This window comes from Momordica charantia, unplaced genomic scaffold, assembly GCF_013281855.1.
Source record: "Momordica charantia cultivar OHB3-1 unplaced genomic scaffold, Mcharantia_2.0 BLBB01000123.1, whole genome shotgun sequence".
Taxonomy (NCBI): domain Eukaryota; kingdom Viridiplantae; phylum Streptophyta; class Magnoliopsida; order Cucurbitales; family Cucurbitaceae; genus Momordica; species Momordica charantia.
In genome coordinates this window covers 1-72,089 of record NW_028275279.1, presented here as the reverse complement: position 1 = coordinate 72,089, position 72,089 = coordinate 1, and the positions used below count along the sequence as shown (strand labels likewise).

The following is a 72,089-nucleotide window of genomic DNA, read 5'->3' as shown; positions in this document are numbered from 1 at the left end:
AAGGGCTTCATGTCGAGCCTGTGAGGACGGTTGTCCAAACATGCTCTGCAGCAAGTCCATGATCTCCTTAGCGGTGACCGTGTCCTCGTGCTTCTTGGCAAGCACATCAGATATGCTCGCCAAGATGTAGACCTTGGCCTTGTCATTGGCCTCAATCCACCTGTCATAGGCGTTGCGCACTGCCACAGTGGCGTTAGGCACAGGAGCTTGAGGACAATCCTCTTGCAAGACGAACCTAAGATCATCTATCACGAGAATAGTGTTTACGTTTGACTTCCATTGTTTGTAATTTTCGCCATTAAGTCTTTGCGCAGCTAAGAGTGCAATAATAGAAGTAGACATGCTGAAAGTAAAAACAAATCTATATTAGTTTCATGCATTAGCCTTTTAAACCCAATCAAAATTTTAGCAAAAGTAATTAAGAACCCTAACAAAATTGTTTTGCAACGACGCTTCAGTGATTTAGAGCAACAGCCACCGTAGGGCGGATAGGTACTCCTTCACTGAATTGAGACATTCTCAACTAAATTTTACACCAGAATAACTCTTATTCCTATAAATTTTAGTCATCGTTTATTTGGTCAGGAAATTGCTAACTAACTTAACAACTCCTCGTAAGTGTGACCCAACATTTTCGGACCTCAGAGGTCCACCCCAATAATCCTGTCGTGGGGAAGGAAAATATCGGAGCAAAACCTAAGAGACTCCTATCCATTTTTGGAGTTTGCCTTGGTTTTGATTTCCATACAATGAACCCTCCGTAGAGATGGTCGCTCCAGGACGACACGTCGGTCATGTATGAAACCTCACGGTGCAAACCAATGGCGGAGACCGCAGGATGTGTTGTCACACGTCCTTCTCCCACTTACTATGAACACTATCTCCATTCACCTCGATATTGAACCATGCAAACACCTTCCGTAGGGAGGCCGCGCCCAGGGCGACACGTGGCTGAGCATGGAACTCACAGCGTGAATTTAAAGGAGAACGTGAGAGAGAGTAAAATATGTTATATATACTTTGTATATCAAATATATACGTTGTATATTACATATTCTCTTTTGCTCCCACTTAGTATTCTAAGACTAGGGTATATTACTTAGATAAATCCCAGCTAAGTGAAATTAACTAAGTGAATTTTTAGTCGGCCCAATATAACTATTATATCGGAAGTCGTACAATAATGTTTTAGTTCGTTAAACACTTTAATAAACCAACGACATTATTGCTTGTATATAAAATATTGACTAATTCAACCCCCAGGTCGGTTCCCAAGTAGAGGTATTCCCTTACGGTCAGCTTAATACCTCAACCTAGACAAAACCTTCCTTAGACAGGGTTCCCTTATAGACAACATTTTATATTTAGTCTTTTATTATTTCATTTTAAACCTAGTTAAAACAAAATAAAAGACTACCCCCTAATCACATTAAAAGATATAACCTAAGGTCTAATTAATTTTAAACCCCTTTAAAATTAATCAACTTAGACCTTATGTTTGCATGCAACTCTTTATTACAGATTTTAATTTCTATCTACCACATTTTATAACTCTTATAAAATTTAAGAAATTAAAACTATAAACATGCATTGAAAGCATATATTAATATAACAATTATATTATCCAAAATAATGTCATGCTCAATGCAACTTTATTTTCATCTAATTAATACAACACTTATATTAATTATGAAAATAAAACATGCATACATACATTATAACATTTATAACTACTATATGATGCATGACCATACATACATACTATAAATCAAACATACATATAATGCACGTAACCCAGGGTGGGATTTTAAAACTATATGGCATACAATATGCTATACGATTTTAATGAAAATATACATTCATAATGCATCAAATAATTAAATAGCAAAGTTGGAACGGTTTTTGGCACCCTAAGAAAACGAAATAATAAAAAAATAAGAAAACTGACTGCATCCGTCCTCGAACCGCGAACCGGAGCCTCGGAACCGCATCGAAAACACCCGGGACAGCGCCTCGGCGCCTAAGGGCAGCGCCACGGCGCTGCAGCAGTAGCGCCGCGGCGCCCTGGCAATGCGCCATGGAGCTACAATGCAGCGTCGTGGCGCTGTGTGCTGTCCCGCAGCGCCATGGCGCTGTCTGCGCAGTATGCTTCGTCTTCTTCGCTGTTTTCTGCAATTTTCGCCCAATCCGACGCCACGAACGACTTTCGAGCGACCCGGACTTTCAAAAACAATACAGAAACTAAATGCCCAAAACACCAGGCCCTTACATGATCAAATCACGAAGAAACATGCTATCTAAATGCCCAAAACCGGAAATTTTGCAATCCGCAAACTCATATTTCAGAAAATATGAAATCACCCACCAAACTTAACAATTTTGATCCCAAAAAAATCAGAACAGCAACCTGGCTCTGATACCAATTGAAGAGATGTGAATCCCGGAGCGGAAACGGATTTTCGTTGCTGATTTTTGGGATACAAAATTGAGTTTTAAAGAAGAAAATACAGGGAAAATTCCAAACCTTTGAAGAACATTTCTTCAGTGAATTCCCCTCGAACACCACCACCGGATCTTCCTCGCTATCCTCTTGGGTCTCGGGATCGTGCTTGTGGTAGCACCTTGATTGAAGAGAGGGAGAAATTGAGAGAATTTTGAGAGAAATCGTTGGGAGATCCTTTTCTTTTCTGTAAAAACTGTTTTTCACCTTCTTCAAATTGCTCGAGGGATTAAATGTATGTATATTGATACATTATAATAATGGTTAACTCTAAATTGAAACTATATATTATGAGATAAATTATTTGAATGAGATTCAAATAAAAATTAATATGAATGTGATTCATATTAAAACTATATGTTAAAAATAATATACATAAAATGTAGATTACAACTATAGGTTATACGAGGGAAATTATTTTAGAATATGATTCTATTTTAATAATAAATAATTAAGTGTTTATTATTTATTTAGTTAATATATATATATATATATATTATAATTTATTATTATTATTATTATTATAATATTAATACTAAAACACTCCCCTACAATTATGCAGGGGAGTGGGAGAAATCTTCTTCAAGAGCATTCTCCTCTCTTCTCAACCAATCAGTCTCTCTCTGAAGCTCATTCTTCCAATCGTTGCTCCACGAGCCAAATCAACATTCCCACAGGATAGCGGAAAGATCGGTGGTGCTGAAACGGATTGGTGTTCGTTGGTGATTCCTTGAAGAACGGTTCTTCAAAGGTAAAGAAAATTTTCATCCCTGTATTTTTCTTTTTCATTTGTGGTTCTTGTTCCTAAGAATTCAAGAACAAAGATTGTCGTTTCCACTACGAGATTTACGTCCCTTCACCATGCAAATACATCAAAATTTTCTCGCAAAAACTTAATCAAATTGGCTTTCAGCAAAGCTTGCAGCTTTGCTCCTACACTCACATGTCGTTCAGGAGAAAACAACAAAACTTGCTTAAGCTCTTCTACTGGGTTTCCCACCTTTCCATTTATTTTGCCGAATCCTGTTGTGGGTGTCTTCCAACTGGCCAACTATCATTATGCAGGTCTGCATTCCTTTGAAAGTTGTCGCATAACACTCTCTAGAAGCTTTTTGTTTGCTTCGCACCCCCTACTCCCTTTTCAATTGGATACTTCATCATCTGATGGTACGTGGATGGAACGGCCTACAGGCCATGGATGTACAGCCTCCCTAGGATTGCGTTGTACGCAGAAGCTCCGTCAACAACAAAAAACTCAGCGATTTTTTGAACCCCGTTTTCTCCTTCTCCGATCAAGACAGGGAATTTGATGCACCCTTCCGCGGTCACCGACTCCTCGAGAAGCCGACCAGTGGTGTCGAGCACTTCTTTAGCTGCGACCTCTCCCTTCCTAGTGTTAAGTAAGTCAATATGGCAAGAATGTTGGTGGACGCTCCTCCGTCGATCAAGAATTTTTTTACTTGAACGTTGTCGATTAAGAGGGAGATGACTAGTGCGTCGTTATACGGTAGATGGACGCCTGCCAAATCTTCTGTGATGAATGTTATGGCCATTGCTGGGCGGACATACGCGACGTTTACCTTGTGCTGAGCCTCACGGATCAGGGATTTATGCTTTTTCCCTGATTGTTCCCCACTATGTCCGCCAAAAATTGTATTGATCATGGCGGGTCTGTTTTCACCTTGATCCCTCTTTTTTGGTGATGGCGATCGATCCTTGTCGTCTCTGTCGGCTCGATCATACTTCCTTTTCCCATGAGAAGAGGCAGAATCCTTTTTCCCCATATACTTCTTCAGATATCCCTGTAGTAGCAAATTCTCGATCTGGTCCCTCAGCTCAAAACAATAAGACATGTCATGACCATGATTGCGGTGGAACCTACAGTATTTGTTCCGGTTCCTTTTACCTGGACTTAGCTTCATCTTGCCCGACCTCTCCAACATCATGTGCAAATCACTACTTTCTATGTTGGCAAGAAGCTCCGTTAATGGCGCGTTGAGTGGCATGTAGTGGTCAAACTAGCACAATCGTCGGTCCATCACTGGTGGATTCGGATCTTATCGACGACGACTGTCATAGTTACACTTTCGACTATTAAGTGATTTGTTGATGGTTCTCACTTCGGCCGGGGGCTATTACTTCCTTTGATAGCTCGAAAGGTAGTTTGGAGCAGCTGCTTGGATTTCAGCCCTTCCACTGCATACATGTACTTCTTTGCGCGTTGAATAGCCTCGTTATAGGCTTTTGTCTCATATAGGGCGAACGACTCAGCGAAGGCTGGATTCGTAACTGTGGTAATGAACATCATCCACGCTACATAGTCTGAACAGTCGAACTACCTTTATTTTTTCCATCACAAACCGTCGAACAAAGTTCTGAATTGATTCCCCTTCCTTTTGTCGGATGATCATCAGATGTGCATCCGGCCTCTTTCTATCATGTTGGGCTAAGCACTAATTAATGAAGACTTTTCTTAGATACTGACTCGGCGTTTATGCTGAACGCACGCGCTAAGCGTGGTAACAATTATATAGATGCAAGCGCACACCTGTCAGAGTAATATAAAATGGATGGAGTATCCAAGTATCGATCCTCAAGGACTTCTAAACAATTTCCAAACTCTAAAGTTTTAAAGAATAGTGAATGTTGGAATGAGTGATTCTTGTAAAATGGGAAGTGGTCACAAATAATGGTTTGGATTTGGGATTTGGACTTAGAATGATAAAACCTAGCCCGAACTACTTCAAGTTAGCCAACAAAGAATCAAGGACATGCTAAGGACAATATGCTTTTTACTTTAGAAACCAACGACTACGCTTCTCACTTGACTTATGTCTAAGAAAGTTCAAAGTCCTAAGACATTCCCTAATATGTCTATTATGAGATATATCTTAGTTTTAGGATGGAAATAGTCGCAACCTCGGGTTAAGGTCCTATGTCTAGGCTACTTAAGCGGAACCCTTATGTCTAAGGCGCTCCTCTCCTCGGTTTAACCACTCGACAATGCAAATAAGCAACCTTTTCAGTATTGACTTGTTAAGACTTACAGTGGCCTTCTCTAAATTCTAACTTTTTGGGAAAACATGTTGAGCAATGAATGGAAAGCAAAAACACTACTTCTTAGCAACCCTTTTTAGACATAAAAGGCTAACTATCCATAACCGGGCTAGAGACGGGAATTTAGAAAGACATATTGAAGAAAATACAGCAAGTAAAATGGTTGAATGTGGAATGCATGTGTGAAAAACAAAAGTTAACTAACGGAGAGTTTTTATTGGGATTGAGAGCTTCGCCCTTCTCTTTCAAGCAAGGGGGAGTGTCACGTGCTCTTTCCTCCAAAAACACAACTCTCTTAACTAAAAATAAAGTAAAGGCAAAGGGAAGATAAGCAAAGTGCTAGATTTTTATATATTTGAATAAGTAGAAAAATAACTAAGTACAAATGGAAACAAAACAAAGCTCAATAAAGGAATGTAAAGTACTCGGGATTTAAAAACCAAAAGCAACTAATGAAAGGAACTCAAAAGTACTTAGAAAGCAACAAAGAAACACTAAAAATGGTCAAGAGAAGGAAGCAAGGCTTGATGATTTTGGTGGAGAAGTTGCTGGAATTTATAGCTGTGCAGAATTGGTTAGGTAGGTCCTAAAACGATGGTGAATCACTCATTTCCAACTCTTTTGACTGACCAAATTGTGCTCAAACTGATAGTGGAACACTTCTTCTACACGTATGCATCGGTTGGAACCACCAAAACGCATTGGAAGACGCGTTTCATTAAGGGCAAAGTTGGAAGAAAACCAGTTTTTCTGCAGGCTTCCCAGGTGCCTGGCGCCTCCCATGATGGTTTTTCCGTCTTTTTGCTTCTTTTGATTAATTTGCACTCCCAAATGGTCCTAAAATGTCATAAATACAATATAAGCCAACCACAAACCATAATATATGAATTTTGCATGAATTGGAACTCAAACGATCGAGAAAAATCCGAAACAAAGCTGAAACATTGTAAAAACAGCATCTAAAACCTTCTTTTTACGCATGTAAACAAGCGTAATCAGATACCTCCAGGATGAGATCGAGTTCGGCCTCAATTGTCGATACCAAGACTTGGCCTATCCCTTTAGAGTTGCCGAAAAAGCTCGACACTTCCTTTCGTCGCTTGCAGCGTTGAGCCCCATCAAGCCCTCGTAGAGCTCCACATGGTCGGCTGGGTCAGCCATCCATTCATATGGTTTCATATCTCGTTTCTTAATCTTGGGTGGCATCGCATACTCCATGATGGACGCTGTAAAGGGTGGATCTTCCCGCTCTCCTGCTTTCGCCCAGGTTGTGTCATCTAGGTTGCAACTCTGCCGCAAGGTTTCAAAGTCGTTTTGGAGTTTGTTGATCATCTTCTTGAAAGTATCCAGGACTTCCTGAATCTCTATCATTGCCTGGGGAGTTGATGCAGTTGCCTGCCCTGTCGCGAGGAAATTTTACTGGACCCCACCTATTGCTGGATTCGGCCCGGGGTTTGCAGCTGTGACGTTGGTTGTTCGTTTCGCTGTTGGTTTGATGTATTCGAATTCATGAATTTGCATAGGTCAGCATGAGGATCAAATGTTGTTCTACGCGGCCCAGATTTAATCGTTCGGTAGTCGGTACCCGCTGTCAAGTGTCATCGGTATTTGCCCACCCTGAGGGCATTGACACGTTTCCCCTGGCCGAATCTCTTTGGATAGGTGCCTGAGCGGTGATGTTCTCCCGAATGTCCCTTCCTTTGACCCAAGCTAATGGTTCGTGAATGTCGTCTAGTATATGACTTGACGCAAAGCCAGCAGTAGTTCTGTTATCTCCGTTGCAAATGAGCCACACCTATCAGTTCGGAGCGAACCTCATTTAGCTCTACCTGGAGGTTGGTCAACTCCGGACCCATTTACCTCGCATTGCTCGAGTTGGATACTCATGAGGGATTCCTCCTAGAGGCTTACCCTTTCTCGAGCGGTGGCCGTCCGCGCCCACGAGCTGGTGTGCGGACTGATGAACTAGACCTCCCGCTAGTGAAGCTTTGGTGTGACATTCCATCAGCCATGATTAGAAAAAATAAATCGGATCTCTGACTGTTTCTCCTATATTGAATACTGAGAAGTAGTCGTTCCCACAGATGGTGCTAATTGTTCTTATCGAAAAAGTTCTGATAATTACAATGAGGTCTTCGAGAACACTCTAAGACAAGATCCTGCAAAATGGAGTTAGCACTCCGAAGATTTTGTCAGTGGAGGTGTTACGATTGGATCTAATGCTTTCTAAGTAAGAGTTTTCATGTACCCCCCACATACTTCCCCATTGGTATTTATAGTGTATTTGAGGTAGCCGTTGGAGTGGCTAGGTCTTTAGTCAAACCCACGACTATTTCCTGCATCGTCACGATTAATACACGTTCATGAGAGGAAATACGGACATACCGTTAAGAAGGTGGATCATGGGAGGCGAGTTCGGCTGCTTGGATTCAAGTTCGTCACTTTCCGAACTTGTTCCTACCTGTAACGCCCCAGGAATTTCACCATTTCCAAACAGGGACCGTTACTAAAACTACCTATAATTTTCACATAAACCAGAGAATTATCTTCACAACAATACTAAGCAATAAAGCTACCACGCTTCTCCTGCGCTACTCTGATTTTCAACACTCACGAGAGCTTGAACAATTAGGATAACAACACTAAAGATTTAAGAGAAACTCACATCCTATACAGATAAACCATTTAATGCCGACTTCACATTAAACAAACCCTTCAAGAAAACCTTTACCAACTATAAACCATCCACTAAATGAATATTAACATCTCGAATGGCAATGAAGTAAAAACTAATTCAAGTAAGTTCAACTTAAACAAATGTATTCATAAATATCCTAAGTAGGTTACAATCCTGTAATTCAAGAAGCTAACAAAATTAATGCTCTAAAAAGAATGATGAATCGGCAACCTTACAACATCCTTTAGATAATAAAACTAAACAAAACCAACCACTAACAACTCAACTACAAGATTAAATAGTCACACTACCCTAACTAAAAGAAATTGATTACACGCGGCATAGCTAATGGTCTTTCCAATCAAGCCTCCTCCTCGCCATCACCATCCCAAGAGCTAGCTCGATTCCTGCAAACTGGAGGGGGAAAAGAGGGATGAGTACAACCACAGTACTCAGTAAGGAGCCCTTATCTGAAGGGTCACGCACAAACAGCATACTTATCAAGGAACAACGTGTCATGCTTATTAAAGAATCAACATATCATGCTTATCACAACTCTCGAGCTTTGAATAAATAGAAACATATCACAAGAAGCAGTTTATGCAAATGTTTAACTCTACATGTACCGTACATGTCAAACTCATCCTTACACATTAACTACCAACCTCTAGTCTCGCTAACATCTCAAGTGCCTCTACGCTTATCACAGCTATCCTAGCCTTCCACAGTTAACTCCTTCGAGTAGAGTCGGCCCCTGACCATTTATACCCAGAGCCCCGACACTGCTGCATCAGCCCTCGACCATTTATACCCGAGGCCCCGATGACTTCACCATCTATTGGCCCTTGACCATTTATACCCAAGGCCCCAATAGTCTTCCTTCCAAAGGACTCCTCGTATCGACCCTCGACCATTTATACCCGAGGCCTCGATACTCCATTAGTGACGTATCAGCCCCCAACCATTTATACCCGAGGCCCTGACACTCACTCATTCACTCCATTAGTGACGTATCAGCCCCCGACCATTTATACCCGAGGCCTTGACACTCACTCTTTCATTCCCTCCAAGAATCCAACTTTCAGCAGAGTCTTACTATAAACTTTCTTATACCACTAACCCTGCATCTTTCAACTCACAAGTACAATTCAGCATGCTTCCACAACATAGACAACTTTTAAAAACGAGATAATTACCCAATCATGTTCATTATCCAACATCATTATTTAACAAGTATTACTAAGGATAATAGCTCACAAAACCCGCCGAACAAAACATGCATATCCAGGCAACCAACATTACTGCTGCAATACTCAATCGTTTAGCAAAGCAGAAAAGCCCACCATTTTCATCGACAAACATTCAACACAACTCCAAGCACATCGACCAACACAACGAGAATTATTTAGCACAATAACGTAACAAAATTTGCATAAAACGCTACAAAACCATCACTTAGAGACCATTTAGTATACATTAACGCACGCACACGCCCCTTGTCTACTTACTTTGTTATGTCTCAAAACTCTCATAAGAGTCCTACATGCTACTACGCCAAGCCTCATGCATCAACAATCTCATAACAGTCCAACATGCGATACTCCAAAATGATCATATGTAAAAACCAATCAATTTAAAATAGTCCAGCATGATCCAACAGCTCCAACAGGCTTCGTTCACAGAAAGGCACAAGCAACAACTTAACCAAAATATAATTGATAGACACCCAGCATACATCAAACACAATTGATTTCTCATAAGTATTCAATATGCTTCTGAAACAACAGATGATAGTACCGGTATACAAATTTCATCATGAAAACCAATTAGAACATTACAACAATTCAATCATAGTCATCCAAGATTACTTGGCTACAATTTATTCACACAACCACATAATTTTCCCAAGATATATCAACAGTTTTATCAATAATGACGTTTACTAAATGATAACAACGACCAGCAACATGCAAATATCACACATGGGCACACGAGCAAACAACCATATCATATCAGCACACAACAACCAATCCCTCCAGTAAGAAACTACTTACCACAAAGTCCCAAACCACTACTAAGCACGTCGAAGGGTTCCTAAATCCAAAAGCAAACCAAACTTGATTAGAGTTCATGTTAGAAACACTTAGTTTGCATCGAAACTAAGTTTAGGTGATCTATTACCTATTATCTCACCCTAAAACCTCTTGGTTAGGAGTGGGTCGACGACGAGGATGTTCGAGCTCCAAAATTCGACTTCGAATGGCCTTAGGCTTGCTGATCCGATGTGAAATAGTTATGGGTAATGCTGATTTGGGTCCAATTAGAGGTTAGTCAACGCCGAACCCATGCCGAATAGAGTGGGTATCATGAATCCAGCTCCGATTACGTGTGGGTAACAGTCTAACGTCGCCGGAAAGGAGCAAACGCCACAGATCGGAGCAAACGCCACAGATCGGAGCTGTCCGCCGCAGATCTGGTCGCGGAGGGAGGATCGACGCCGTGGTTCGTCGGAGATCTCGAGTGTCACCGCTGCCAAGACAACAGAAACGTGAAGACACCGCCGCTGTAACCGTTCGCGATGATGCGCCGCCATTGGCTACTTCAAATCGACGCCGGAGCTGCTGTCTGCTCGAGCCGTCGACGAGGGAAAACGGACCACTGGCTACGCTCGCCGCCGGAAGAAGCGTTGTTAACGGCGGTGCTGCACGGGTTGCACGGGTCGCCGACGGTGAGGGATGGCTGGGGGTGGGGGCGGCTGCAAGGAAGAGGGAAGAGGAAGAGATGAATTCTAGGTTTGTTTCCTTTTCTTTTTCTTTTTGTTTTAATTTACATTCTTTTTGTTTTAATCCCTTTTTCTTTATTTTGTTTTAAACCTAAAAGCCCAACCCCTTATTCTTAAAGGAGGCCCAACTAAATAACACAATGACCCAAAACAAAAGCCCAATAATTATACTTTAGAAATAAAAATAAACCCCACAACAACCCGAAATAAAATAGTTAACTTAAACTCTAAAACCCAAGAATAATAATTCAAAGAAAAGTAGAATTTAGGAAGGAAAATCCTAAAACTCGTGAATTTAAATTTTAACTAAAAATCTCCTACACAGGTCGAGAACTTAAATTATCTTAATCCAATGAAATTAAACTTAATTCTAATTTAGCCAAAAATTAGAATTTCAAAGTTAGAAAATCCAAGAATTAAAGTTATCAACTTAGGGAAATATCCAAAGACACTATTTATCTCTTAAAATAAACGAGTCAGAGAACGCGGGGTGTTACACTACCCGTATGGACTTCGTATGTGCGGGCCCTTTTGAGCAGGTCTTGATGACGTGAGTGAGGCCGATTTTTCAATCATCTATGTATTTTTTTTTCTAACAGATCAGTTTCATTTCTCTCCATAAAAATTTAATATTTTTCCAAACTTTTTTCTATCTAAAATTTCGACTGTTAGAACTTTTTTCTCTTCCTAATCTATTTTTTCCTCTGAAAATGATATTTTCTTTTCTCGTTCAATTTTCTTTCACAGTAACTTTTATTTATCTATGTATTTATTTATTTTCTCTAAAAATTATATTTTGAATCTTGTTTTTATTTCTAAATTTTTTTCCACTATGATTTTACTCTTTCTTTCTAAATTTCTTTTTTTTTCTTTAACATATTCTTTCCTCTCGACTTTACTTTCTTCTCTCTAAAATTTTTCTCTTTTTATCTTTAACTTTTCTTTCCCTAATTGTTTTTAATCTTTTCATTTATCTCTTCAAAATTTATCATCCAAAACAATATTTACAACTCTCTAAACTTGTATTTTCATGTCTCTACATTAGGTACGACAAAAATGTATAAGGTCGGGCCCCAAAAATAGGAAATGCATGTCCTGACCCCGTCCCTGATTCCATTTTTTAAATAATTAATATATATTTATTACACTTTTTATTTTTTAAATTCTAAAAATAAGTAAAAACAATTATAAAACTAATAATTTTTTTATCAAGAACATCTCTCATACCGAAGAACGAGATGGAGACGAGGATTAAAAATTTTTATGAGCACGACAATAGGGGAGAGTATCTTCACTCGCATCCACACCATTGTCATCTCTATTCAATTTTCTAATTTGGTTTAAAATCATATATGAACAAAAGTAATGTTGAGGGTATATTTTTTTTTCTGGACACAGGAGGGCTCGAACCTGGATCTTGGGTGCCAACACCCGAAGGTGCGGCATATAGTTATTATTAAACAAGTCAATTGAAAATAATAATATAAAGATAAATATTTATTTTTAAAATTTGATAATAATGTAGAATTAAAATTCAATAAAAAATATAAATTTGACCAATCGAGAAAATTTTATTGGGAAAGACAAATTTGGAAGATACAATGCCAAAATAAATCCTCTTTGCTTGCATAAAATTCACTATATAAAATTCGAAAATTTTTATTTAAATAAAAACATATATCATTGTAGAAAATATTAAATTTCCAAAGAGAGTTTAAACTTAGAAAACTATTTCTTCTTTTAATAAAAATCTTTAATTAGGATAATCCTTTTATTTTATTTACCTATTTTCATAAAATAAACTTTAGTAAAATATTTAGAAAATAGAAAGAATCAAATAAAAAATAAACAAAAAAAACTTTGAAAATTCTTATATCTTAAAAATTAAAGCATAATTGCAAATTATCATTGAGTCCAAATTATTATATTATTCCGTTGTGCAAATTTTTTTCCCGCTTGAAATAGACTTTAAGGAAACAAAAAATCATATTCCATTTGATTCACCATGTGCTTACCCCAAATGTTATTGAAAATAATTATTGTTGTATCTTTCAAAAAATAGTTTTATGAAAAATAACTTCTTTCACTTCTTATTCGTTATGATTAACACGTAGTTCGTGTTTATAATTCATGAGATTTTAAAATAGCATTCTAAAATTCTCAACTAGTTAAAAGTTATAAACGAAAATTTTAATTTCATATATAATAGTTAGTCCCTCAAGATCAAATTGATTACCTCATCATTTATGTTTGGGGGTAAACATACCAAAGACATGTGGATGACCCTTATTAGTGTTTGAAGAAATTAAATAAAAAAGGATTGTTTAGGTCCACCTCGGCCCCGCCGAGGAGACCGGATTTGCCCATTATAAAAGATGAAGTATGGGCACCAAGGTTCGACCTGATTGGGGACCGACCTGCTCGGAACCCGACAAGTCCGACATGAGAAAAGACATGTAACCGCCGGTCGTGTGTGCTGTCGGATCCGTCACCTATAAATAGAGGGCTTCATTTCACGCTCAGGTATCGAATCTCACCTCGAACTAAATAAGGAGTCCGATCTATACTGACTTGAGCGTTGGAGTGCTTACCCTCTTGTGCAGGTCCACTCTAGTGTTCAGGTCGGAACCGGAGACCGGGTTCGAGCTTGATTCCTAAAGAACCGTTGTGTAAATTCCTGCATAAACATTTGGCGCCGTCTGTGGGAACGACATCTTAAGTCATCCCGATCTAGAAAATATACGCAAGAATGGTGCATCCAGCAAACTCTGCCAATACGACAGAACGGAGGTGAACGCTGATAATGGCACTCAACGAGACCTCGACGCAAGAATGGTCGAGGACCAGGTCCGAGCAGGACAAGAGGGAGATCTGCCGCGCAGATCTGCCCGCCATACGAACCGAGAGCTACCACCTGCTCACCCGAAACCCTCAAAAGCCAACAGAGGCCGAGGAGGGACCTCGAGAAAAACCTCCCAAAGGGCCAACCAGGCAGCAGACCCTGAAGCTTTGTCTACTCTCCAGCGCGAGTTGGATGATATGTGCCATCGGTTGCGCACAGTGGAAGAAATGTACGTCGAGGCAACGCGTGCTAACCGAACTGCGTCTCCCTCTAGGGTCCCGGGCGCACCTAGTGAAAAGGGAGCCCCATCCATCAAACCTGGCGACCGCGAGCCCATTCCCAACGTTGAAGGAGTGGATTATAGCTTGCGGGACAACGATCTGAGAAAGCATCTCACTGAAAAGAAGAAGAGAGCATCTCGGGAGCCGGAAGGCTCTCCTTCCTACTCCCGAGAGTTCTCGAACTCGAACCTAAAGGCTCAGTCAAAATACAAGCCTCTGATGCCAAAAGCTATGATAACTAGAGAAGAGTTCGACCTGATGAAGCACAAGCTCGATGAGCAGGTCGAGGCGCTTAAGGCCAGGTACGAGAAGAAAGAATGTTCGTTCGACGATGGCGACTTGGGAGAATCGCCATTCACCCCGGACATCCTGGAGGCTCCAATCCCTCCGAAGTTCAAAACTCCCAAGATGAAGCCTTATGATGGGTCTAAGGACCCTAAAGACTATGTTGAGGTCTTCGAAGGTCTCATGGACTTTCAAGCGGCAACAGATGCAATCAAGTGCTGCGCCTTCCAGATTGCGCTCACCGGTAGCGCACGCCTATGGTATCGAAGACTATCGGCTAGGTCGATCTCGACCTACTCTCAGCTGAGAAAGGAGTTCATCAGTAAGTTCTCTTCTAGGCATTATGACAGAAAGACAGCGACTCATCTCGCCACTATCAGGCAGAATGAGGGAGAGACGCTGAGAGAGTATATCACGAGGTTCTAGGAGGAGCAGTTGAAGGTCGCGCACTGCTCCGATGATTCGGCCATGTGCTACTTCCTCACCGGCCTGGCCGATGAGACCTTAACAGTAAAACTTGGAGAGGAGGCTCCAGCCACCTTCGCCGAAATCCTGCAGAAGGCGAAGAAGGTCATTGATGGGCAAGAGCTCCTCCGAACCAAAACTGGCCGACCTGAGAAGCAGATCGACCAGAAGAAGTTGAGCCAAGAGAAGAGGAAGGCTGATTCCAAGTCTAAAGATAAGGGATCTTCCTCTTCCGCCAGCAGAACAGAGTACCGTAGGTCGGAGAGCGGCCCCAGCCGGAGCCGACCTTATGAACGGTATACTCCAACCACCATCCCCATCTCCGAGATACTCACGAATATCGAGGAAAGTGGGATGGAAAAGCTCCTCAAGCGACCTGAGAAGCTCCGAGGAGACCCGGAGAAGCGCAACAAAGATAAGTACTGCCGTTTTCATCGCGATCACGGCCGTAATATGACAAGTTGCTGGGAATTGAAGCGCCAGATTGAAGACCTCATTCAAGATGGCTACTTTAAAAAGTTCGTGGGCAAACCGAGGTCTAACTCGATCGAAAAGAAGGAAGAGAGGAAGCGTTCAAGAACGCCGCCTCGCCGGGATGATTGACCTGCGGTCATCAACACTATTTTCGGAGGTCCGAGCGGGGGCCAGTCCGGAAACAAGAGGAAGGAGCTAGCTCGCGAGGCCAGGCACGAGGTATGCATCATCAAGGAGCAGAAGCCCACTTGCTCCATCACTTTCGGCGATGCCGATCTGGAGGGGATCCATTTGCCCCATAATGACGCGCTCGTGATCGCCCCTCTCATTAATCACGTCCTGGTCCGAAGAGTATTGGTTGATGGAGGCGCATCTGCCAACATCTTGTCCCTCCCAACATATCTAGCATTAGGATGGACCATGTCACAATTGAAGAAGAGTCCAACACCCTTGGTTGGATTCTCTGGAGAATCGGTCTCCCAAGAAGGGTGAATTGACCTGCCGGTAACTATCGGGCAAGATGCTACCCAAGCAACACAGATGGCCGAGTTCGTGGTAATCGACGGCAGATCGGCCTACAATGCCATTTTTGGGAGACCCATTATCCACTCATTTCGAGTTGTCCCCTCTACATTGCATCAAGTCTTGAAGTACTCAACCCGTAATGGAGTGGGCACGGTCCGAGGTGAGCAAAAGACCTCACGAGAATGTTATGCATCCGCACTTAAAGGGTCGGACGTATGCGCCCTGGAAGAGCAGACCAATCGTGGCAAGCTGCAAAGGTCCGAGACAGACCTGCCCAAGGAGGGCAAAAGACAGTTCTCCTCGCCAACAGAAGAGCTCGAGCTTGTTCCTTTACTTAGCCCTGAAAAACAAGTAAACATAGGAACCAAGTTGGGGGCCACTGACAGGGAAGAACTGATCAATTTCTTCAGGTCTAACTCGGACGTCTTCGCGTGGTCTCACGAGGACATGCCTGGCATTGACCCAAAGATCATGGTGCATCGCCTCAACATAGACCCATCATTCCAACCTGTAAAGCAAAAAAGAAGACCTATAAATAAAGAGAGGAGTGATATAATTGTTGAGGAAGTAAACAAACTCTTAAAAGCTGAATATATACGAGAAATTTTGTATCCTGAGTGGCTCTCTAACGTTGTATTAGTTAAAAAATCCAACGGGAAGTGGAGGATGTGCGTGGACTTTACAAATTTAAATAAGGCATGCCCAAAAGATTGCTTCCCCCTTCCGAGGATCGACCAGCTCGTAGATGCAACGGCCGGGCACGAGCTGCTCACCTTCATGGATGCCTACTCCGGATACAACCAAATTAAAATGCATTTGCCAGACCAAGATCATACCACGTTTATTACAGACCAAGGTCTGTACTGCTACAAGGTGATGCCTTTTGGCCTAAAGAATGCGGGTGCGACCTACCAAAGGATGGTGAACAAAATGTTCGCCAAGCAGATCGGTCGGAATATGGAAGTGTATGTGGACGACATGCTTGTCAAGAGCAAGCAGTCAAAGTCGCATCTTTCCGATCTGACCGAAGCCTTTGGAGTGCTACGCAAGTATCAAATGAAGCTCAATCCGACCAAGTGTGCCTTTGGAGTCTCCTCGGGAAAGTTCCTTGGTTTTATGGTAAATAACCGTGGGATTGAGGCTAACCCAGAGAAGATAAAGGCCGTGCTCGAGATGGAGGCGCCCAAGACTCTAAAGCAGCTTCAGTGCCTCAATGGCAGGATTGCAGCCTTGAATAGGTTCGTGTCAAGATCAACGGACAAATGCCTTCCTTTCTTCAAGGTTCTTAGGAAGAAAGGACCGTTCGAATGGACGGTAGAGTGCGAGCAAGCACTTGAGCAGTTAAAAGACTATCTCTGCTCAGCATCTCTACTTGCAAAACCATTGCCGGGAGAGAAGCTCCACTTGTACCTGGCAGTGTCGGATAGCGCCGTCAGCTCGGCGCTGATAAAGCAGGAGGGTGCACGCCAAAGCCCTGTTTATTACACCAGCAAGGCCATGACCGAGGCCACGACCAGATATCCCCAAATGGAGAAGCTGGCCCTCGCTTTAGTCACCTTGGCCCGAAGACTTAGGCCGTACTTCCAAGCGCACAACGTCGTAGTACTTACAAACTTGCCCCTGAAGAATATCTTCCTTAAGCCTGAAACATCAGGGCGTCTGATGAAGTGGGCATTGGAATTGAGCGAGTACGACATCCAGTTGGAGCCCAGAACTGCGATAAAAGGGCAAGCAGTGGCCGATTTTATCGCAGAGCTCACTCCACCATCTCATTTGGCCAAGTCCGTCCTCCCGTGGACGATCTACGTTGATGGATCTTCCAACGAGAGGGGGTGCGGGGCAAGAATCCTCTTGCTCGCACCAGGAGGTGAGCGATTCGAGTATGCTCTGCGATTCAACTTTCGGACGTCAAATAATGAGGTCGAGTATGAAGCACTCCTGGCAGGCCTGCGCGTTGCCAAAGGGCTGGGGGCCAACCACATTAAGGTCTTTAATGACTCCCAGCTAATCGTGAATCAGATTAAGGAGGAGTACCAAACAAAGGACCCCCGAATGGAAAAATATCTAAGCAAGGTCAGATCACACCTCGCCCAGTTCGGGACTTACGAGGTGAGTCAAGTTCCAAGATCTGAAAACTCTAATGCGGATGCCTTAGCTAAATTGGCATCAGCGTATGAGACCGACCTGGCTAGATCGGTCCCGATCGAGATCTTGGACACTCCTTCAATCTTAGAGCCAGATGTAATGGAGGTTGATACTCCATCACCCACTTGTGGACCCAATCGTGGACTTCATCAAAGGAAACCCACCGCAAGATCCGAAAGAGCAAAAGAAGATGGCTCGAAGAGCAGCTCGGTTCACACTTCGAGAAGGAATGCTGTACCGACGTGGCTTCTTCCTGCCTCTACTCAAGTGTGTGACTCCTGAAGAAGGCCTTTACATTCTTAGGGAAGTTCATGAAGGGGTGTGTGGAAACCACTCTAGCGCCAGGTCGTTGTCGGCCAAGGTGGTTCGACAAGGGTACTATTGGTCCAGTGTCGAGTAGGATGCAAAGCAGTTTGTGAAAGCTTGTGACAACTGCCAGCGTTTCGCAAACATTATCCATCAACCTCCCAAACTGCTCACCCCCATCTCGGCCCCATGGCCATTTGCGCAATGCGGGGTAGACATCATAGGTCCTTTTCCTCTGGGCAAAGGACAAACAAAGTTCGTCGTTGTCGCTGTGGACTACTTCACTAAGTGGGCCGAAGCCGAGGCACTATCCCACATCACAGAGTCCAGAGTCACGTCGTTCATATGGACAAACATCGTGTGCCGCTTTGACATACCCAATGCTATTGTGACGGACAACGGAAAACAGTTTGACAATGCAAAGTTCAAGGACTTTTGTAGAAAACTGAGTATAAGCCACCTCAGTTCGTCCCCTGCGCATCCAAAAGCAAATGGGCAGGTTGAAGCAGTAAACAAGATCATAAAGCGAAGACTCAAGCTAAGGTTGGACTCCAGAAAAGGAAGATGGGCCGAGGAGCTACCCGAAGTTTTATGGTCATATTGAACCACCCCAAGAGAGTCAACTGGCGAAACTCCGTTCTCGCTAGCCTTTGGCTCTGAAGCTGTTGTACCAGTCGAGATCGGCATACCAACAGACAGGGTAGAACAGTACGAGCCAACAAAGAACGAGGAAAAGCTACTCCTTAACCTGAACTTATTGGAAGGGAAAAAGGAAATGGCTCAGCTGCGCTTAGCAGAGTATCAGAACAGAATGGCCAGACATTATAATGCCCGAGTTCGACCTCGAAGCTTCCAAGTTGGGCATTTAGCCTTAAGAAAAATTCAGAGTCATGTCGGCACCCTTGACCCAATTTGGGAGGGACCATTCGAAGTCAAAGGCATAGTCCGACCTGGAACTTATGTGCTGGCTAACCTGGAAGGAAGAGTGCTTGCCCATCCATGGAACGCGGAGCACTTGAAGCGCTATTGCCCCTGAAATGTCAAAATAGTCCCAAAATGGGCTTGTAAAAATTTTCAAGGGGCGGAACTTTCAATAAATGGGGTTATTTAATTTCATAACTCTGAGTTCGATTAGAAATTAAATGGGGGCCACGGACTCCCATAAGACTTAAAATCGGCAACCTCAAAACCCACGGGTTCGAGGTGTGATGTCAAAATCAATAAATCAATAACGAGCCAAAATTCAATCCTTGTAACGATAAAGTTAAAGGTGCGATGTTGAAGGTTCAAGAAATTCGGTCCTCTAAACCTACGGGTTCGAGGTGCGGTGTGAATAATAACTATGGACTCAAAATTCAACCCTTTGAACGTACAAGTTAAAGGTACGATGTAGAAAGTTCCAATTGTTTAATGTTCTTTCGGACTTCCGAGTTCGAGGAGAAATATTAAAGATTAATAAAAGAAACTCTCAAATTCAAACCTTAGGTAAGAGGTACGATGTGAAAAGAGTTATCTTGAAGCTCAGCCAAAGTTAAGTTAGAGGTGCGATCCTTTAAGTTAGAGGTGCGAGATGAATTTATTCATTTGTAAGTTCCAATTTACAAAAGCAAGTTTAAAAGTTTAAGAGAAAAGTAATGAGAACAAAGGTCAGAGCTAGATGCGCAATAGTGAAGGAATGAGAATTTCATTGATTAAAAAGACAGAGTCAAGGCTTATGGACCTTGCAGCTCTGCCCTGAGACTTACAAAAATTAATAACAAAAGAGAAAAAGAAATAGCCTCAACTACTTCCGAGGTGGGAGGAAAACTCGCCCTGGGACCCCAGAAGATTAACCTCCTGAGATCCATCCGGCTGTGAAGGAACCTCCTCTTGTGTTGTGCCGATCTCGTTAGGCTCCTGGCTAGGAGCATCCTCATCCTTCACGTCGGAGTAGTCAGAGTCCAGCTCCCTGACGTACTTGTCCACTAGAGATTTGGGGCCAGGAGTCCCATTAGGCCCAAAAGCCCACTTCTCAGAGTATTTCTTCTTGAGGTCGCTGAGATCGATATGAAGGTGAGGCATGTCGGCAGCAATGCCCTTCATCAGGAACTTGAAGCCGGCGTCGCTGAAATCCTTAGCAAACCCATCAAAGTCTGGGTGTTGCCTGAACGACTCCTCCAGCAGCGATCCAGTGGTAAGGCGCTCCTTCAGATCTTTAAGCTCGGCTGTGAGGCGCCCGATAGAGGCATCCTTCTCCTCAAGGACTTGGGTGAGATCGTCCTTCTCCTTCAGGAGTTGGAATTTCTCCTTCTCTAGCCCCTTGGTGATCGCATGGGCTGCTCAGAGGTGGGCCTTGTGCTTCTCACCCTCCTTCTTTAAAAGTTCGACCTTGGCATCCACCTCGCCTTGGGCCTTTAGCAGTTCGCCCTTCAGCGTGGTAGCAGCCTCCAAGGCAGCGGAGGAGTTCGCCCTCTCGTTTGCCGCCAAAGCCTCCCTTCCATCCAATTCAGCTTTGATCATAATCGCTGAATGAATGGAAGCGACAAACGCCTGCGAAAGTCAAAAGACACGATGGTTAGATCGAACCGTAAATAAAAAAAAATATATATATATATATAAATTAATAATAAAAGGAAGGTACAAAGTAGATCTTACCTCAGCAGCGTTGTCAATGGTCCTCTGCAGTACGGACCCAGGATCGCTCACGAACTTAGATGCTCTCCTCAGGCAGCGGTCCAAGCACGTGGCCGAGATGCGGGACAACTGGTCCTTCACTCCGGAACTTGATGGTTCCATCCTGAACCGCATTTGCACATCGGATGTCCCCCCCATCCGAGCTTCGGGGTCATCCACCAAATCAGCATGGCTCGTAGGCAGAGTCCCACGAGCCCCAGCTTCCGAGGAGGAGGAGGTCTTCTTCTTCTTTCTTCTCCTCCTCAAAGGCGACTCTCCCCTCACCTCGTTCAGGGGAGATACGTCAAGCGCCTCAGACTCTTCCCTCGGACGCTTCTCTTCAGATCGACCCCCAGACAAGTCTAGTTCGATCACGGGGGTGGGGACTGCAGAAGATGGCCCAGAGTTACCCTGAGCCTCAGTCCGTGGCACCGTAGGCGTCACCGGTTCAGTACCCACCACGGTTTTGAGGGCGTGAGCACGACCCTTGGACTTGCATTTCATGCTGCTCGTGAATCCACACACCATTGCTGCAAAATAAACAAACATAAAGTTAGAAATCAAAGGAAAGATTAAATCGAAGACGAGATCGAACACAGCTTACCGAGCTCGAAGTTTGGCCTCAAAGCTTCAATTGGTCGAACCAGAGGGTTGTAGTCAAGTAGCCCCGACTCCAAGTGCAGCTTGTCGGTTACCAAGGTTCCGATCTTCCTACCCTTGGGGAAGTTGTCCTTGTAGAATTTGAGGGTGTCAAAAGTGGCTTGACCGAGCTCGGGAATCGGCTTGATCGATACTGCACAAAGTAAACGAAAAGTTCGGGTTAGATGTGAATATCAAGAAACTAAAAGAAAAAGAAAGTAAGAAAGACTTCATACCTAGGTTCCCAAACCTAGTGGGAACATCAAAAAAGGCACGACCTGATTCGTCCTTTGCCAGCCACTCTCCAGAGGCAAAGAACCACTTACCTACCCATCCTTTGATGGAGGTCGGCCCCTTGACTATACCACCCGCGCCCTTCCTTGCGCACATATAGTACCGACCTGGTTTTTTGGCTATCCTCTTGGCCTCAAAACACCCAAGAAGTTGGTCAACACTTAGCAGCTCAACCTCATCCTCGTCCCGAGCTCGCAACCAAAAAAGAATGGCTAAAGCAAAAATGACACCCCACCCATTGGGGGCCACTTGAGCAGGAGCCAGTCCAGTTCGGTTTAAGAACTCATGAGCAAAGGGATGAAGGGGAAGTCTGAGGCCGTACTCAAACATCTTCAAATAAAGAGTGATCCATCCCTCTGGAGGATTGTCAGCTCTTTCCCCTTCCTCCGGAATCCTAAGGAGGATGTCATTCGGAATGTTAAACCCCTACGAAGGGGTCCAAGATAGTGCTCGGGCATCCTAGAAGGATACTCCAGACCCTGGCCCGAGGTGGAGGTATCGCTATCCTCTCCGTCATTTGAGAACCTAAAGTTCTCTATTTCTTCCATCTCGGACTCTAACCTACGAGATAAGACCTCCCCAGAGTCACTTGGCTTGGGGGGCGAACTACTTATTGTCCGACCTACACTACCCAGGCTATCACTACTGGAGGGGGAAGACAAGAAAACTACCATGTTTGAAAGAAGAGTAAGAGCAAGGAAAAGTGACTGACCTAGAGAAAGGGTTCGAGCTGGTTTCAGATCGAACTCCAGAAATTCAGGAAACGTAAGGTTTGACCTGAAGTTTCGGGACTATTTATAGTTGATCGGAAAAACCTCTGCGCTGTACACGTGTAATCAACGAGCGGCTAGGATCTTCTCGAGATACGCAACGGCGAAACACTTGAGTGCTCCGACAACCTAGCAGGTCGAAACATCTTCCGCAACGGTCATATTCCCTCTGCAAATGAAAAGTCGCCACGTGTCCAAAAATAGATTCGAATAAACTTTTCTGCCAGGTCGAGATCGAACCTGACAGAGAGGGGGCCAATGTTTGGGGGTAAACATACCAAAGACACGTGGAGGACCCTTATTAGTGTTTGAAGAAATTAAATAAAAAAGGATTGTTTAGGTCCACCTCGGCCCCGCCGAGGAGACCGGGTTTGCCCGTTATAAAAGATGAAGTATGGGCACCAAGGTTTGACCTGACTGCGGACCAACCTGCTCGGAACCCGACAGGTCCGACATGAGAAAAGACATGTAACTGTCGGTCGTGTGTGCTGTCGGATCCGTCACCTATAAATAGAGGGCTTCATTTCACGCTCAGGTATCGAATCTCACCTCGAACTAAATAAGGAGTCCGATCTATACTGACTTGAGCGTCGGAGTGCTTACCCTCTTGTGCAGGTCCACTCTAGTCTTCAGGTCGGAACCGGAGACTGGGTTCGAGCTTGATTCCTGAAGAACCGTTGTGCAAATTCCTGCATAAACAATTTAGATAAATTTGATTATATGTAATAAAGAAAAAAAAGCGATTCAGGATTCTTCAGCAGTGAAACCCTCCAACATTCATTAAGGATTTATTGATGAAATATATAAACTAAAAGCAACTTATAATGGCTTAAAGTGGTACGGGTGCGGGAGTACAGCTAGTCTTGTAACACAATTTTTGTAAAGCTTCATTGGATTAGGCTTTAAGATTTTAAAGGCCGGAAAGGATAACCAAAAACCAAAACCTTCTGCACAACGCTCGCCCACGGCTTTGACATATACACAGCAATTTAGATCCACTTCCTTCTTGCTTTGATTGAAGTAATATTTATAAAGTTGCACTTGACATTTATCACTCTTCATTATGGTTATACATTGTCTCAGAGTTATCTCTCTATCTTCGTCTATCCATCCATTCCATATTGGTGACATGTAGTTGTCATCTACCGTTGATGGGTTTCCCGTGGCCGACGATTTTACTTCCAATATAAGAGAACCAGCACTAGTACTGCTCCAATTGTATTACTCTCTTTTATCATTTTCTTGGTTGCAAGTAATTTTCCTCTTCCTCTTTTTTTTCCCTTTAAAAAACTTGTCTTCTACTTTTTCAAATGCAAGTGCGTTATTTATTTATAGCTGTGATAGTGTTGAAGTCTAAATAACAGAAAATCAATTGCTTAAATGGATGTAGTAAAGAGAACTCATATGCATATTGATTAAATAAGTTTTTTCTTGGTACTCACTAATAGATAAGTCATTTATTAAATATGATATTATGTAAATTATAACTTAAATCTAACATAGGAGGAATGTTATAATAAATACAAAATTAAAATTGCAATGGCCATTCTTGAAGTTGTAAAACTATTCCCTTTTTATCTTTTTAAACGTCAGCCATTAAGAACTTCGTCATTCGTAAAAATAAGAAAATATTATTTTTTATTCAATAAGATTTGATTTTTATCTAAAAGTATCTTTAAAAGTTATATAAAAATATAAAAGAATTTATAAACAAAATTGGATTTATAAAATATGTCGAAAATGAAGCATTAAAATCATATTTATAGTTAATTATAGTATACATTTAATTTATTTGTTACAGTTTTAATTTTATTAATATTATTTTAATAATTAGTAATGCCTCTCATTTATATGTATATAAAAAATGCATGGGGAGTAAATAAAAGATAGGTTTGTAGAGAACTGTTTAAATCATATATCAAAAAGAAAATTAATAGAAGATGAAAAAGTACTGTATTTCTAAAAATAATCATTTCAAACACATAATAAATGCTTTGGATTTTACGGAAAATATAGATAGACAAAACAAATTAATCTTATAGTTTGTTAATTTCTTTAACGAATGTGTTTCTAAGGAAAATCAATTGAAAGTTCGACGAGAAACGTACGGATCTATGTTAAAATTTCTTGTTTATGTTACATAATTAACACATTGTTTTTACTATACATGACAATAAAAGACTCGTACCCATAATTATTTAAGAATATAAATTTTTGGATTTAACCCTACTTAATGTGTCCACCAATATAGAGTGTACAAGAAGTATATAGGAAAATGACATATTATTCATGTTTAAGAACTATTTGTTTCCTGCCTAATGACAGAGGTTAGAATCTCCAACAAGAGTCGTCATGGTTAAACCATAATAAAAAGTAAAAGAGTAAATAGTTTTTTGATAAATTCATGATAAAGACCAACGATAAATTTTGGTATTATGAGGATAAATATTAATTAAGCTGAAATAATGTCATCCAAATTCAATTCGTCATTTAACAAGATCTTAAATATAATTAGATTTAATAATATATTCGAGGAAAGAAAAAGTTGCAATACGTATCTTTGTTAAGAACCTTTTCCTTTGTATTTGACCAATAATACCAAGAGTTGCTGACATTAACATAATTTAACTAGTCAACTCCAAATAATTTAGAATTTTAATTCTACCACCCAATGTCAAACTCAAAAGAGTAAAAGGAAACGATGTATGAACAAAAGTAAAATTGAGGTGATATAGTTATGTATTAATCAAGTCAATTGAAAATAATGATATAAAGATAAATATTTATTTCTAAAATTCGACCATAATATAGAATTAAAATTCATAAAAAAGTGTAAATTGAAACCATAGAGAAAAAAATTTTCGGAAAGACAAATTTGAAAGATACAATGAAAAAATAAATCCTCTTTGATCGCATAAGATTCACTATAGAAAATTTGAAATTTATATTTAAATAAAAACCTATGTGGCGGTAGAAAATTTTAAATTTCCAAGGATATTTTTAACTAAAAAACTTTTTTTTTTTAACAAGCATCATTAAATATGATAAGCCTTTTATTTTATTTATCTATTTTCATAAAATAAATTTTAGTAAAATATTTAGCAAATAGAAAGAATCAAATAAAAAAAAAATCTTTTATCTTAAAAATTAAAGCATGGTTGCAAATTGTCATTGAGTCCAAATTATTATATTAAAGCATGGTTGCAAGTTGTCATTGAGTCCAAATTATTATATTATTAGGATGTGGTAAGGTTTTTCCCGCTTCAAATAGATTTTAAGGTAACAAAAAAAAAATAACATATTTGATTTGATTTACCATGTGTTTTACCCAAATGTGATTGAAATTAATTATTGTTGTATCTTTCAAAAAATAGTTTTATGGAAAATAACTTTTTTCACATCTTATTCGTTAAGATTTACCATTAGTTCGTGTTTATAATTCACGAAATTTTTTAATGGCATTCTAAAATTCTCAACTAGTTAAAAGTTATAAACGAAAATTTTAATTTCATCTATAATAGTTAGTCCCTCGAGATCAAACTGATTACCTCATGATTTAGATTAAGAAGTTGGAAAAATAAATTACACGTAATGCATCGTTATTGTCTCATTTAGATCCCCGTACAGATCAAAGTGAACTTTAAGTTAAGAAAATAATTCATTTGCAAAGTATAGCAAATCAATTACCATATGCATTTATAAATTCTAAGTAAGTGACCAAATCTTATGTATCAGTTGCAAACGTTCTATCGAAAATTGATATTCCAATGCAACAAGTTGTCATAACTAATGAGTCTGTGACACACCAGAATCGTGGTAGACCAATGAGATCCAAAGATAAAAATAAAAGTAATCAATAATCGAAATGACACAATTGAGATCGTGGATATTCCAGAAGGAATCCTAAATATGACTACTCATGGAGATACTAAGAAAGATCAAGTATTTGAGGGTAATAATGAGATCTCAATAAACTATGTGATGACGGGAAAAGGATGGAAGCAAACTAATGTAGTTATTGTCAACATTTTTGCTTATAAAGTTGCTTCTGACATTGTATCTGAAAGTGAGGATTTTGAACTAAAATTTGTCGAAGAATGTCGACTGAAAAAGGATTGGCTCAAGTGGAAATAAGCAATTCATGTATAATTAAACTCACTTTCAAAATGTCAAGTCTTTGGATCAGTAATCCGAACACCAACAGGTATTAAGCCTGTGGGATGCAAGTGAGTATTTGTAAGAAAAAAGAAATGAAAATAATGAGGTCACAAGATATAAAGTAAGATTAGTTGCACAGGGTTTTTCGCAAAGATCTGGTATTGATTATGAGTAGACATATTCTCCGGTGGTTGATGCAATTACATTGAGATATTTAACTGGCCTGATTGTATTTAAAAGTTTGGACATGCATCTTATGGATGTAGTTACAGCATATTTATATGGATCTCTTGATAATGATATTTATATGAAGATCCCTGAAAAATTTAAGGTACTTGAAACGTATAATCAAAGTTCTCGAGAATTGTATTCAATAAAGTTACAGAGATCATTATATGGATTAAAACAATCAGAACGAATGTGATACAATCGTCTGAGTGGATATTTGTTGAAGGAAGGATGTCAAAATAATTCAATTTGTCCTTGTATTTTTATAAAGAAATCACAGTTAGGATTTGTCATTATAAATGTATATGTTAATGACTTGAATATAATTAGAACTTCTGAATAGCTTTCGAAGGCAATAGAATATCTAAAGAAAGAATTGAGATGAAAGATCTCGGAAAAACAAAATTTTACCTTGGCTTACAAATTGAGCATTTAGCAGATGAGATATTTGTCCATCAGACAACCTATATGGGAAAAGTTTTAAAAAGTTTTATATGGACAAAGCACAAACATTGAACATTCCGATGGAAGTTCGTTCACTTGATGTGAAAAAAGATATATTTTGACTTCGAAAAGATAATGAAAAGCTTCCTGGTCTTGAAGTATCATATCTTAGTGCAATTGGTGCATTTATGTATCTTGTTAATGATACAATTGGAATTGAATTAAGCATATACTCCGTTATCTCCAAGGAATAATTGATATGAACTTGTTTTATTCTAACAAATTAAATTTTGATCTAGTTAGTTATGCAAATGTTGGATATTTATCTGACCTATACAAAGTTAGATCTCAAACAAGTTATTTATTCACATGTGGAGGAACCGCTATACCATGGCGATCAGTGAAACAAACTATAACAATCACCTCCTCAAATCATGCTGAAATTCTTACAATTCATGAGGCCAGTCAAGTTTTTGTATGGCTAAGAACAATGACTCAGCACATTCGTGAAACATATGGTTTGTCTTCTAAAAACTTCCAACAATATTATACGAAGACAATACAGCATTTATAGCCCAAATCAAAGGAGGATATATTAAAGGGAATAGAACAAAACATATCTCACCTAAGCTCTTCTACACTCATGATCTTGAAGAAAATGACAACATCACTATTCAACAAATTTGTTCGAAGGATAACCTGGCAGATTTATTTACAAAGGCATTACCTCGGCAACATTTGAAACATTGGTGCACAACATTGGAATACGACGATTCAAAGATCTCAAGGGATGTTTTCATGAGGGGGAGCAAATACTTTTTATTTTTTAGTCTATTAAAATTATATGAAATATGTACTCTTTTTCCTTCACTGGGATTTTTTTCCATTGAGTTTTTTCCTAATAAGGTTTTAACGAGGCATAAATCATATAAATAATGAGCCTCTGAGGGGGAGTTAGGGCTGACCATCGGTCGGTCGGTTTCCAAATATGGAAACCGATAGTTTCCCTCTCCAGTTTGGCGCCGACCGGCCGACCGATCGGTTCGGTCGGTCGGTTTGTCAGTTTAACCGACGATTCTTTTTTTTTGGTCGGTTTAACTAAACATTCTGTCACGATTGGGTTGAGGTTGTTGGGACGGCGAGGACGAATGACGAGTGTGCTATTATTGTCGTTGAGAAATAAGAACTAAGAAAACTTCGAAAGATTGTGTTTTCGGTGAGAAATAAAAGAAAAGAAGACAAGGTAAAGAAAAAAAGATCTAAAATGGTAATGCAAGAAGAAAGGAAGAAGATGGAGAAGAAAGACAAATGAAAAGGTAGGAGAGACAAAACGTGGAGAGTGAAAATGGTGGGAGAGAAGATTTTGAGAGATGAGACGAAAGAGAGGGAGAGAGTGATAAATGAAAAGGTAAATAATGAATGATGTGGGGAAATGGGAGATGAGAGAGGAAAGAGAAACTATTAAAATAATATAAAAATGTTGGGTAGTTTCTAGAAAACTGTGAGCACCCATAGTTTTTCTTAAAAACCACCTTGAAAAATGGGCATTTTTCCAATCTAACTTATAAATGAGTCGGTCGGTCGGTTTTTCATTATTTGGAACCGCCGACCGACCGACCCCGACCGATTTGTAGCTGAAACCGACCGAACCGACTCGGTTCGGTCGGTTTCAGTTGGTCAGGGTAGTTTTTCGGGGTATGATGCTCACCCCTAGGGGGAGTATTATAAAACCTATTTGTTTAATTAGATGCATATTCCCTAAAATTACCTTGTTTTCATTCTTCAATTTCACAACAGTTACATTTTTAAATTTGGAATATTTCTAAGTAATAAAATTGGTCTAATAAGTTTAATATGCATATTTTTTTTAGTAAAATGTTAAGTTTAATACTATTGTGAGCACTTTCTAAATATATGTATACACACATATATATATACACATACATCTGCAATGTGATTATTTTTAATAATGTTTTATTGTAAATTGAAAGTTCTCTTCAGTAGAGAACATAGGCCAAATTATTTATAATTATTAGTTTGTTGTAGTGGCTATGCACCTACTTTTTAATGTAGATGTCTTTTTAATGAGGTCTTTGTATATTGCAAATTATCTCTTTTAAACAAATTTAGATAAATGTTACCTATTAAAATTTATCTTCTCCTCTTAGCTAAAATTTACCTAATTTCAAAAAATAAAATAAAATAAAATAATAATTATTAAAAATAATATATTATTTTAAAAATATATATTTTAGAAGAAAAGATAGAATTTACTTTTGCCAAGATGAGTAATTAACACCTACTTGTACTAAAAAAATAAATAAAATAAATTATATTGCAATTATTTCTTTTTTGAATAAATTTAAATAAATGTTACTTATTGAAATTTTATTTTCTATAATAAAACAACTACTAATTCTAAAAATAAAATAAAATAATAACTATTAAAAAATATATTATTGAAACAACTACTAATTAAAAAAAATACTATTCCAAATATATGGTTTAAAAAATATTTTAGAAGAAAAGATAGATTTTATTTTACAAATTAAGTAAAGGAACTGGATCATTTGAAGTGTTGTACTAAGGGAACAGAAACTGTTTTTACCTTTCTCTAAGTCGAACTTCTTGAATAATTTATCAAGATAGTTGCTTTGTGTAATGGTTAGCAGCTCTACAGTCCTATCTCTTGATATTTTCGTTCCTAAATTCTTACTTGTAGACAGACATTTTCATTCCTAGAAACTTACTTGTAGGACCAATGACATTAACCTCACTGATTTGTTAACATGAAATTAGCATGTCATCGACGTATAATAGAAGAAATACAGAAGTAGTCAGTGAGATGTGTTTTATGTAGACACAAGTATCGAACTGGCTTCGATTGAAACCACAATTTGTCATAAACAAATCAAAACGTTTGTATCACTGCCTTAGGCATTGCTTCAAGCCGCAGAGAAACCACTTTAATCCTGTGTGCAGATCTTCTTCTCCTACTGTAAGTTCACAAAAATGCCTCACCAGCATCCTATTTAATATAATTAAGTTAGATATATGAAATGTGTGTTGAGACAAACACTTAAATTTATAGACCAATTATCCCCTCTTGTGTGAACCTAATAGGAAATAGCAAGTAAAAATAATAATCCAAAACAAGCACAGGACACAAGCAATTTTAACGTGGAAAAACCCCCTCAATATAGGGAGTAAAAAACCACGGACCGAAGTCAAAAATCTCCACTATAATCAATAATGGGTACACCAAGTTCTCCCTAGCAACAACTAGAGGCATACAATAATAATATCTCGAGACAATAAATCTCGGCAAACAAAGGGAATAAACTGGGGAAGAAAATTAGAAAGATCTCACTTAGAAAGTGGCACCAACTACCCACTGTATCTGATTGTAAGCAGCTCCAAAAGAAATCTCCATCGTCCAGATTGAAGACCCTCGTGTTACGAACACGTTGTCAAAATTTCACCTCGATCGGACCACGGATTGACCTCCGATCTGAAAAAAACGTCACTGTACGGAATGAATTTCTTTTCCTATTTTCTTTTTCTATTTTCTCTCCTCGATCTGCATGCATAGACTTTCCCTCTCTCTCCTTAATATGGTTGACCGGCTACTAGGTTAATAATATGTATATATATATATTCAAAAACCCTAAACTAATGGCCCATTTGGGCCTAAAAGTGTTGGGCTTTCACACATGTGAAATAATACCCAACAAATCTCACCATTTTCACTGTGTGAAAGAAATTGCCATCCCAGCAACAGAACGACAAAACTCGAGCTTTTCTCTTGGTAGATTCTTTGTCAACATATCGGATCCATTACGATCAGTATGTATGTTCTCAAGTTCAAACAGTCCATCATTGAGAGCATCTCTCATCCAGTGATACCTCACATCAATATGTTTTGTTCTTGAATGAAATGTTGAATTCTTACCAAGATGAATAACACTTTGATTATCGCAGAATATCATATACTGTTGTTGCTTGAAGCTGAGCTCCTATATAAATCGCTTCATCCACAACATCTCCTTGCACGCTTCTGCTGCTGCAATATATTCTGCCTCGGTCGTAGAAAGTGCAACACACTTCTGTAGTCTTGACTGTCATGACACTGCACCACCTGCAAATGTCATCAAATATCCGGAAGTAGACTTTCGGTTATCTAAATCTCCTGTCACATCTGAATCAATGTAACCGGCAAGCACTGACTTTCCACTTCCAAAAGTGAGCTTCAAATTGGAAGTACCCCGCAATATCTCATGATCCATTTTACTGCCTCCCAATGCTGTTTTCTTGGATTGGACATAAACCGACTAACAATACCAACAGCATAGGCAATATCCGGTCTAGTACATACCATGGCGTACATCAAACTTCCAACTGCTGAAGCATATGGAACTCTACTCATCTCTTCCTTCTCTTTATCTGTAGAAAGACTTTGCTTGCTACTCAGTTTAAAATGATTAGATAGAGGAGAACTTACTACTTTAGCCTTGCTCATGTTGAATCTTTCAAGCAGCTTCTCTATGTAATGCTCCTGAGACATATACAATTTCTTAGATGCTCTGTCTCGTGCTATACGATTTCCAAGAATCTTCTTCGCTGGCCCCAAATTCTTCATGGCAAAGGATTTGCTCAACTATTTCTTCAACGTGTCAATTCTTGAAATATTTTTGCTAACAATCAAAATGTCATCAACATAAAGCAACAGTATAATAAAGTCATTATCAGAAAACTTCTGCACAAATACGCAATGATCATAAGTAGTCTTCTTGAAGCCTTACTCCCTCATAACTGAATCAAACTTTTTGTACCACTGCCTCGGTGCCAGTTTCAATCCATAAAGACTTTTATTCAACTTGCACACAAGATTCTCCTTGCCTTTCTCCTCAAATCCCTCTGGCTACTCCATATAAATCTCTTTATCTAAATCACCATGCAAAAATGTAGTCTTAACGTCCATCTGCTCAACCTCCAAGTCAAGACTCGCTGCCAAACCCATAACTACACCTATAGAAAACATCTTCACAACAGGAGCAAAAATGTCATCAAAGTCAATACCTTTCTTCTGACTGAACCCTTTGACGACTAGTATCGCTTTGTAACGCAGTCGTGAGCTGTGTTCTTCTTGTTTCACTTGATAAGCCCACTTATTTTTCAGTGCGGTTTTTCCTTTAGGCAATTTGACAAGGTCAAAAGTGTGGTTTTCATGCAATGACTTCATTTCATCTTTCATTGCATCAATCCACTCTCTTTTGTGTTCATCTTTCATGGCCTCCTCATAACTCTCAGGTTCTCCCCCATCAGTCAATAACACATACTCATCAACTGGATAACGTGTGGAAGAATGCCGATTTCTGGTAGATATTCTAAGTGAAACCTCTGTAGGAACCTCTGCAGGAACTTTAGTTTCTGCCGGTTGTTCATGAACATCCTCTACCTCAACCTGTTCTGAACTCTCTACTGTACCATCAAACCGATCATTCTGAACCTCATTCTCAGTTTGCGTAGAAGGTTCTGTCAAAGGAAGTGAATCCAAGTCAATCAAACCATCACTGTGTTGAAACTCTGTTTTATCTGTCTTCTCAATATCTTCTATGGTTTAGTCTTCAACATCTCGACTTCTTATGAGCTTCTTCTATACTGGATCATATAGTTTATAACCGAACTCATATTGGCCATAGCCAAGGAACACACATGGTCTTGTCTTTGCATCAAGCTTCGATCTCTCATCTTTAGGAACATGTACGAAAGCTTTACATCCAAAGACACGCAGGTGGTTATAGGATATCTCCTTATCTGACCAAATTCTGTCCGGGACTTCAAAATTCAAAGGAACACATGGCATGAGATTCAAAACATGCACAACTGTGCTTAATGCTTCACCCCAAAACGATCTCGGCAACTGTGACTGTGAAAGCAAACATCTCACTCGCTCAACTAGTGTTCTATTAATTCTCTCAGCTAGCCCATTCAACTGAGGAGTCTTCAGAATTGTCTTTTGATGTCGAATATCATGACTTCTGCAATATTCATCAAAAGGTCCACAATACTCGCCTCCATTATCGGTTCTAATTCACTTCAACATTTTACCAGTTTCTCTTTCAACAAGGGCATGAAACTGTTTAAACACTTGCAACACTTGATCTTTAGTCTTTAACATATAGACCTAAGTTTTCCTCGAATAATTGTCTATAAATGCCACAAAATATGAGGAACTTCCAAGTGTTTTTGTCTTCATAGGACCGCATACATCATAATATACTAAGTCAAGTATATTTGGCTTCCTCAAGTGTTGAGGCGCCTTAAAGGAAACTCTAGTTTCTTTCCCAACTAAGCAATGAGCACATCTTTTCAGAGGTGCATTCTTTATACCAGAAAGATGATTTTTCTTGGATAAAATCATCAATCCCTTCTCACTAATGTGACTGAGTCTCTTATGCCACAATTCAATACTATTTTCATCATCTATTGTATTTATTGCAGAATCAATAACCATTGTCTGCATCAAATATAGTGAGGAACACTTCTTCCCCTTAGCTATAATCATTGAGCCTCTAGTAAGCTTCCATTTGCCATTGTAGAAGGTATTGCAGAAACCTTCGTCATCAAGCTTACCTGTGGAAATTAAATTCATGCGAATATCAGGGATATGTTTCACATTCTTCAAAACCAGCGTAGTACCATTCTTGGTCTCCAAGTGCACATCACCAATACCAATGGCTTTTGCTGATCCATCATTACCCATCCTAACACAGCTGAAATCATCAGATGTGTAGGATGCAAAGAAGTCCCTCATGGATGTAGCATGAATTGACGCGCCACTATCAATTACCCAATTGCTCTGCTGTGTAACTAGATTTATAACATCACCATCAAATAAGATAAGGAAATCCTCAGTAGCTACAGCAACTCTATCTGTGTCATTACCATCATCATTTTTCTTTTCCTTACCTTTATCATTTTTATTTTCTCTCTTCAGTTGTCGACAATACTTTTTTATATGCCCTTTCATGCCACAATAATAACACTCAACATTGGATAACCGGCCGCTCTTACTTTTGCTTCTGTCTCTACCCTTCGGACCTTTACTCTTACTCCTCCCCCTTCTTTCAGTAACAAGAACCTCTGACTGTGATGAAGAGCCCTGTGATTTGCTTCTCATCTTTTCATTTAAAACACTGTTTTTCACCATGTCCATACTTATTACTCCATTTGGGACTGAGTTCGATAACGAAGTTCTGAAAGTCTCTCACGAGTCCGGCAATGTACAAAGAAGCCATAACCCTTGTATCTCATCTTCAAACTTGATTTTCATTCCAGCAAGCTGATTAATGATACCTTGGAATGTATTCAAGTGATCTGACATAGGTGTTCCATCTTGATACTTCAAAGCCATCATTTGCTTTATCAGAAACAATTTATTATTGCCAGTTTTCGGGGCATATAACGACTCAAACTTGTTCCACATAGTCCGTGCATGCGTTTCTTCTCCAATATGATTTAGAATATTTTCTTCTACCCAATGTCTAATAAAGCCACAAACTTTTCTATCACATATTTCTCATTGTAAATCAGTTTTAATCTTCAGGCTTCTCAAGTGAAAAAACAGGAAGATAAAAATCTTTCACATATAAAACATCTTCCAAATTCCTTTTCCAAACTTGATAATTTGAGCCATTCAAGGTCACCATTCTACTTGTACTAGTTTCCATTGTTCAACACAAGGCCTAATTAATTTTTAACCTCGTTCTGATACCACTTTGTTGGGACAAACACTTAAATTTATGGACCAATGATCCCATCTTGTCTGAACCTAATAGGAAATAGCAAGTAAAAATAATACTCGAAAACAAGCACAGGACACAAGCAATTTTAACGTAGAAAAACCTCTTCAATGTGAGGAGTAAAAAACCACGGACCGAAGTCAAAAAGCTCCACTATAATCAATAATTGGTACACCAAGTTCTTCCTAACAACAACTAGAGGCATACAATAATAATATCTTGAAACAATAATTCTCGGCAAACAAAGGAAATAAACTGGGGAAGAAAATTAGAAAGATCTCACTTAGAAAGTGGCACCAACTACCCACTGTACCTGACTGTAGGCAGCTCCAAAAGAAATCTGCATCATCCATATTGAAGACCCTCGTGTTACGAACACGCTGTCAAAATTTCAACTCGATCAAATCACGGATCGACCTCCGATCGTGCAAAAAAACGTTACGGTACGGAATGAATTTCTTTTCCTTTTTTCTTTTCTGTTTTCTCTCCTCGATCTGCTTGCATAGACTTTCACTCTCTCTCCTTAATATGGTTGATCGGCTACTAGGTTAATAATATATATATTAAAAAAATCCTAAACTAATGGCCGATTTGGGCCTAAAAGTGTTGGGCTTTCACACCTGTGAAATAATACCCAACCATGTGTGTAGTTCATTTATTATATAGAAATTCTCTCCAGGGGATCATTTCAGAATCCATATTTCATAAATTTCTATCTTTGTTATTATTTACACTGGTAGATTTATCTTATTAAAATAAGGTTTTTTGTCCCCAAAATACCCTCAATTGATTTCTTCCTATTACATTGGTTGTGATTTTTTAATTGATTCTTTTCTCATAAATTGATGGTCATTTAAGACATATATTTAAATTAATGAATAATTATATTTAATTTTAATAATGGTTTGAACGTTTTCGATTTAATTATACTAACCTGTTAAAAGAATTATAATTATATACTTGGGATACCAAAATTAAGAATTAAATTCCTCCCATTTGCGTACTTCTTTTTTTCATATAATTTCCAGAAAAAAGCTTTCCGTTTAGTTTCAACCTCTGGCGGTGTTTGGTGTTTGAGTTTCCAAACTTCCGGTGTTGCTTTAGTTTTCAAACTTCGGGCGTTCACAAAATTTCGTTCAATTTCAAACTTCAACGGTACTTTGGGGTTTTTAAAAGGATGAAAATGTATTTTAAAGGAAGCTGTAAAACTAGGTTTTTAGGTTCTCAAAGCCCGATAAGATTCCAATTTATTATTTCCTGTTTCCAAATTTTATCCGGTAACCTAAATATTTTACAATTAATTTATGTTTCTTTTTTCACATCTTTTGGAAATGTTATCAAAATTATATAGAAATTTTGAAAACAATCAAAAACAAGTTTCTTATTTCTCGTTTTCATTTCCAATTTGTTACCAAATATAAATATAAATATTGTTTGATCATATTTGAATTCAAGGATGTTGGAACTATAATTCTATTTTTGTTAATTGTAAATAAAGATTTAAATATAAGAAACAAGAAGTCAAACGGCCTTAAAAGCCACTCTAAATTTATCCAAAAGTCATAATTCTTTTTGTTAGTTCACAAATACAGGATTAAGAAATCCATTAAACCAAGTTCGAATTAACAAATAAGGATAACGTAGAATAATAATAATAATCATGAGTGTGCATGCGATGTTGTCTTGTTTTCTAATCAAATATTTGTTTTATCAACGGCCACACAGACAGACTAGTTTTACTGGCTGCTTGTCTCATCAAAGATACATCGCATATTTTTTGTGGCTGTGCTCTGTATAATAAAACACAATGTAAGAACGTTCTTAAATCAAGGGCTAAACACTATGCGTTTAGATGGGTAATATTTTTGTTTCTTATTTTTTTCCGTCTATTAATTAACCTTCATAAATTTAAAAATGATAAAATAATATTTCTATATATATTTTAGAATAAATTAAAAATAGAAACAAAATTAAAAATTAAAAAAAATTATTTATGTTGTTTTCAAAATGTTTATACAATTTTGAGAATGTTTAACATAAATTATAAATCACGGTTAAATATGTAGGGTTCTTAAAAAAATTGAAAACGAAAAATAAAAAGATGAACGTTATCGATGGTTTCAAAATTATATATATCTTGTATCGAAAGGTAGATTGTTTCTAATTCCTAGATATATACGCCACACACACGTCATACGAAATAATCATATTCATTCTTTTAAATTGTTATGATATCGACTTTACTAACAAAAAATATATTTAAATTGGAAATACAAAGCCTAAACAAACATTAAAAACAACAATAAGATAGATATCATTTAGTTGCCTAATTAATTAATTAATCAATTAATTAACTAACTGTGGAGAGACAACTGGATGGCTGAAGCAAGCCAGCGGCAGTTCCTCCAGCATGGCTACACGAAGCTTCAGCTGCTTCATTCTGACAACTCAGCCTCACATCCTCCACCCTTATTCCACTGCATGGAAATTTGGGGCTACAATCGAATTTCACTGCTACTTCACTCGCCGATATTCCGTGGATATTTTTATACGTCACGTTGCTAATTTTCACCCCGGAATCCTGACAATTATTGTCAGTAAGAATTAAATCGTTACAAATTTCAAACGGAGATGATACGGTCATGAATTACGTACCTGTCCAGGACAAGCTTGGGCGTGGGGGCAGTAATTCTGATCGATGATGATAGGGTTCTGGACGTTAAGCATGAGGATATCCTGAAAAATTATGTTTTTGGCAAACCCATTGCTTGGCCTTCCCCATGTTTTTATTCTAACCCCGTTTTTGGTGTCGGTAAATGTTGCAGATTTCACCGTCACATTCTGAACCCCAGCCTCTTGCTCCTCTTTTCCTAAACTCCCAATACTGCAGTCCAAAAACGCACCGTATGATCTCTTTTCTCATCCATTAGGAGTCCAAAAGACCACCCAAAAATTTAATGTAAATCTACTTCAAATTCTAGCGGATTGGATTAGAATAAATTTAATAATCCATAGAGAAATACCTGATTCCGTGGCCGGGTCCACAAGCAACGTTCTCAATCCACAAGTTGGATGTACCAGGACCGATTGAGATGCAGTCGTCACCGGTGCCAATATTGGAGTGGATGACGGTGACATCCGATGATCGTTGAACATGAATTCCATCGGTGTTGGGACTGTCACCAGGGGCTGAGATCTTGATTCCATGCATTTTTACATTTTGGCACTCATTCACTACAATGTGAAACATCTGACTGTTCAGTGAGGTCAAGCCATTCACTATTATGTTCTTCGAATTGGAGAATTCTAAGGACTGCACAACAAACAAACAACAAAACAAACAGTTTCTTTAAAGTTGTAACATAATCTTTGGAAATTATAAAACGAGAAATTGTAAATAAAATAATAATATTTGGTACCGTGGCTCCGGAGGGACAATTCTGGCCGGACTTTTTGCAAGCCCACAGCGCAGTTCCTTGGGCATCAAGAATGCCACCTAAAACAGTAACTCCGTCCACAAGTCGAAAAATAATCCAATTATCGGAGTTTCCAATCGCACGAAAGTCTGAAGGAGCCACCAGAGTACCATCGATGCGTACCGTGATGGCATTGTTGTTGCAATGCCCCTCAAAAGTTGCACTACTTACGTAGAATTTGCCCTTGGGCACGTAAACAGATGCCGCCGCGGAAGACTTGCAAGCATTGCTCCATGCCGCCTCCAAGGCCTTGGACGAGTCGGTTTCACCGTCGGATTTGGCTCCAAAATCGACGATGTCGAACGTCGACGAAGAAGCAGCGAGCGATGAGTTGAGGGAGAGGAAGAGAATAAGGAGTAGGCTTATGGGAAGAGCCATTTGGGATTGGAATGCGTTAAAACTTTTTTAGAAAGAAAGAGAGAGTTTTTGAGCGTGTTGTGTTTTGGAGGGGTTTTTGAAGCCTTTATTTATATAAGCGAGGAAAACAAAAAAGGGAACTCCATTTTGGATCATGAAAGGAAACAAATTGGCAATTCTCTGATTTGGATTCGTCAATTGACCAATATGCCCTCACATGATATTTTGTATATACACACACAATATAATTGGGATTCGCCACTGGGGACTGAAAATTACTTTTTGGTTCAAACTGAAGTAAAATTAAAAAATTGGGTGATAAATCCCTCGCCGAAATTATAAAATTCTCTTGGATTGAAATTTGATTCACATTTAATATATAAATAAATAAATAGTGATTCACTAGATATTCGATAAGGTTTGTAGATTTCCCAGGACCTAATTTCCAGTATTGGTGGTGGTACGCCTATTTGTTGTTTACAAAGGAATTAAGGGAAATGCATTTAATAATCCTTTTTATATATATTGTTTTTTGCAGTACTTATATATTAAATTTAGTTATATTTGTTTTAGAGCCAATTTTTATAAATTACAAAAATTATATAAATTTTACTCCAAAATTAATTTTAAGTTTTACCTTGATTTAACTTTTAAGGTTTTAATAGTGAAATTAGTTTTTTTTTTTTGTTTAATTCAATGATTAGAGGTAAGTATCGTATGATTGGACCACGTTCCTAATGATATTTTGTAAAATTATCACCGCAGCATAATTTATTTCGTAAAAAAAGAATGATTGTTTTAAACAAGAAATTTTATAATAAAAACAAGAAATTTTATTTTAGGAAAAATAATATTTTTCATTAAAATGAAATAAATTTTCTTAAATGGTTTGTGTTTTGTAGTGTCGTTAAGCACAAAATGCGAAGGAAGAAATCGGAAATTTATGATCTATTGTAAACATTTTTTTGCTTTTATTTTCTGTCCTTTAAAAGTAAAATAACTTACGAATGATATCTTTAGCAAAATCTCATGGGCCTGAAAAGGGAAGTTATTTTGTAGAATTTATTCTGTAAATTCTTCCCTTTTTTAAGTTATTTTCGTAAGATATTTTTAGCCAAATTTAGATAGAATTTTAAAGACATATTTAAAAATCATATAAGGTAACAGAATTAAAGAAATTAAAACGTCAGTGTAAATATTTTTTTTATCTAAAAAACTACTATGAATTCTACAAAATAATTTTTTTTTCTATTTAAAATATGTACAGGTCTGTTGCTGAAATTTGTGGCGATGATGCACAGTGCCATACTTTCTGTTGCTTCAACACACAACAACATCACGTATTCAAGCGTTCCATGTTCATTCATTTATTTTATTTCTCCATATATCAAATATTTGGTTCTTGATCTCACCGTAAAATCTGACTTTTTTTTTTCTTTTCTTTTTTTGGCTTTTTAAGTAATAATAATGTAGCATATGAATGTTTCTAGGGGAAACTATTTGCAAATCATTCGTACTTTTAAACATTGTTTGAATTTCGATTTTTTAAATGTTTATTTTGTCTTATAATTTTCTTTGAGTTTCTTCCTGCGAATACCTATTTATTATTATTATTTTTATCTTTTTTGAGAAATTAAAAATAAATAAACAAACAAAGTAGCATATGCAGTATATGCAATATGCACCAGTCTCCTAAGATGACATAATGGAAAAGACATGGACCCTTGGTATCACCTGCTTCAAAAACAAATTCACTAATATTAATTCAAATAATATATTTAAAAAATTCGTAAGTTGATAAACACAATATTAACTCAAAATAATATATTAAAAAAACTGTTCTTAGCATAGTTCCTATACAAACTCAAATCTGCTAAGGCTTTTTAGTTGAACAAATATAAGAGTGACCAATCAAATCTTAACCTTAGAATATAATATGGGTTCACTAAAAGAGAGAGAAAAAAAAACAATTTAAATCTTTTTTTTAACAAAAAAAAAATCTTCCTTTTTTAAATAAACTATTATTTTAAATATATATGATAAATTATATTACCATATTTCAAACATGTTCTTTTCAAAGTTACAACAATTTTACGTGCATTCAAATAAAAGAGGACTATTATTATGTTAAATTTTGTAGCGTGTGTGAGAGGGTTGTTTCATGAAATTATTTATTTATTATTATTATATTTTTTTTAATAATAAATTGAAAATAGGGAGATATGAACCTTCGACTCATTTGAACAATTGAACTTTCGTAAAATTAGTTGCATCTTGAAATATCTACAATTGTTGAAGAAAAAAAATAGAAGATAAAAGTTTGTATTAACACGAAATGGGTCTAAGTTGAGGCATTGACCCAGAAAGGGTAGGCAGCCAGTTATTAGGTCTAAAACCGAATCGAGAGGGGCGCGGGGGTAATTTCGGAAACTTGGAGAGAAAAATGGAAAAGGGAAAAAGAGAACTAATATAACGGAAACCGTGGCAGGGCAACGTAAGTAGTGGAGGAAAAAACGGGGAAGAAATCGGCGGGGTGACCTCGATTAAATACGGAAAATAGAAATACCGTTTTTCCGTTTCCCATTGCGACATGTCGATCGGTGGACAGAAAACAGTGTGTAGAGTCGATTATCATGTTCATGTAGCCACATGCAAATACTATTGCTTACCTCATTTCTCATTTCCCCTTATACACTCCCATACTCCATTTCCATCCATATCTTCATTTCTCATGGGATTTGGTATTAATTTAATTGGTATTTCCGTAATATCATACAAATATTTATCAAAACAATAGAAAAAATGTGCGAAGACATATCAGAGATTTCAAAAACCATCGTGTTTTTGTATTGACCGTATATGTTGAAATCTATTCCCATAAATAAGTCAAGTTTTGATGTCTGTTGAATTATATTATGAATTATTGTACGTGTTTGACTCTTCCTTACATTATGTTATGAGTTATTGCACGTATTTGACTCTTTCCCTTCTACTTTTATTTATAACAATTTAATTTATGTATATATATGTATAGTTATAAAAGTATATGGTGCAGAAGTTAGAAATCTCTAACTTCTCAGTTTAATCATTAGAAACCAAAATTTTAGATAAGCCTCCCTATTGGACATCGTCATATACTGGAAGAAAAAATACATCAGAATATTATTTATCCATGTGTATCAATAAATTATAATAATATTTGGACTTTAATGATTAAATCTTTAAATTCTTTTAAAGATAAAGAATAAACCGTTTAAAAAAAAAGAAAAAAGAAAAAAAGAAGACCCAAGTGTTAAAGTCTTTAAGTACCGATATGGTAAAAATGTGTTCAACCTAATAGATGGCAAAACTTTTCACAATTTCACCATTTAGTTTTTTACGTTGTCTTTATTAACTTTGTGACACATTAGCTAAAATGAGCATTGTTCAGCAGTAATTGATAATATCTTGGTTATGAGTTAGATCCTCCACCCTACATGTTGTATTTAAAAAAAATGTACTTTTATGAAAAATTTCCTTCAACCAATCCAGCTTTCAATTATTCTAATTTGGTCAGGGACTTTAGTTTTGGTATGAAAACGTGCCCTTCAAGAACTTTGTACATCTTTTTAACTCTCGTTGTGTTGAAACTGGAGCATTGTTTGGTAATTTACTTTGCCTTTTTTTTCCTTTTATTTTAGGTGTTTGGCTTCTTTTGGTTCGGTTTTGTGCCCTCTTGTATTCTTTCATTTGTTTTTTTTTATAAAAAATAATAAATTTATTTATTTTTTCAACTTTAGTATAGCTAAATGTTATCTCATCATCGGGTTCAAAGCCGTCAACATTCAACTAAGCTCATACGTAAATTGAGTTGGATATAGATCTTTGTTTTCTAAATTGGACTCGTCCATTTGAGTTGTGTATTTGGATCAATTCGATCTAATATGCTCTAATATTATTCTTTTTTGTCATTTTCATTTCTCTAATTTTTTTTATATTCATACAATAATATAATTTATTTATTTAAAAATAAAATAAAATAAGTTGTAAAAATATGATATAACAAAATTTGATAACTTTTTGAAAAATAAAAAGAAAATTATACAAAAGCCATAAAATAAAAATACAAATTCTAAAACTCAATAATTATTTTTAAAAAAGATTTAAAAATAATTAAAATATAATTTATATATGGGCAAATTTAAGCTCAATCTAATGACACTGTCAATTAAAGTTCGGTCCAACTTTGATCCATTCAGTTAGGTTTATGGGCCTAGGTTTTAGTGGTTGGCTCGGTCCAACAATACTTGAGGTCTGCAAGATTTGGGCCTAGGTCGAGCTCGATCTTTGTTTCTTTGGGCCGGCTGGGCCGGGCAAGTCCAATGATAAGGGTGAGCTAAATGGAGTTTAATTAAGGCATAAACACATGTCTGACAAGTAGAAAATTTATGGTAATTCTTAATAAACTTTAGGCCCTTTTCCTTCCCTAATTCAACTTAAAAAGAAGAGAGGTTTGGAACACGAGAGGTACGCTCTCACATTCAAAATTGTATAATATTAGCTGCTTTGGGTATAACTTTGCGGCTTTTCTTTTTATTTCGTCCAAAAGACCTCAAGATAATTGTCCTCATTTATATATCATGAATCACTTCCTTCATTAACTAATATGAGACTTTGTTTGCCATCCTTCCAATCCCAACATTACTTTTTAAATTACCATAAACGAAGAGGGAGCAACTTCTTATCTCTCCACCCCGTATCAACTACATCTTTTATCTGACTTAGGTATTAAAAGTGTATTAGGCTTTAGTACCACATTTGTATGCAAATCTTTCGTATGTTCAAGTTTGTGTCGGATCAGCATTCAACTTTGAAATTCGAATTCAAAGATTGCATCAACAAAAGATACAGAAACCAAAAATAAATCTTTTGAAAATAATGGGACAAAGATGGGTAAAAGTTAAAAATAAAGAAATATAAGTATTTAAACTAGATAAAAAGAGGGAAAATTTTCTTCGTGTAAGATCTTTCTGAACCTTGCTCCTAAACCAAAATCAGGTTTAGTGATGAGAATGAGGATTAAAATGTGAGAGAAACAACGATGGAGAAGGGCATCTACAGCTTTGCCACGTTGACATATCCCAACTTGGATCACATAAAATTTGTTGAACTGAACCAAACCATTTTTACAGCAATGGATTTTGTTGGTTTTAACATAAGGAATACAACACCCAATTGTCAGTTTTGTTCTGGACACTTCGCCACGAGGACGATTTTCAATTGGATTAGGCAATGACTTATAAATATGGAAAATACACGTGTAGACCATTCATTATAATTTAAACAAAATGGAATGCCAGTAGTCAAACAAACGAAGGGTCCACGTTGGCTTTTCTATTAGGATGTTCAACCAAATCGTTTCATGAACCTTGAGAGCTGGGCTTATTATTATTATTTTAGCCCTTGGTCCAAAATCCAACCATTCAACTTTTGAGGGGAATTTTTTTAAAATAATGTAATTTAAAAAATGAAAAACAAAAATAGGGTAGTTTTCAAACTAATTTCAAAATGTGGGATAGCTCGTACACAATGTAGTAAACTCGGATCCAATGGACACGAATTCAGTAAACTCGTATGCAATGCATACGAGTTGTGTCTGGTGTGGCTCCAACGTCGCACTTCACCGAACTCGTGTACCATACACATTCTTAATGATAAATAAATCACCACTCAACTCAAAAGCTTAAGTTGATGGGTTGGTAAATTTAATTCATTTATGGATACCTAACACACATGAGTTCCATCTCATTTTTAAATTAAGCAAAAAACCCTAATACTCTCTCTCTTCCTCTCCTCTCTCAACTTAGTTGTCGTCGTACTGCCATCTGTCGACGCGCTGCCTCCACTAGCCGTCGTCGAAGGTGATCTTATTCTTCCCTCTTTTTTTAGTTAGATTTTATTATAATTCCTACGCGTGTAGTTCATTCAGTAATCTCATGATCAAGTTCAATTCATCCACCGAATTCATTACCACAACTATCACCTATTGAGGTAACAAAACAAGATATGAGTGATATAATTCATCATCCATCATCACATATTACTACGCCTCAACTTCATCATGGAGCTCGCCCGAGAAGACGGTCATCGTATGGTATATGAGTTTTTATTTATATTTTGTAATATTTCAGTTTATTTACTTTTAAGTCAACTTGTGTACTAAACTTTTATTACGATTTACCTGGTACTCAAATCGTGTACAATGTACACGTTTTTCAGGTAAATCGTATACATTCTACACGAGTTCCCTCAAACCACGTACGTTGTACCCAATTTATTAGTCTAATTGGCCCACCACCCACCACATTATTAGATTCAAGCGGACACGTATAACTCGTGTTTATTGCCCACGAGTTTTGACTTTGACCATAACCACCCTAGTTTTGTCAATAGTTTTGGAATGTACACTATTTTATATTTATATTATTTTATTTACATTTTTTTAATTTTAATTTGTAATCTACCTTAAATTTGTAATTTATTTTTAAAATTTACATTATTTATGAAATTAGCCCACTTTTGAGAGGTAGTAGATGTTTTTTTCAATTAAGTTATATTCAAATTGACTATTTTTATTTCATTTTAAAATTTGATAATAGATTCGTGAACTTTTAAAATCATGTCTTAAGTAAATAAATACCCATCACGTTGAAATGATGTAGAGTCCACTCTCACGTTGAAATGATGTAGAGTCCACTCTAGGCCATCAAAAGGTGAAGAGGTTGGAGTCCACCTCGACCTACGAAAAGATTTGAACCCACCTCAACCTATGAAGAGGTGGAATTCCACCTCGACCAATGAGGGCGGATCGGAGTCCACCTTGGCACATGAGGAGATTAGCACTCACCTAGACGAAAGAGGTAGAACTAACCACCTAGACAAGAGAGGTCAGAGCTCGCCTCGACCACACGAGGAGGTAAAACCTACCTCGACCACAAAAGTACTGGAAACGAGTATCTAGCCGATTTGTCTCCAAGTACAACCATATATGACGTTCAGATACCCCACTGACGCATCTCCTAATGCACCATGGAGAACACAACGAAGCTAGGTACAGAATGACTAAGGTAATAAGATTATCCCCTTGAGTCTCCTATAAATAATGGAACTCACCTCACGTTCATGTGGGTGAAATTACCCTAGCTAATTAACTCAACAATCTAAATTCTAATTTAAGTGCAAGGGTTGTGTTATTGGACACAAGGTCCCACCCATGTGAGTTCTTTGTACAAATATCCACTTCAGCGTTGAGCCATCACCACCTTGGATATGACATTAGGAAGGTTAACCTGTGCCAAAATTACACATCAACGTAATATTTATATTAGTTTATGTACTTTAAAAAATTGTAATGTTTTAAATTTTGAACTTTAAATATCACATCAACTTTGAATTTTGTGTCTTAGTCCGTTTTTGTCTAATGTTTTCATCATATACTAACTATATTATTTAAAAATTACATGGAATGACCTAATTTCAGATAAATTTACAGGTTTTTTTAAACTAGATAAATTTAATTGTTTCATGACATGCATAATCCTTAAACTAATTTTAAGCCTCAAAATTCTAAATTCTAAAACTTTATGGATTTTTAACATACATGAATAAATAGAGACCATCTTAAACTTTTGAAAAAGATAAAAGAAGATACTATGTGACCAAAATTTTAAGTTTTGTTAGCGCAGGACCAAAATTTTAAGTTAACTCATAATCAATTAGTTAAAATACTATATTTTTAGTTTATTAATTCCTGTACTTTAAAAATATTCGTTTTGATCCTTGTACTTTCAACTCTGGTTAATTTTAGTCTATGTATTTTTAAAATGTTCGTTTTGATTTATGTACTTTTAAAAAGTGACCATTTTGATCCCTTAATTTATTTCAACACGATACTACACTCAATATATTTATTAAAATGTATATAACCATGACTTTATATTAAATTATTTTTTGTTATGTGTACAATTTGTAGTAAAAGTTTGAAAAATAAATACCAAATTGGTCACTTTTAAAAAGTGTAAATACCAAAATGAATATTTTGAGAAGTACAGAGAATAAAATAAATCAAAATTAAAAGTACAAAAATGATCCTTTTGAAAGGAGGATGAAAATAATATTTTAACCTTAATTATATATTTAATAGAATTGGATGGAAGTTGATGTGGCTGCGCCTTGGCATTCAAGATACGACCGTCTCATGAATGGCCGTTTTATTTAATGCGGGTATTCCTGACCCTCGTGTCTTCGTATCGCTGTTGTATATTTAATTCCTACGGAACTTTTTCCTTTTTTTTCTTTTGAAAAGAAATCCTACGGAACTTACATCAAGGGTTTCATCACCTAAATTTATATAATTAATTTTCTATGCGTTGGTTCTCTGTTTTTGGTTGACATCTAGCGCCAGTGATTTTTTACTTTTTTATTTTTTATCCTATTTAGTTCCATAATGACGAGGGATTTGATTCCATGGATATGGGGGAGAGTATATATTGTCGGCACAATTTTTTTTGAGAGTAAATTTAGCATAGTTTAAATTATTTTTTGTTGGTTTCTAAAACCACTCATATGTATCATTGTCAAAATTAATAATTTTAGAAGTTTAAAAAAAATTTCCTAAATCGTAGTGACAATGTTAAATGACACTAACTAAAAATTTCATAGCCAGTATTAATTTCTTGACATAATTAAGTTTGTTGAACTAAACTTTTAATTTATATTTTGATCTCTCCGAATCCAAGAATTTTCTACTTGTTTGTTTTTATGATATAATATAATATATAACTTCAATACACACTCACATGTGTATATGTGTGTATATATAAACTATACCATAAGTTGAGATCAAAGAGGTCAAAAAGTAAAGAAATTAGAGACAATGAATTAACACCTTTTATAGTGTGGTACCTATTAAGATTCTACCATCAATCAATTATCCTTTGATAAATAAATAAAAAATTAACACACACGTATGTACAAACAAAACAATATTATATTGAGAAACTAAAAATTTTAAAAGATTTGTATATAAAACTTATATTTTCATAATAATATTAAAGGATAGAGTTATTTTCAATTCCAACAAAAGTTAACCACCACAAATTGATCTGGTGGTCATTGGGGCTACTGAGAATGTAAAGAGATTTCAAGGGAATAATTTCAAATCCAAAGACAAAAACCTATCTACACTATTAAAATATTACCAATTTAAAAAAAAATTATAAAAGAAGGTATATATATTTGGGGCGGTGACGTTTCAAAATGGATGACATGTAGGTAGAAGTTAAGAAGATATGTGGCATTGGGGCGTTAGAAGAAACCCATTAACGTAGCCATTTGGATTTTGGAATATATTATTATTCCATTTTCCACGTGGAGCCTTCAAGTAACTTGAGGGTAAGGTTAGCAAGGACAAAATTCCAGTCTGTACCATATCCCTTTTGTCCTTGCTGCCCATGTTGAAAATATAATATATGATTTATGAGATATATAAACTATCTATCAAAACGAATATAGGTAATTGACATATATCTCCAACTAAATGATTCTTTGCCCTCACATGTTGTACTCAAAAGAAAAAATATATATATATATATATATGTATATACACACTGTCCATCTATGAATAGTCATAACGAAATATACACTATTTTTAATACAACTTTGACGTGAAGTGAATAGTAGGAATATCCGTACTACATTTTTCGGGTTAGCAATGAACCTATAGGTTTTGAAATCAACTTTGGGGGTTTTGAAATCAACGTTGTTCCCACCTAACCCCCCTTTCTCTCTATCCCATCTCCCATTTCATCATCTCTTACTTCACTTCATTTACTTTTTATCTCTCTCTTTGCTCAACAACCACCACCTTCCCTTCCAACCAACCATCCATCCCATGCCCCAATTATAGTTTCAATGCCCTTCTCTTTCTATATATTCCCTCCCTCCCATTTCCCAGCATCCTTAAACCCCAACTTCTAGTTTCTCTTTGTTTTTTTTTTTTTTTTTTGAAGAACAATAATGGCTCCTTCCGCTAGCTTCCATCAGAGTTGCAAGCCTGTGTGTGTTATGGATGCCTCTGGCCCACTCGGTGCCGCCCTCGTCCGCCGCCTCCTCCGCCACGGCCTCACCGTCCACGCCGCCCTTCCGCCCAATATTGGCCACCAGTTCATGTTCGATGGATGTGACAACAAGAGGCTGAGGATATTCCACTCCGACCCTTTCGATTACCACAGCATTCTCGATGCACTGAGAGGGTGTTATGGTCTTTTTTACACCTTTGACTCTCCCCACCATCAGCCCGTAAGTTCTTGTCAATATGTTTGGACGTAGACACGTTATTTAAAATACATGAAACTTAACTCACAACATTGCCTATTAACATGTTCTATTCCTTTTTAGTAACATTTTCACGTGTATAAAGTAAAATAATAATTTAATGATGTATTAACTTTTAATAAGCAATTTTACAGATTGATTTAATTGAAAATTTTTAGGGAAAACTTCCATTTATAATTTATACTCTAATTCATGTGAGTGAACTTTTATGTCAAATTTAAACCTATATAAACTTGAATATGGGTAGCAATTTACACCTAATACTTGAATATGTAATAATGCAATTAATACTCTTGATTAGTTAAACCCTATGTTTTTCAAAATTTACGAGTAGCTACCGGCGTCTCTACGGTTAAATAAACTATTTTTACAAATATTGTGGTTATTTGAATTGTATTAGCTAGGATTTTTGTTGCTAACTTTGAGCATTTTTTTTATACCTACACAATTTTGTGCTAACTTTCATGCATTTCTTTGACAGGGTTATGGTTTTCAGTGTTATGTTATTGATTTTTATTCGATTAAATTGGTTCATTTTGTGAATTTTAAATTTAGTTTTGAGGAGTTACTAATTACAATACTTATTTAAATTCATCAAATTATTGACTCCCTAAGTTCACAAGTATAAATTAAAATTTACACATGAAAGTTCTAAGAGTCTTAAAAAAATGGAGACATTTCCATTACAATTAACTAATAATTAGTAATCATTGTTTATGGCATGGTCAAATTCCATTCTTACATTATATTTGTTTGAGTTTCTCAAACTTTAATTTGCACATGTATAAAATGTGTGTACAGATTTTTTGTACCACTTTTCATCAGTTTGCTATACCATTGTATCGATTTTGGAACAACTTGGAATTGAATGGCTAAAAATTGAGGTGTAGTCCCATCAAAATTCCGAAATGAAAACGATGGAAAGAGAGAGTGAAATTAAAAAATATATATATATAATTTTGTAGGAAATGATGGAAGAAGTGGAGGTGAGGGCAGCGCATAACGTGCTGGAGGCGTGTGCTCAAACTCAAACCATACACAAGGTCGTCTTTACGTCTTCCGTCACGGCTGTTGTCTGGGGGCAACATCGTAATTCCTCATCCCTCTCTCATTTGGATGAGCGCTTCTGGAGCGATCCCCACTTTTGCCGCAAATTTAAAGTGAGTTTCCCCGTTTATATTCGACTCGTTAAATTATAAATTTAGTCTAACCAACGATATATTTTTTTTACTATTGCTAAGAATCAAATTACTTCCAAAAATAATACCACTTTCACAAACTAATTCTGAAAATAATTGGACGAGCTGGCAAAGTTTGTGGGGCCCACAAAAATGTTTTTATGAAATTTTGAACAAGTAGCAATCTATTTGCCTCCCCTCCTTCGACTGTTACTCCTCCCGTCCTGACTTTTATTTTACCAAAAAAATTATACTAGCATTATTTTTGAAATTAGTTTGATTGTTTAACGAAAAACTCCTATAACCGGACATCGTTTCAATTTAATACAATGATATTTATAATTTAAAAATTTTCAATTCAATTTTTGTTATTTGAGTTTAATTTCCAGATAACTTAGTGTAGAATGTCTAAAATTTTAGATACTAGTATAGTATAAAAGGAAACTTATAAGACTAAATAAAATGTTACTTTTAACTTTATTTTTTTAAACGATTAAATTTATATCACTTGGTCGTTAAAATTTTATAACATGTATTTTAATCCTCGGGTCCGTTTGATAACCATTTTAGTTTTTGATTTTTTTTCGTTGGTTTTAGTTTTTAGTTTTTAGTTTTCTATTTTTAAAAACAAAAACCATATATGTTTGGTATGTTAAAACCAAAACATGTTTGGTAACCATTTTTTGTTTTTTGTTTTTAAGAAGTTAGAAATTTGAAAATACATATTAGAGATAGAAAATTGTATGTAGAGTGGATATGACAGTGGTGCGGGTGCGAGTGAGGATGCTCTCCCCATTATCGTGCTCGTGACAATTTTTAGTCTCCATCTCCACCTCGTTCTTGGGTCCGAGAGATGTTCTCGAGAAAAGTTATCGGTTTTATAATTGTTTTTAATTATTTTAGAATTTAAGTATAAAAAAGTGTAATAAATATATATTAAATTATTTAAGAAATGTAATCGGGAACGGGAATGGGGTCGGGACATGCATTTCCTATTTTTAGGCCGGAAATTTATGTCTTCCCCTAATGTAGAGACATGAAAAGAAAGATGTAAATAAACTTTTGAAAGATAAATTTTAGAAAGATAAATAAAAATATTTAGAAAAAAATAGTGAAAGAAAAGTTAAAAGACAGACAGAGAAAAATTTTAGAGAAAAAAAATAAAAATCAAGAGGAAAAGATATGTTAAAGAAAAAAATTATAAAGAAACAAAAAAATTAGAGTGGAAACAAATTTAGAGATAAAAACAAGATTCAAAATATAATTTTTAGAGAAAATAAATAAATACAAAGATAAATAAAAGTTACATTGAAAGAAAATTGAACAGAAAATAAAATATAATTTTTAAAGGAAAAAATAGATTACGACAAGAAAAAAAGTTATAAAAGATGAAATTTTAGAGAGAGAAAAATGAGGAAAAATATTAAATTTTTTGAGAGAGAAATAGAACTGGTTTGTTAGAAATAAAAACAAAAATATATAGAAAAATTTGTAGGGGGATAAATAACCATAAATATTAAAAATATAAAAATTTTAAAAAGAAAAAAATAAAGCTTGTAGAGAGAAATTTAGAAATAAAAAAATTTTAGAATAGAAAATAAAATTTTCAGAGATAAATACAAGAAAGAAAAAAAAAATCGAGTATTAGAATGAAAATAACCTATTTTTGAAAACTATCTTTTTTTTTCTTCAGTTTATCTAGAATTTTAAAATGTTTTTTGAAAAAAAAAAAACAGAAAATTGAAATTGTTATAAACAATTCTGTATTTGAAAAATTAGAGATCGAAAATCAAAAACTAAAAATGAAATCAACGAATCGGTTTAAGAAAGATAACAACTTTTATCTTTATATAATATTACTTCAAGTATAATGCTTAGTGTGGCATGTAGTGAGCCACATAACAGTTGGATAAGCCGAACCATTAGGTGATAGATATTAAATGAAAAATAATAGGAAAGATAAAAAATATATATAATATATATTTCTTTTTTTAAGTTTAAAGATGAAAGTTAAAAAAAGGTTTAAAGCGAGGGGAATAGAATTTGGATAGGAGTTATGGGATATTAAAAAATGGTTAAAAAGTTATTGTTTATATATTTTTTCTAGTATAACAAATGGAGTAGGAAATTAAGATTCGTGATCTCTTAATTAGAGATCGGCGTCAATTACCACCGAGCTAAATTCATGTTGGCGTTAAAATCTTATTTTGGTATTTATAATTTCAACTTTTATTTATTTTGGCACTATATTTTCAAAATATTTATTTTGGTTCCTGTATTTGCAATTTTTGTTGATTTTAGTCGGTATATTTTCTAAATGTTGGTTTTGATCTCCATAGTTTTAAAAAGTGATAATTCGGAATCCTTTTAATTTATTTGAAATCTCATTTTTTCTATCACAATTTCAACACATTGTTACATACAAATATATTTCTTGAAATGTAATCATAACCCTATACTAAAAAGTTTTCATTATGTGTATAATTTGTATTAAAATTTTGTAAATAAAAAATTTTAAAAATATTAAAATAAACTAGAGTTAAAAATAACATAAATCAAAATTAACATTTAAAAAATACATAGGCTTAAATGAACGAGAAAGTACTATTTTAACTAAAATAAAAAAGCATAGTGTTTACGAAGTAATTTACAATTATGCCCCTTCGTAAATGCACTGCACAGTTATGGCACGGCCTGTCGAAGACGCTAGCGGAGAAGACCGCGTGGGCATTGGCAATGGACAGAGGAGTCAACATGGTGTCCGTCAAAGCAGGGCTGTTGGTGGGCCCCGATTTGACCATCGATAATCCGTATTTAAAAGGAGCGGCCGAGATGTACGAGAGAGGATTATTTGTCACCGTTGATTTGAGTTACTTGGTGGAGGCCCACATTTGCGTCTTCCAAGATGCCTCATCCTACGGCCGTTACATATGTTTCAATAACATCATCAATACACATGAGGACGCAGTCGACCTGGCCCGCAAATTGACATCTTTGCCCCAAAGGTTAGTGCCTTCTGCTCACTCTTCTTTGAGGGATAACTTCGTCTTTTTATAGTTCTAAACAATACTTGATGGGAAATACACACATCCAGTTTTAGATCGACAATTTTGAAAGTTAATAGAGAGGGTCGTAATTTTAAAAGGTAAACTAAAACCAACTCCCTAATTTATGGATGATTTTAGTTATCCCATAATCTATTTTTCATAATATTTCAAAAGCTGTAAAAATTTACTCGATATGTTAATTTGATTAAGAAATTTAAAACATAGTTTTCTAACTAAGGATTAACAATTATCCCTCGGTATACACAGAATTTTTTAAAGAAAAATGCTTGACCTCGTAGTGGTAAGAACCAATTATTTGAAAATTAAGAGAGAAATGTAAAAATAGAGATTTCTCTTTTTTTAAAAAAAAATAATGAGTTATCAAATTTTCAATAATGTTGAGGATGATAATGAGTGATGAGGTTTTTAAAACTAAGATGGAGAATATTATAGAATATAATCACAGACGAAAATTTTTCTTCTTTTCCATCACCATAATCCATCTAATTTGGTTACTTCGATTTTTTTCGGGTTTCTCCATTATTTCCTACTAAAATTTAAATTTATGTGTTTGGTTAACAGTGAAGGAGAACCGTCTACGAGCGTGGTTCCACAGAGGATAAGCAACAAGAAATTGAGCAAATTGTTAATGAGTTTTAAGGAAGAAGTTCAAATAGATTGAAGGATGGTTACTGATTTATCTACATTTTAACAAAATTTAATGTATGCCCAAATATCATATGCAGTCTTCAATGATGCAAATAATATATTATTGTCTCAAATTTACCATTTTAGTATTCTTTTTTTTAAATATTAAAGTTTAAAGTTGTGTCGTTTTTATTTTATTTTTAGTTGAACATTACATGCACTACAAGAATTCGGAGTTTCGGCGACGCAAATTCTCGTCGCTAAAACATCAAATTTCGTCCCCGAAGGTCTTTGGTAACGAAAACAAGTCGTCGCCTAAATCGTCGTCGTTGCCCGGTTGCCGGAGGGTTTCGGCGACGACTTTTGCTTTTCGTTGCCGAAGGTACCTTCGGCGACGAAATATATGCCGTCGCCGAAGATAAGATACCTTCGGCGACCAAATTCGTAAACCTTCGGAGACGAAGTAAAATTTGGTCGCCGAAGGTCTCTTCGGTGACCAAATCCATTTCGTCTCCGAAGGTCTCTGACCTTCGACGACCATGTCCTTTTTCGTCTCCGAATGGTTTTTTATGTTTTTTTTTTCAACAATATACCTGTCGTACATTGAATTTAATTTAACTTATAATATTAAATAAAATTTAGTTTTACAAAAAATACAAGAAGTTCATGCAAACAAAAATTTAAACAAATTCTAAGAAGTCTCAAATAAAAAACCTAAACATATGAAAATGTCCCATATCATCAAATTCTTCACGAGAGATAATCAACTTTTCAGAAGCTTTAGATTCAGAAATCGAACGAACCTGAAAAAATAAATAACAAATAAACTTATGTTAATAAATAACACAAGTTAACTCACCACTTCTATTCAAACAAACTTCCAATTCTAACTCATTCCACATAACAAACTAATTGCACATGCCATGAACTAAAAATGTTATTCTCACTTCATATGCATGAACTCAAGTAAGCATTAAAAGTTAACTCATTAAAAACAACTTTCAAATTCACAAAACTTACTCTCACTTAAAATTCTTAGGGACAATTCTAACTCATTCCACATAACAAACTAATTGCACATGCCATGAACTAAAAAACATGCACACAAACTCTATTACGGTACACTTAAAATTCAACAACATTATCCAAAGACACTTAATAACTCAACACTTCAAACAAACTCACAACTTCAAACAAACTCACCACTTCCATTCAAACAAACTCACTACTTCCATTCAAACAAACTTCCAATTCTAACTCATTATCAAACAAAACATTCAAACTTTGCACATGCCATGAACTAAAAACAATTTTCAAATTCACAAAACTTATTAACGCACCCCCCCAACACTCTCATATATTTAAAGCCAATAAGAACTCTCCCAAACAAACTTAAAATGCACAAAACTTAGTCTCATTATCAAAACACACACACAACTCTTTCATGTCCATATAACTCTCATTAACTTTAATCCAAATTATACAAACTAAAGGAAAGGTACGTATAAAACCCCACAAAATTAAGAAAAACTAATCTTTAAACTTCAAATTCTCAAAACTTACTTTTATTATGTACAACATCCACAATCACCAATTAATTTCACAGATTCAACAAAATCATCCAAAACCACTTTATACATAAGCGTAGCTAAACTATACATGACATCTTTTCTAAATGGCTACCATAACTGCAGGATAGCCACATTAAGAGTTATTGAATTCAAACAACACTATACTTGACGTACCAATTCACTTAAAAAATTCACTTCACAGAAAATTCACTTGCTATTAATATCTAAAACACTTCAAACATGCACTCAAACATAAACATAGTTAAATCATTCATAATACAAGTTCTAAATGGCTACCATAACTGCAGGATAGCCATATTTACGATTATTGAATTCTAACAACAATCTACGTGGACGTACCTATTTTGACGAGCTGGCTCCACTAGACTGACTCATAAGGTTTAGCACCATTGCTCTCAAATCTGACATTTCACCGCGTAGACCCGTAATCTCAGAATCTTTGGCTGCGAGACGCTCATCTAACTTTTTGTCTTTCTGAGCAAGACGATCCTCAAGCTCTTTGTCTTTCTGCGTGAGACGGTCCTGAAATTCTTCTCTTAGAGTACATATTTCTTGTGACAGCTCTTCTTCCCGCTGTGTTGATGCTACACTTGAAGAAGAACCTCTACGAGACTTTGGTTTTCGGCCCCAACCAGCACCCTTAACGTATCCTGAACGATAACCAAGAACTGTCTCAAATACTTCTGGGTCTGGTAGCGGTTCACCTCCGTCTTGCATAGATGCTTCTCTAACATGCATCATGTCTAGTTGCATACATATTTTAAAAAGATCAAATTGTTTACACATAAAATTCAATGCGTAATTTGCAGTTAATTATTATAAGATTTGTAAACTTACGTAAGCTGTCTCCGCTCCTTCGACCCAACCTTTAGTGTCAGAATATCTCGTCTCCCTAAACAAATCGATTTCAGAAAAGTTGTCACCTCCCTCTTCTTCTTTCTGCAATTGATAACACGCAATTGTTGATAATCGATCTTAAGTAATATAAGTATATGGCTAAAAAAAGATTATTGTATTGTACCTTCTCATTTGCGATAATAGCAAACGCCTTCGGCCCTGCACGATGGTTGAATGGCATCTTCGCCCTGTTGCGTTTGTTGGTCTCAGATTTTTTCTAACAAAAGAAAACTTAAATGAGAATATATATTGAATATAAATACTCAAAAAAAAGTATAAGTTATATTTGTAAATTACCTTCCACTCATCTGTCTCCCATCTATCGCACAACATGTTCCAATCGTCTGGTTTTGCCAACAACCGCTCCGGAGGATTGTTGCACGCAATTTCAGGTGTCGGATAACTCAGGTAGTGTTGGCGCAATTTTCCCCTATATTATGCCTTATGTGTCGTTTTCATCTCATGCTCGATGAATTTCATCATAACTCGATCTGATTCGTTGAAATCGAAATGTCCCTACAACAAAAAAACATCGAACATATATTTAAGTGTTATAACTATTGCATCATAACAAAAGATAAAACATATTAAGTAATTAATCTCAAACCTTGAGCTGAGTTATAATTGCCCTCTTCTGAATTTCTTCGACCTCATTCCACTTGTTAACCTTTAGGTCTACTTGTTCGCGTGTATGTACCCCGATCGCCATGTCGAAACTACTTTAAGTTTCAGCGACGAAATGGAAATTTGGTCGCCGAAACCCTGACTTTCGGCGACTAAATGGAAATTGGGTCGCCGAATGTCAATCCAGAACCTTCACCAAGGTTCTGGAACGTGTGTTCGGCGACGAAGGTGTTTGTTCGACGTTGAAAGTCCCGCCTTTGGTGACGATTTTATAAAATTGTCGCCGAAGGTGCTGGCATCGGCGACGAAAGTAGGCCTAGTCGCCGAAAGTTACTACTTTCGGCGACGAAATACTATGTGGTCGCCGAAAGCCAGACCTTTGGCGACGAAAGTTGGTTTGACGACCAAATTTGATTTGGTCGCCGAAGATTTCGTCGCCGAATCTCAGATTTCTTGTAGTGATGTGGGATAGGGTGACTCACGACCTCTTGGTCAAAGATAGGTGCCTTGTACATTAAAAAACGAACATCTTACCACTTTGCCAACATCTTAAGATGTAAACATCATATTCTTTTACACAAACAAAAGTTATAATTTATTTTTTTAAACTAAAAAAAAACTACGAATTTTGTTAAATTAAAACAAAAAAAATATATTTTTTTATTTATTTCGAAATTAACAAAATTATTTAAAAGAAAGAAAAATTTATTTAAAAACAAAGTCAAATTTACTTTAACAAAACTTATTTACAAAAAACTGATTTTTTTGTTAAGATTTTTTCAAAACCATAACCACCAAACCATTAAAAGAAATTTAAATGAGATTTTATTCTAAAATACTCTGTTTTTACCTCCTCCTTTAAAATCCTGCAGCAGAAGATTCTTTTTTAATTAAAAAATAAAACAAAGGAAACACAAAAAAATATAAACCTTGTAAAAAAAATCATTTTAAATAAAAACTACATTTTCAATAAAAAGAATCCAAATTTAAACTTTGAATCCAAATGTAAAAGAATCCAAATTTTTTTTAAACAAGATTTATTTTATAAAACTCCTATTTTTTCAACTTATTTTAACCAAAATTTTATAGTAAAATATTTTATTAAAATAAAATTAAGTTTATATTTATTTCGTTTAAAAAACTCTTCTTTATTAGAAAAAGAAAACCTTTTATTTTAAAACAAATTTTAAAATATCAAAATCCTTATTTTATTTTCAAAAACTTATTTAAAATTAATTTAGAAGATTTTTTTCTTTACTAAAAACATTTTCTTTTTTAAAAAAAAAAGTAAAAAAAAAACTTTTTCTTAAAAAAAAACATTTTTTTCTTAAAAAAAAAAAAATCTTTTGATAGAAACAAAAGAATCTGTTTCAAATTAAAAGCATGATTTTCAAAGTCTTTCCCTTTCCAACGTATTTGATACTTACTTAAAATGCACGGAGATCGTCGGAGTGCTAGTGGACTTGGAAGAAACTATGAAGAAGAAGGTTGTTGTCGTTCCCTTGCGTCGTCGGCGGTTGTGGGTATGCAAGAGAAAAGTGGTGATGGTGGGATAAGAGAGATGGAGAGAAGAAAATATGGTGATGAGGTGATGAGTTTCTAACTCTCTGCCCTGTGTTGGTTCTTGTGTGCTTCCTCCCCCTTAAATACTAAAAAAACAATGGTGATATATGCTAAAATAAGAAAGCCAGAGAAAACAGAGGAAAGAAGGGGAGGAGGAGATGCCACGTTAGGTGAGGAAAAAAATCAAAGAGGGAAAAAACCGTTAAAAATCAAAGGTTTTGTTAAAATAAAATCTTTATTTCATTAAAGCAAAATCTTTTTAAAACAAATCATTTTTATTTATCTATGTTTTATTTTAATAATAAAACAAAATCTAAACAAACCATTTTTTATTTTCTTATTAATAAAATTAAACATTTAAATAAATCTAACATTTTAATTTTAGTTAATTTAAACTTTATATTAAAACTAATAATAAAGTAAACCTATGTTATTCTTTAATTAAAATAAAACACAATAAAGTAAAATAAAATAATATAAATTAAAATTAAAATTAAAAATAAGCCGGACCAAATACGGTGTCTACAATACCCAAAGCGGACAATATCGTATCATTGTGGAAATACTTGGGATACTAGGGATACCGTTGTCCTTAACAAGTGGTATTAGAGCCATAGTTTAAACTTAGCTGTATCGGTGAAATCCTCGGCTGTCGAACAAATAAGTGATGAACCATGGAAGGTGTGATCCACTCTTGTGCTCATACCAATAGAGGACAATTATCTTCATTGGTATGAGGTTTTTTTGGTGAAACCAAAAGCAAAACTGTGAGGGCAATGCCAAATGCGGACAATATCAAATCACTGTGGAGATACTTAAGGTACCGTTGTAACGACCCATAATTTCCCACACACTTCTAGGTCATGTTAACTACCCAACTAATTAAACTTAACCCCCAAATACGTCATGCCAGCTCCCTATACAAACAAATTTATAAAATCAAATTCCAATTCTCATCAATTTAACGACAAATCAATCTCTTAGTATATCATTCAACCACATTCGTGGGTCACCTCATGAGACAAGTTTAATATTCAAACTAGGCAAAACTCAAAGCATGGAATAAAACTAAAATAGGCACCTATCCCGAGATGAAACTAACAACAAGGGAAAATATCCCAATTATTCAAACACGAACAAATAGTCTATTGACCCTAACATAATGCCTTAACTAATCACTTAAACTAAGCAAGAGTGACTAAGCAGCCTATGGTCCTCGCTCGTCATGTCTCCTCCGTCCCATCACCATGGTCGCCCACGAGTCCTTCACCTGAAACAATCATTGTAAAGGGGGGTGAGTATATAAAATATACTCCGTAAGTAGCCCTCACCAACACACACACACATTATCCTCAACTATATCAAGAAACATTCGAAATCATGCTTTTCATTACAGTATGCATTCAAACATATACACATTCCATAAAATTTTAGTGACAACCACAACCAGGAAACACGTTAACAACCAACCTCTAGTATCCCTAACATCACAACTACCTCTACGCTTATCACAGTTATCTTACCCTTCCACAGCTATCTCCTTCGAGTAGGGTCGGCCCCTGACCATTTATACCCAGGGCCCCGACCCTGCTGCATCGGCCCTCGACCATTTATACCCGAGGCCCCGATGACTTCACCATCTATTGGCCCTTGACCATTTATACCCAAGGCCCCAGTAGTCTTCCCTCCAAAGAACTCCTCCTATCGACCCTCGATCATTTATACTCGAGGCCTCGATACTCCATTAGTGACGTATCAGCCCCCGACCATTTATACCCGAGGCCCTGACACCCACTCCTTCATTCCTTCCAGAAATCGAGCTTTCACCCGAGTCTTACTATATACTTTCTTTTACCACTAACCCTGCATCTTTCAACTCACAAGTACAGTTCAGCATGCTTTCACAACCTTGACAACTTTCTAATAACGAAATAATAATAACCCAATTATGCTCAATATCCAACACCATTAATTAGCAAGTATTACTGAGGATAATAGCTCACTAAACACGCCGAACAAAACATGCATATCCAGGCACAAACATTACCACAACAATACTCACAGTTTAGCAAGCAGAAAACTCACCATTTTTATTGACAAATATCCAACACCATTCCAAGTATATCGACTAACACAACGAAAATTATTTAGCACAATGACATCACAAAATTAGCATTTAACGCCACAAAATCAGCACGTTAGAGACCATCGAGCATACATTAACACACGCACACGCCCCTTGTCTACTTACCCACGACCTCGCCCTTAAGTTTTCCGTTGACCTCACCCTAAGCACACCAAAACAGAAAATACAGCATGTTACGTACGCTATTTATCCTTCAAAATTAACTCTAAAAGGGTTCGAATGACGCATTACCACCAAAACCGACTTCGTATAAATGTGGGTCACCTAGATCTAACTCGTCAAGGTGTGGGTAGCCTAAATCGAGCTATGAATGGATGTGGGTCACCGCCAAACGTCCTAAACACCACTGTAACGTACAAATCCCGCCGCTGGAGTTGTTGTTCGTCAGCTCGTAGCAGCAAGTCGCCGCCGTTCCGCTGCTGTACCGCCCGTCTGCCGTGAGCTGCCGCGAGGAAGAGGCTGCGCTGGTTCGTTGCAGATCGCCGGGGAAACGCGCCGCCGTTGCTGGGTATCAGGATCTGCTGCAGAACCCAGAGGGGCGTCGCCGTGGGACTTGCCGTTCGCAGAGGAGCGCCGCGACCTTGTACGCAGAAACGGGTCGCGTTGCCTGCTGGAACGAAGACGACGCTGTCGGTACGTCGGGTCGCCGTCGGACATCGCTCACGTCGATTGGTGTCGCGCCGCTGCCGCCGTGGGTGTCGTCGTTCCGTTCGGAGTGGCTAGCAACCGGTGCGGCTTGCCGGAAAACGAGAGGAAGGGGGCGGCTGGGTTGAAAAAAATGAAGAAGAAATCGGGGGGGGGGGGGGGGGGCTAGGGTAGAAGAAAGAAGAAGAAGGGAGAAAAGGGCTTGGGCTAGGGTTTTCTTTTTTTTTTTTTATATTCTTTTCTTTTGTTTTGTTTTAAAACCAAATTACCTCAATGGAGGCCCAACCATCCAAGCCCAAGAGAAAAAGAGTCAATTCCCCTTAAAACAAGACCCAACATACGGAGTTCGGTAATTATTAATTTAATTGGATATTTTTAGTGCCCGATAAACATAGATAAATTTAATTAACAATCAATTTAATAATAAATGAAAAATCTCCTAATTCGAGACTAGCTAACCTGAGGAACTCGGGGCGTTACAACCGTTGTCCTTAACAAGTTTGCCGCTGGATTGCCCCGCTCGCCTACGTTCGTCCCATGCATATGCACACCTGCCTGCATGCGTGCATGTCTTGTATATATGCGCGCCTCTGTACGTGCATTGACCTTGTTGTTCCTCCATGTTCGTCATGCCAATCCATTACCTTGCCTTGCCCTTGTACTAGTTGAGTGCACCCTACTTCGCTCTAACATTGACTTGTGCAAGGTCAGTGGAGCTATGTCATATACTCAAGCTAGAGATTCAAATATTTAGCCTCAATGAGAAAAAAATACCTCAAAAGAAAGGTAGTAAAATAGTAAAGAAAATATCATAGTAGATAAAACAACTAACAAAGCAAGAAAAATAGACAAAGTACATAATGCGTGTAAATAATCACAATGAATAAAACAAGGTAAAATAGTATATGACCAATGCTTCAGGGCCAACGGGTTACTGACCGTTTTGAGATTGTTCGGACGGTGGATCGCTTTTATCACGATCTCTTAGGGTTTGAGCCTGTGGGCTATCGTGATCTGACTGATCAGCTAGTAGAAATTCTTGATTTTATTTGGTGTTACGTGTGTTGCCCTAAACTCGTAGTTTGTATTTATGTAAAAATGAATGTATATTCAATAAAGTTTTATTCAATTAATTTGTTGTTGAATTCATAGCATTGCATTATCAAAAATCCAATAAACTAAACATCCAAGGTTATTATCATGTAACCATATATCTATTGGGTATATATTTGATATACTAGGTATCTATTTGATATACCTTTGATATACAAGTAGATAATGTTCTGTGAATAACCTAAAGGGTCTATACTATATGAAGAAGGCTGGGTACCTTATCTTGGCAACACTATAGATACGGCCCACTCTATAAATGTTACACACGACTCGATCCAGGTCGTTCGTGTGCAGACATGCGAGTGAGGGTATCCTATACAATGAGTTTGTATGTAACGCCCCGAGTCCGTCAGGTTAGTTAGTCTCGAATCAGGAGATTTTTCATTTAATTTTAAATTGATTGTTAATTAAATTTATCTATATTTATCGGGCTCTAAACTCCAATTAAATTAATAATTACCGGACTCCGTGTGGTGGGTCTTGTTTTAAGGGGGATGAACTTATTTTCTCTTGGGCTTGGACTTGTTGGGCCTCCATTGAGCTAATTTGGTTTTAAAACAAAACAAAAAAAAAAAAAAAAGAAAAGGAAGACCCTAAGCTCCCTCTTCTCCTTCATTCTTACCCTAGCCGCCCACCACACCCTCCTTCTTGTTGTAAACTTCGGCAGCCACAAGAGCGTTTCCCGGCGAGGTGCAGCGGTGGCCGACGACAACACGACGGTGGAGTAGCAACCCACGAGCGGCGGCGCTTCTTTGGATCGAGCAGCAGCAGCGGCGGCGCTGTGGCGCTTCTTCGGATCGGACAGCAGTGACGGCGGCGCTTCTTCGGATCGAGCAGCTGCAGCGGCGGCGCGACTTCCCTGACGTCCCGGCGGTCTGCAGCAGCGGCGACGCATTCCCCGGCGGTCTGCAACGAACCAGCACCGCTCCTCCTCGCGGCGGCACACGGCGACGGGCCAGATCCGTGGAGGCCCACGGCGAATGGGCTGTACAGCGGCGAACCAGCGGCGACCTGCTGCTACGATCCGACGAACGACAACTCCAGCGGCGGGATTTGTGTGTTACAGCAGTGTTTAGGACGTTTGGAGGTGACCCACATCCGTTCGAAGCTCGATTTAGGCTACCCACACTTTGGCGAGCTATATCTAGGTGACCCACATCTATACGAAGTCGGTTTTGGTGGTAATGAGTCATTTGAACCTTTTTAGAATTGATTTCGAAGGCTAAATAGTGTACGTAACTTGCTGTATTTTTCTGTTTTAGTGCTTAGGTGTGAGGTCGACGCAAAACTTAAGGGCGCGGTTATGGGTAAGTAGACAAGGGGCGTGTGCGTGCGTTAATGTATGCTAAATGGTCTCTAACGTGTTGATTTTGTGGCGTTTAATGCTAATTTTGTTACGTCATTGTGCTAAATAATTCTCGTTGTGTTAGTCGATATACTTGGAATAGTGTTGGATATTTGTCGATGAAAATGGTGAGTTTTCTGCTTTGCTAAACTGTTGAGTATTGCTGTGGTAATGTTTGTTGCCTGGATATGCGTGAATTGTTCGGCGTGTTTTGTGAGCTATTATCCTTAGTAATGCTTGTTAAATAATGATGTTGGATATTGAGCATGATTGAGTTATTATCTCATTATTAGAAAGTTGTCTATGTTGTGGAAGCATGCTGAATTGTACTTGTAAGTTGAAAGATGCAGGGTTAGTGGTATAAGAAAGTATATAGAAAGACTCTGGTGAGAGTTGGATTCTTGGAGGGAATGAATGAGTGGGTGTCAGGACCTCGAGTATAAATGGTCGGGGGCTGATACGTCACTAATGGAGTGAATGAGTGAGTGTCAGGGCCTCGTGTATAAATGGTCGGGGGCTGATACGTCACTAATGGAGTATCGAGGCCTCGGGTATAAATGGTCGAGGGTCGATACGAGGAGTCCTTTGGAAGGAAGACTATTGGGGCCTTGGGTATAAATGGTCAAGGGCCAATAGATGGGGAAGTCATCGGGGCCTCGGGTATAAATGGTCGAGGGCCGAGGCAGCAGTGTCGGGGCTCTGGGTATAAATGGTCAGGGGCCGACTCTACTCGAAGGAGATAACTGTGGAAGGTTAGGATAACTGTGATAAGCGTAGAGGTAGTTGTGATGTTAGGGATACTAGAGGTTGGTTGTTAACGTGCTTCCTAGTTGTGGTTGTCACTAAATTTTATGGAATGTGTTTATGTTTGAATGCATAATGTATTGAAAAGCATGACTACGAATGTTTCTTGATATAGTTGAGCATGATGTGTGTATGTGTGTTGGTGAGGGCTACTTACGGAGTATATTTTATATACTCACCCCCCCTCTACAATGATTGTTTCAGGTGAAGGACTCGTGGGCGTTCATGGTGATGGGACGGAGGAGACATGACGAGTGAGGACCATAGGCTGCTTAGTCACTCTTGCTTAGCTTAAGTGATTAGTTAAGACCTTATGTTATGGTCAATAAACTATTTGTTCGTATTTGAATAATTAGGAGATTCCCCCTTGTTGTTAGTTTTATTTCGGGATAGGTGCCTATTTTAGTTTTATTCCATTCATTGAGTTTTGCCTAGTTCGAATAATTAACTTACCTCGTGAGGTGGTCCACGAATGTTGTTGAATGATATTCTATGAGATTGATTTATCATTAAATTGATGAGAATTGGAACTTGATTTTATATATTTGTTTATATAGAGAGTTGGCATAACGTATTTGGGGGTTAAGTTTAATTAGTTGGGTAGTTAACGTGACCTAGAATTGTGTGGGAAATTCTGGGTCGTTACATTGTATAAGACCGGACAGAGAAATAAACAATCTTTAGATGTAACATTATTAACTAACAGATTGCTATTTCTTAGGATGACCAGGCAACTCATTCTCAATCTTGAGTGAGTTATGGATTCCTACCCGTGTGGGCTCGTCCTTTGATATGTATGGGTGAGAGTGGTCCGAGTCTCCAACTCAATATTCCTACCATTTTAGGGACGAGATCGAGTGGGGAGCTGGGAACATAACTTCACAAGTTGAAATTCACTCCTCTCCGACTTTAGGGAGTAGATGAGTGTTCTCTTAAATGCTGACTCTTGGACTTGAACAAGGGGCCCCACCCTTTCACTGGCCCGAGAGGGACTTCCGGTTATTGCTCGGACCATAACCGAGTTGTTCATTAGAGGAGCAGTGATATTTAAGAAGTAAGATGTAACTCAGGGGTAAAACGGTAATTTGACCCAGCTTGAGTTACGAACATTCGTGAAGGATTGACTTGCCATTAATGGTTGTATATCCGTGGACACGGAAACATTCTACAGTGAGAAGAGTGAAACTGCAGGTCTTTAGTGGAGTGACCCATAGTTAACGAATGTTGATTAATCGGTCAAATTCATTGACCGAGTTAATGAGTTTGACCGATTAATCTCGCATCGTTGGAGCTTCTGATCTATAGGTCCATTAGGTCCCCTTGCTAGCTTATAATGGGTAAAACGAGGATCAAGTGTTTGGAAAAATTTGAAATGTTCAAATTGCTCAAGGGTTTATATGTATAGTGATACATTATACTATATAGTTAATTCTAATTGAAACTCTATATCATGAGAGAAATTATTTGAATGAGATTCAAATAAAATTAATATGAATATGATTCCACATATATATATATTAATTGATTATTAATTAGATTAATAATTAATTAACATTTATTAATTAATATGATTAATTAATTATATATATATATATTATATATATATTAATTATTAATATTAACACTCCCCTACTTAATTGCAGGGGAGTGGGGGACAGTTATGACGTGGGGAGTTAACCCCACGTCATATTTTGGTTATTATTGGAGAATTGTTTTGTAAGAGAACAATTCCCAACGAAGAAATTCTCTCGGTAGAAACTCTCTCAATTCTCCCTCACGTTTCAAACTGATGCTCCCACAAGCGTGTTCTCGATACCCAGAGGATAGCACGAAAGATCGGTGGTGGTGTTCGAGTGATTAGGTGAAGAACAGTTCTTCAAAGGTAAGAAAAATGTTCTTTTCTCCTGTATTTCATTCTTTAGAACTATATGGTTTTGTTCTTCAAAATTCAAGGACTCGATCCGTTTTCCGCTGCGGGGTTGACATCCCATTAATTGGTATTAGAGCGATGTTTAAGTTCTGAATTTTTTGGAACAAAATCGGAGTTCTTGGTGGGTGTTTCATCATTTTCGAAATATGGGTATTGCGGGTTGGAGTTTTTCGGATTTTGGCATTTAGATAGCATTTTCCTTCTTCCGGGTCACTCAAAAGCTGTTCGTGGCGTCATATTGTGTAACGCCCCAGGAATTTCACCATTTCCAAACAGGGACCGTTACTAAGCCTACCTAAAATTTTCACATAAACAAGAGAATTTTCTTCACAACAATACTAAGCAATAGAACTACCACGCTTCCGCTGCGCTACTCTGATTTTCAACACTCACGAGAGCTTGAACAATTAGAACAACAACACTAAAGTTTTAAGAGAAACTCAAATCTTATACAGATAAACCATTTAATACCGACTTCACGTTAACCAAACCCTTCAAGGAAACCTTTACTAACTATAAACCATCCACTAAATGAATTTTAACATCTCGAATGGCGATGAAGCAAAAACTAATTCAAGTACGAACAACTTAAACGAATGTATTCATAAATATCCTATGTAGATTACAATCCCGTAGTTCAAGAGGCTAACAAAGTTAATGCTCTAAAAGAATAATGAATCGGCACCCTTACAATCATCCTTTAGACAATAAAACTAAACAAAACCAACCACTACAAACTCAACTACAAGATTAAATGGCCACAACTATCCTAACTAAAAGAAATTAATTTCACGCAGCATAGCTAATGGTTTTTCCGATCAAGCCTCCTCCTCGCCATCACCATCCCAAGAGCTAGCTCGATACCTGCAAACTGGAGGGAAAAAAGAGGGATGAGTACAACCACAGTACTCAGTAAGCAGCCCTTATCTGAAGGGTCACGCACAAACAGCATACTTATCAAGGAACAACGTGTCATGCTTATTAAAGAATCAACACACACACATCATGCTCAACCAAATCATGCAACATTCATTGTCATGCTTTTCATCACATTATGCATTCAAACATAGACACATTCTATAAAATTCGGTGACAACCACAACCAGGAACACATTAACTACCAACCTCTAGTCTCCCTAACATCTCAAGTACCTCTACGCTTATCACAGTTATCCTAGTCTTCCACAGTTAACTCCTTCGAGTAGAGTCGGCCCCTGACCATTTATACCCAGAGCCCCGACCCCTGCAGCATCGACCCTCGACCATTTATACCCGAGGCCCCGATGACTTCACCATCTATTGGCCCTTGACCATTTGTACCCAAGGCCCCAATAGTCTTTCCTCCAAAGGACTCCTCGTATCGACCCTCGACCATTTATACCTGAGGCCTTGAACTCTGCATCGACCCTCGACCATTTATACCCGAGGCCTCGATGTCTTACAATCTATTGGCCCTTGACCATTTATACCCAAGGCCCCAATAGTTCTCCTTTCGAAAGACTCATCGCATCGACCCCGTACCATTTATACCCAAGGCCTCGACGCTCATCTTTATACAATATTGGCGTATCGACCCCCGACCATTTATACCCGAGGCCTCGATACCCAATTAGTGACGTATCAGCCCTCGACCATTTATACCCGAGGCCCTGACACTCACCCATTCACTTCGTAACTTTCATAACTCCACATATCATTTCTACCCTCCAACCAGGATTTCAGTACTACTTCCCTAATAACACCAACCACCATAAAGCCCAACAACAACACAACCACTAGTAAGATTTCAATGCATCACGGGTCTCAATGACACAAAGTTTGACAACAACCAACCTGCTCACAGCATAGCGCACACAAAACTTCAACAAACAACCCTATGACATTCTTCAGATAACATGCTTTTCACAACATAACAAATCCTAATCACTTCAACCAACCATACAATATCAGTAAGTTCCTAAAGTTGCAGACAACAAACATGAATACCAGTCATATACATATCCAATATATAAAATAACCGCAAGTTACAATAACAGCATCGACCTCACAAACCTGTCCAACAATTAAAATAATAAGAGAAACATGTTTATAATGTAAAATCAGCAAGAACAATTTCTATTAACACACATCAACGCACACACCCGCCCCCGTGCTACTTACTTTGTTATGCCTCAAAACTCTCACAAGAGTCCTACTTGCTACTACGCCATGCCTCATGCATCAATAAATTCGTAACAGTCCAGTATGCGATACACCAAATGATCATATGTAAAACCAATCAATTTAAAATAGTCCAACGTGATCCAACAGCTCCAACAGGCTTCGTTCACAGAAAAGACACAACCAACAACTTAACCAAAATATAATTGATAGATACCCAGCATTCATCAAACACAACCGACTTCTCATAAACATTCAATATGCTTTCGAAACAACAGCTTATAGTACCGGTATACAAGTTTCATCATGAAAAACCAATTAGAACATAACAACAATTCAATCATAGTGATCCAAGATTAGTTGACTACAATTTATTCACACAACCACATAATTTTCCCAAGATATATCAACAGTTTTATCAACAATGACGTTCACTAAGTGATAACAACGACAAGCAACATGTAAATATGGGCACACGAGCAAACAACCATATCATATCAGCACACAACAACCATTCCCTCCAGTAAGAAACTACTTACACAATGGCCATAACACTACTAAGCTCGCCGAAGTATTTCATTAAAAACTCTTGGGTTAGGAGTGGGTAGATGTCGAGGAGGTTCGGGCTCCCAAATCCGAGCTCGAACGACCTTATGCTTGCTGGTCCGATACCAAAAAGGAATGGGTAATGCTGATTTGGGTCCGATTAGCGGTGGGTCAACGCCGAACCAATGTCGAATAGAGTGGGTATCCCGGAACTGACGTCGTGTGGCTTCGATCTTGCTGGTCCAACCTCGGGAGGGGTGGGTAACGATAATCTAGCTCCTAACTGACTGGCGGTTTATGCTGAACGCACGCACTAAGCGTGGTAACAATTATATAGATGCAAGCGCACACCTGTCAGAGTAATATAAAATGGATGGAGTATCCAAGTATCGATCCTCAAGGACTTCTAAATAATTTCCAAACTCTAAAGTTTTAAAGAATAGTGAATGTTGGAATGAGTGATTCTTGTAAAATGGGAAGTGGTCACAAATAATGGTTTTGGATTTGGGATTTGGACTTATAATGATAAAGCCTAGCCCGAATTACTTCAAGTTAGCCAACAAAGAATCAAGGACATGCTAAGGACAATATGCATTTTACTTTAGAAACCAACGACTACGCTTCTCACTTGACTTATGTCTAAGCAAGTTCAAAGTCCTAAGACATTCCCTAATATGTCTATTATGAGATATATCTTAGTTTTAGGATGGAAATAGTCGCAACCTCGGGTTAAGGTCCTATGTCTAGGCTACTTAAGCGGAACCCTTATGTCTAAGGCGCTCCTCTCCTCGGTTTAACCACTCAACAATGCAAATAAGCAACCTTTTTCAGTATTGACTTGTTAAGACTTACAGTGGCCTTCTCTAAATCCTAACTTTTGGGAAAAACATGTTGAGCAATGAATGGAAAGCAAAAACACTACTTCTTAGCAACCCTTTTAGACATAAAAGGCTAACTATCCATAACCGGGCTAGAGACGGGAATTTAGAAAGACATATTGAAGAAAATACAGCAAGTAAAATGGTTGAATGTGGAATGCATGTGTGAAAAACAAAAGTTAACTAACGGAGAGTTTTTATCGGGATTGAGAGCTTCGCCCTTCTCTTTCAAGCAAGGGGGAGTGTCACGTGCTCTTTCCTCCAAAAACACAACTCTCTTAACTAAAAATAAAGTAAAGGCAAAAGGAAGATAAGCAAAGTGCTAGATTTTTATATATTTGAATAAGTAGAAAATAAGTAAGTACAAATGGAAACAAAACAAAGCTCAATAAAGGAATGTAAAGTACTCGGGATTTAAAAACCAAAAGCAACTAATGAAAGTAACTCAAAAGTACTTAGAAAGCAACAAAGAAACACTAAAAATGATCAAGAGAAGGAAGCAAGGCTTGATGAATTTGGTGGAGAAGTTGCTGGAATTTATAGCTGTGCAGACTTGGTTAGGTAGGTCCTAAAAACGATGGTGAATCACCCATTTCCAACTCTTTTGACTGACCAAATCGTGCTTAAAACTGATAGTGGAACACTTCTTCTACATGTATGCATCGGTGGAACCACCAAAACGCATTGGAAGACGTGTTTCATTAAGGGCAAAGTTGGAAGAAAACCAGTTTTTCTGCAGGCTTCCTAGGTGCCTGGCGCCCTCCCCTGATGTTTTTTTCGTCTTTTTGCTTCTTTTGATTAATTTCCACTCCTAAATGGTCCTAAAATGTCATAAATACAATATAAGCCAACCACAAACCATAATATATGAATTTTGCATGAATTGGAACTCAAACGACCGAGAAAAATCCGAAACAAAGCTGAAACATAGTAAAAACAGCATCTAAAACCTTCTTTTTACGCATGTAAACAAGCGTAATCACTAACAAGGGTGGGTCAACACGGAAACTCGCCGGAACGAAGAAAACGTCACGGAACTGGGCTGTTCGGGCTGAACGTTGGATGTCGCCGGAGGAGGTCGTGGTTCTCTCGTCCCGCCATTATCCGGCCGCTGGGTATCGTCGTTGTTCGTGGTGGTCGCCGCGGACGGCCACGATGGACGCCAGAAATCGAGTCGCTGCTGCTTCGATGGTGGAACGGGCGATTCGTGAGGATGCGTTGCCGTGGAACTGGTGCAGGACGCCGGGAGTGCTGTGCCCGCGAATCGGGTTGCCGCGAAGCTGGAGCAGACTCCCGTGGTGGTCGCCGAAAAACCCGAGCGTCGCTGAAGCCTGTACACCAGACGCATTACTTCGCCGCTGCTAGGGCTCTTCTTCGTCGCCGTCGGAGGAGAGCTGGGTCGCCGGAGGGAGCCATGCCGGTGCTGATTCGTCGGAG

The 72,089-nt window shown here is 37.4% G+C and overlaps 3 protein-coding genes across 3 annotated transcripts; 1 reads left to right on the top strand and 2 right to left on the bottom strand.

Moving 5' to 3' along the window:
- Positions 1–3,825: 3,825 nt before the first annotated feature.
- LOC148207615 (uncharacterized) lies at positions 3,826–4,506 on the bottom strand. The gene has a single exon (XM_088118389.1). It carries the CDS (start codon positions 4,504–4,506, stop codon positions 3,826–3,828), a length of 681 nt encoding a protein of 226 aa, XP_087974515.1.
- Positions 4,507–37,523: 33,017 nt separating this feature from the next.
- Positions 37,524–39,228, bottom strand: LOC111023699 (polygalacturonase-like). Its single transcript, XM_022301166.2, has 4 exons — positions 38,749–39,228; positions 38,353–38,642; positions 37,985–38,213; positions 37,524–37,910 (listed from the first exon to the last, which is right to left on the bottom strand). Exons 1-4 carry the CDS (start codon positions 39,181–39,183, stop codon positions 37,680–37,682), a joined length of 1,185 nt encoding a protein of 394 aa, XP_022156858.1. The 5' UTR covers positions 39,184–39,228; the 3' UTR covers positions 37,524–37,679.
- Positions 39,229–48,858: 9,630 nt separating this feature from the next.
- LOC111023700 (cinnamoyl-CoA reductase-like SNL6) lies at positions 48,859–54,555 on the top strand. Its single transcript, XM_088118391.1, has 4 exons — positions 48,859–49,500; positions 50,502–50,696; positions 53,397–53,719; positions 54,344–54,555. Exons 1-4 carry the CDS (start codon positions 49,219–49,221, stop codon positions 54,441–54,443), a joined length of 900 nt encoding a protein of 299 aa, XP_087974517.1. The 5' UTR covers positions 48,859–49,218; the 3' UTR covers positions 54,444–54,555.
- Positions 54,556–72,089: the final 17,534 nt, after the last annotated feature.

Bases quoted from the DNA above. Each gene is read 5' to 3' on its own strand.
- LOC148207615 (XM_088118389.1), bottom strand. From the start codon at position 4,506: ATGCCACTCAACGCGCCATTAACGGAGCTTCTTGCCAACATAGAAAGT.
- LOC111023699 (XM_022301166.2), bottom strand. From the start codon at position 39,183: ATGGCTCTTCCCATAAGCCTACTCCTTATTCTCTTCCTCTCCCTCAAC. The intron at 38,643-38,748 runs GTACCAAATATT...TTTGTTGTGCAG, and splicing joins ATTGTCCCTCCGGAGCCACG to TCCTTAGAATTCTCCAATTC. The intron at 38,214-38,352 runs GTATTTCTCTAT...TTTGGACTGCAG, and splicing joins GGACCCGGCCACGGAATCAG to TATTGGGAGTTTAGGAAAAG.
- LOC111023700 (XM_088118391.1), top strand. From the start codon at position 49,219: ATGGCTCCTTCCGCTAGCTTCCATCAGAGTTGCAAGCCTGTGTGTGTT. The intron at 49,501-50,501 runs GTAAGTTCTTGT...ATAATTTTGTAG, and splicing joins ACTCTCCCCACCATCAGCCC to GAAATGATGGAAGAAGTGGA. The intron at 53,720-54,343 runs GTTAGTGCCTTC...TTTGGTTAACAG, and splicing joins TTGACATCTTTGCCCCAAAG to TGAAGGAGAACCGTCTACGA.